The sequence below is a fragment of the Ochotona princeps genome, chromosome 15 (genome assembly GCF_030435755.1).
Source record: "Ochotona princeps isolate mOchPri1 chromosome 15, mOchPri1.hap1, whole genome shotgun sequence".
Classification (NCBI taxonomy): Eukaryota; Metazoa; Chordata; class Mammalia; order Lagomorpha; family Ochotonidae; genus Ochotona; species Ochotona princeps.
Window position 1 is genome coordinate 47,754,950 of NC_080846.1, and position 71,005 is coordinate 47,825,954.

The 71,005-nt window shown below is 45.7% G+C and overlaps 1 protein-coding gene and 2 non-coding genes across 7 annotated transcripts; all 3 read left to right on the forward strand.

Annotated features, from left to right (window-relative positions):
* The first annotated feature begins 11,881 nt into the window (after positions 1–11,881).
* Positions 11,882–11,953, forward strand: TRNAD-GUC (transfer RNA aspartic acid (anticodon GUC)). The gene has a single exon. It is a non-coding gene; the product is annotated as a tRNA-Asp (tRNA).
* A 624-nt stretch (positions 11,954–12,577) lies between these two features.
* On the forward strand, positions 12,578–12,649 carry TRNAW-CCA (transfer RNA tryptophan (anticodon CCA)). The gene has a single exon. It is a non-coding gene; the product is annotated as a tRNA-Trp (tRNA).
* A 14,122-nt stretch (positions 12,650–26,771) lies between these two features.
* TMPO (thymopoietin) lies at positions 26,772–57,074 on the forward strand. Of its 5 annotated transcripts, XM_058673102.1 has the most exons (9): positions 26,783–27,512; positions 34,200–34,326; positions 38,272–38,430; positions 43,980–44,077; positions 53,152–53,271; positions 53,371–53,466; positions 53,862–53,972; positions 54,759–54,847; positions 56,742–57,074. In XM_058673102.1, the coding sequence occupies exons 1-9, from the start codon at positions 27,237–27,239 to the stop codon at positions 57,028–57,030; spliced, it is 1,365 nt and encodes a 454-aa protein (XP_058529085.1). In that variant the 5' UTR covers positions 26,783–27,236; the 3' UTR covers positions 57,031–57,074. The 5 variants fall into 5 exon arrangements, with proteins under 5 accessions (XP_036348267.2, XP_058529085.1, XP_058529086.1 ...); XM_058673103.1 differs by lacking the exon at positions 53,152–53,271 and having other exon boundaries at positions 26,784–27,512; XM_058673104.1 differs by lacking the exons at positions 53,152–53,271; positions 53,371–53,466 and having other exon boundaries at positions 26,787–27,512.
* The last annotated feature ends 13,931 nt before the right edge of the window (positions 57,075–71,005 follow it).

Sequence of the window (71,005 nt, forward strand, 5' to 3'; positions counted from 1 at the left end):
TAATCCTCCTCTAGCAGGTGTCAAGATTCCATATGAGCACTGGTTTGTGTCCTGGCTGTTCCACTTCCCATCCAGCTCCCTGCTTATGCCTGGAAAAGCAGCAGAGGACGGGCCAAAGTCTTGGGACCCTGCACCCTCACGTGAGACCTGGAAGAAGCTCCTGGTTCCTGGCTTCAGGTTAGCTCAGCTCCAGTCTTTGTAGCCTTTTGGGGAGTAAACCAGTAGATGGAAGATTTTTCTTTGAGTCTTTCCTTATCTCTGTAAATGTGCCTTTCCAATAAAATTGTTTAAATCTTTAAAAAAGGAAAAGAAAAAGAATGGCAATGCCAATCCTACCTCAGCTGCTGTTCTACACAACGCCCGTCCATCCTAAAATGTCCTCACTAGGAAACTAGCAGAAAAGCAAGACTCAAACCAGCCCAGGTACTAGATTCATGTGAAAGCTGCCTCTCCCCTCGTGTTCCAGGGTTGCCGGCAGCAGTTATCTGGAACATGAGGGGCTAGTCATGACAAAGAAAAGTCAGGTTGCTGATCATACAGGAAATGCAGGCTCAGAGGGAAGAGAGGACTCAGAGCTGATCTTCACCAGGGCTGACAGCACTGGGAGCATCCTGAGGGATGGGAGACACACTTTCCTGTAATTGCTGTATTTCATTTGAAATGCATGAGTCACCTATACAAAAAAAAAAAAAAAAAAAAAAAACCAGCAAGTCCTCAGATCCTAGCAATCAAGCATTTAAGCCAACATGCCTCTATATGCTGGCCTTCTTTCCTTCTTTTTAGTAGAAATATGGTGTTTAATAAGAAAGAAAAGAACAGAAAAACACAACAGTAGTGCAGAACATTGAGGCATGGGTTCGAGTCCCCGCTGCCCAGCCAGCTTTCTGCAGCCAAGGACAAGTTCCAGCGCTGGGCCCTTGCCCTTGGGGTGGGAGACCCAGGAGTCACTGGCTCCTGGCTGGCCCAGCCCCAGCCTTTGTGGCCATTTGGGGAGCGAGGCAACAAATGCAAGCTCTCTCTGGGTCTCTTCCCCTCTCTCTATCACTCTACCTTTTAAATAACTAAGATTAAAGCTTAAAAGAAAATCACACACTTAGATGAAAAAATGCAATAGAGGGCCCGGCGGCGTGGCCTAGCAGCTAAAGTCCTCGCCTTGAAAGCCCCGGGATCCCATATGGGCGCCGGTTCTAATCCCGGCAGCTCCACTTCCCATCCAGCTCCCTGCTTGTGGCCTGGGAAAGCAGTCGAGGACGGCCCAAAGCTTTGGGACCCTGTACCTGTGTGGGAGACCCGGAAGAGGTTCCAGGTTCCCGGCATCGGATCGGCGCGCATCGGCCAGTTGCGGCTCACTTGGGGAGTGAATCATCGGACGGAAGATCTTCCTCTCTGTCTCTCCTCCTCTCTGTATATCTGGCTGTAATAAAATGAACAAATCTTTAAAAAAAAAAAAAAAGAAAGAAAGAAAAAAAAAAGAAAAAATGCAATAGAAAGAAGCATGGTATAGGCAAAGAGGGCTTTGACACACCACACCACACCGGTTCTTTTAAGTCAGGTTAAAGTCTGGGTATCCAGATGCCTTTCGGCTGATCTATATATAATTAATCCAAAGGACCTATTTATGTTGTGCTTGTAAGACAAAACTCAATTTTCTTACTTTACCAGAACCCAGATATATGACCAAATGCTTTGAGAATTGACTATCAATTATTTTTTAAATGCTTGCAGCTCAGATGCTGACTTTAATTAAAAAAAAAAAAAAGTATCCATACGTATAAGTCCCGATTAAATTTCTAAGACTAAGCCTTCCGGGCTGGTTGGTGTGTACTTTTTTTCCCTGCAAGATTCCAGACATTCAGGTCCGCAGCCATCACTACGTGGGGGACAAGCGCGGCCTGAAAATGGCTGTGATCTTTGTTGGTTTTGTCTTGTTGTGCCTCATTCAGACACCAGAGGGCGCAAGGAAAGCCAGCTCTTGTTTTTCTTCAAATCTCGATTCAAAGTCGGGGCGGAGAACAGAACAGCAGGAACACAGGACCCTGGAAACAAAGGGACGAGGAAGGACAGCAGCGCGCCCCGTTGGGTAGGGCTGACTGCGTTCTCATCTTCTGGTGCCCCACTCCCTTAAAGCACGAGAAACAAGTTACGCTGCAAAACAATGCAATCTTTAGCAGACAAGAGAAAAACAGAATAGAATGAAATCGTCAGCGTGGGTTCCAAAAGACCATTGCAAAGTATTCTATTTGCTTTGCCTATTATTTGTGACCAAACCAAAAAGGTTTGATTGTTTGCTTTTCTGAGTTTAGGGATACTGTATGCACTTCACAGATGTTTTAGAAAACGTAGGAGTTTGAAAAAGAAAGGTTACAGGTTAAAAAAAAAAAAAAACTTCTAACTCAGCTATAACTGTTTTTAATAGTTATTCTGGTTTTCTCCTGCCCGTTTTAGCACTTATAAATGCATTTTGAAAAATTGGATCCTGCAAGCTGTTCTTTTTTATACTCAGTAACTAGACCAGTTTCGTTTTTTAATGATAAAGTCTGAATCGTAAAAAATCTGGCTAATCCTACCATGAGTTATTCACAAGCAGGAGAATAACAAATGTTAACAATGCTACAGGTGTGTTTTTTTTTTCTCCAAGATGACAGCTACTTGAGCATCAAACCCAAGACACACATTTGAAGCTAGAATTTTTCTACGGTTAGGCATTTCAGAGAGGAATCAGGAGTACAAACTCTTCCTTCCCGCCCCTAGCAAGCTTGAGGACTGACCCCAAAGGGCCAAGGGACAGTGTGGCCCTCCGAAACCCCCATGGAGCACAGAGCTCAGCACAGCCACAAGCACACCACCCATTCCCCGTCCTCTGTCACTGACCTTGAGGCTTGGGGCCCATGACTGGCAGGCAGGTTATTCCTGTGAGAGGAGTTAGCCTGGGTAGTAGGCAGTTAGGGTATTCTGGGCCCCCAAGTCATTTTTTTCTCAAACATAAAATCCCCCACCATGTCCTAGGTTCACCAGAACAAGTCTCTTCCAAGGGACAAGGGTGACATTAGCATATCAATTCCCCACCTGAAGCATCTCTGGCCATTGTGTGGGAGGGCCTCAGGCTGATCTCCTTATCATTGAAAACTGTGTCACATAATACAATGTAATTAATGAATTAATAATAAAAAAAATTTTCAGCCAGTCGATAGTTAAAGAGAGGAATTCATACACAGTAATAGATTTTCTTGGCCAAATTATGGTGTTTTGAACAAAGTAATGCACTAATTATAAAGTTCTGAAAATGTATGACTATCCCATATGTTAAATGAAAGCCAGATTATTTTAGATGCATGACCACAGAATCATGCTACATGTTATTTATCAATTGAAATATAAAAAATTTCCAGACTCAATATACTTTCCTGTTTCAACCATGAAAGAGGCATGATATGTAAGAATTACTTGCTTATGGGCCCGGCGGCATGGCCTAGCGGCTAAGGTCCTCACCTTGAACGCACAGGGATCCCATATGGGCGCCAGTTCTAATCCCAGCAGCTCCACTTCCCATCCAGCTCCCTGCTTGTGACCTGGGAAAACATTCGAGGACGGCCCAAGGCTTTGAGACACTGCACCTACGTGGGAGACCTGGAAGAGGTTCCTGGTTCCTGGCTTTGGATCGGCGCAGAACCAGCCGTTGCGGCTCACTTGGGGAGTGAATCATTGGACGGAAGATCTTCCTCTCTGTCTCTCCTCCTCTCTGTATATCTGACTTTGTAATAAAAAATAAATATATCTTTAAAAAAAATTGTACAAATTTGTAGACTGACCATGTTGAATTCTTCCTGTTTATAAATAAAACCACATTTTGAGCGGAAAAAAAAAAAAGTACTCCTGTTCCCAAGGCCAGGAATGTCCAATGCCTGACACCTGTCTGGTCCTTTGTCCCAAAGCCAAATACCAGGGGAACCAGGAATTTCCTTTGTCCTTGGGGAGCCCCTTTGCAGTAAACCTTTAAAAGGTGCGTTCCCCACCATTAATACGGTCTTCTTTTTCACTTGTCCGCCAGCCACGATGCCAGAGGATCTCAGAGCCCCCTCCCATCACTAGGACGGGAGTCTCCTTTCTCAACTTTTTCTAATAAATCTTGCTTTAAAACTAAACTGTGTCCGCATGAAAATTCTTTCCTGCGAGACAAGAATTGAGGTTGCTGCCATACTTGGGGTCAAAAACCCTACAACACTCCTAGGAGCAGCAGCTCAGGCCAGCCCAGTGCGATAACCCTAAGAAGGTGATGTCCCAGAGGCCTCTGTGAAGACGGAATCACTGCACCTGCTCATCTCCTAGCATGACAGCCAGAGATGAAGGCAGGGAAGATGGTGTCCTCAGTAGTAAGTATTTGATTAAGTTTCTGGAGCTCTCCAGCGCTCGGCTTCCTGATCTGTTTAATGGAGGGGTCGAGAAGAACTCGGAGGGAGATCCTCCACCTCTGGGATGTTTAATCATCTTTAACTAGGTGCTGTGATGAAAAAGACGGGCAGGTCCTTCATCCCCATCTTTTTCTCCCCCCCAAGCGCTGAGCCCTCCTATTAGTGTTTTGCTGTTGTTTAAGTGCTGGGAAACTTTGCTGCCTTTGCTTTCGAAGCTCTTCGTCGTCTTTTTGGGAGGCCTCGTTGCAAAGTAGGCCTCTGGGAATGCTGTTGTGTCATAGCACAAGGGCATGGGCTTGAGTGCTGCTAGTCCAGCTCCCTGTTAATGTGCGTGGGAAAGTGAAGGAAGACAGACCGAGTCCTCGGGCTCCTGAACCCAGCTGGGAGACCGGAAGGGAGCTCCTGCCCCTTGCCTCCTGGCTTAGGTCTGGCCCAGCCCCAGCCAAGGGGGCCGTGTGGGGAGTGAACCAGAAGATGGGAGACCTTTCTCTCTCTGTGTGGCTCTTTCAAATAAAGTAGGTCTTTGAGCACCCTGGTCTTTCCTTCTCTGTAATCCCACAATACTTTGCACACACTCCCATCTCTTCCTGCCTGTATAACCTTAACTATCCTATGCCTCGGTTTTCTCGTTGTAAGAGAGAACTACTGTTCCAGAGTCGTAAGCTGGTAATCATGTGTAGAGGTTTGCAGGTTTGCTGTGTGATGCCTTTAAGAGCCCACTACACAGTACCTCCCAGTAATGTGAGCCACGCATGCCCCCACCGCTCAACAGCTGCTGCAACTACCCAGTTGAAGGATCAACATTTTCCCCTGAAATTTAGGTTTCCTTAAGGCAAAAAATGGGTCTTACTCTTGTTTGTTTGTCCCCAAGTGCCTGGCTCCATGCCTGGCAGCATGGCCTAGCAGCGAAAGTCCTCGCCTTGAACGCCCCGGGATCCCATATGAGCACCAGTTCTAATCCCGGCTGCTCCACTTCCCATCCAGCTCCCTGCTTGTGGCTTGGGAAAGCAGTCGAGGACGGCCCAATGCATTGGGACCCTGCACCCGCGTGGGAGACCTGGAAGAGGTTCCTGGTTCCCGGCTTCGGATCGGCACAGCACCGGCCGTTGCGGCTCACTTGGGGAGTGAATCATTGGACGGAAGATCTTCCTCTCTGTCTCTCTTCCTCTCTGTATATCTGACTTTGTAATAAAAATAAATCTTTTAAAAAAAATCGATAAAGGTTTATTTAAACAAGAGAGTGAAGGAAAATGTTTTTCGAACAAGAGGAGAACAGAATTCTTTCTACTCTAAGTTTTAACTTTATTGCTTAAACAAATCAAGCTGGAAAATAATAGAGTACAAGTACAGGCAGCCACAGCCGTCCTGCCATTAGTAATCTAACCCTGTACCTCTCCCAGCCTGCCCCCCACACCTAACCCGAACACGCAGTCTTTCATTTTAACTCTTGCATTTTATAGACAGCTGGTTTACACCACTGTCAGGGAAGTTTAAGGTCTAATCGATGTAAATACTTCTTCAATTACAAAAGAAAAAGAAATGGAAGGAGACAGGTTAGCTAATTCTTGTTTATGTTGAAAGGTTGAATGAGAAAGTGAAAATGATAGAGAAAAAAATGAAAGAAACAAAAGAAAGAAAAATAACAGGTTTATTTAAAACCTTTTCATGGCCTCCCATTACTCATAGGATAAAATGGAAAGTTCTTCTTGGAGATTAGAAAGATAGGACATGGCTGGGCTGATCCAAAGACGGGAACCAGGAACCTCTTCCGGGTCTCCCATGTGGGTGCAGGGTCCCAAAGCTTTGGGCCGTCCTCCACTGCTTTCCCAGGCCACAAGCAGGGAGCTGGATGGGAAGTGGAGCTGCCAGGATTAGAACCGGCACCCATGTGGGATCCCGGGGCGTTCAAGGCAAGGTCTTTAGCCACTAGGCCACAGCGCTGGGCTCAGGACATAGCTAGGGAACAAGTATTTGTAAATTGGTCTAATAACAAGTATGGTCATCAGAATATAGGGAGAAAATCCAAAACTCAGCAATTAAAAAAAAAACTCAAAACAACTAAAAGCAGGCAGGAGTTGTGTGGGTTATGCCACCACTTGACACCACCTGAGTCACTCGCCTCGCCTATCAGAGTACCAGGGCACGTCCAGCATGATCCATCCCCAGGCCGCCTTCCTGGGAAAGCAGTGGCCGATGCTCCAAGTCCCTGGGCCCCTGCCACTCACGTGGGAGACCCGGATGCAGTTCCTGACTTTTGGCTTTGTTCATGAGCATTTAGGAAGTGAATCAACAGATGGAAGAGCTCTCTCTCTCCTCTCCCCTCCTCCTCTTTCCTCTTCTCTCCTCTTCCTTTCTCCTCTCTCCCCTGCCCCAAAACTCAGCCTTTCAAATAAAAAACTTGGAAAAAATGTTAATTGACTAAAGGATTTGTATGTTTAAATAAATCCACAAAAAGATACTTACTAATATTTATCATTAGAAATATGAAAACCAAATTGAGGAACTTTCTTCGGGGAAGGGGGTTGATTTGCTTCTTTGGTTGGTTTATTGCTACCAGTTAAGATGGCAGCCTCCCAAACCAGAGCACCCGGGTTTGGTTTCAGGCTTAACATTCCAGCTTCCTGCCACTGCAGATCCTGGGAAGCAGAAGAGATGATCCAAGCAGTGTGAAGCAGCTTGGCCCCTGCCCTCTGTGTGGAAGGCCTGGATAGAGTTTCTGGCTCCTGGCTTCATTGAGCTTCACTCCCCAAATGCCTCCAAGTGCCAAGGCTGGGCCAAATCAAAGCCAGGGGTCCAGAGCTCCATCAAGATCTTGCCCCGTGCTGGCAGTGACCCAAGCATATGAGCCATCATCTGCTGCCTCTCAGGGTGCACACTCACAGGAATCTGGATAGGGAGCAGAGACAGGACCCAATGCCAGGTATTCCTATGTGGTTGCCCCATGCAGTGGCTTAACCTGCTACGCCACAACACCTGCTCCAACAAATAATGAAAAATAAAAAAGTGAGCTCTCACTACATACCTATTACAATGACTCAGATAAAAAAAAAAGTCTTACAATACCAAGTACTAGCAAAGATGTACTACAGAAGAACTCTCACGAATTTCTAGTGAGATAACGAAATGTTACAGCCATTTGATAGAACGGTACGACAACTCTTACAAAAGATAATAAGTATGTACCAAAAGACCTAGGTATTAAGCAAAAAAAAACCTCAATATGTGTCTACACAAACACCTGTACAATAAAATTTATAACAGTAAGAAAACAAACAAAAGAAAAAACAGCGCACAGGGACAGGCATTTGGTACATGATTAAGAAGCACCCCTTAAAGGAGTGCTTGAGTTGGACCCTCCACTGCCAATTCCGGCTTCCTGCCCCTGTGCACTCAGGGAGGCAGCAGCCAGTGGCTACAGGGCTTGGGTCCCCACTTATGGAACATCTAGATGATTCCCAGCCACAGCAATTTGGGCGGTGTTCAGGGACGGACGGGAACTCACTGTCACTCCCTCTCTCTAACTCCCTCTCCCTCCCTCCTTACCTCCCTCCCTCCCCCCTCTTTTTCTCCATCTCACTCTCCCCACACCCCTTTCCCCCTTACTCTGGCCCTCACTCTCCGACTTTGTGCCTGTCAAATAGAAATAAGTGAATAAAAAGTAATTGGGGGGCCTGGGGCAATGGCTCAATGGCTAAATTCTCAGCTTGCAGTGCTAGCATCCCTTATGGATGCCAGTTCATGTTCCAGTTGTCCCACTTCCCATCTAGCTCCCTGCTTGTAGCCTAGGAAAGCAGTGGAGGACGAACCAAATCCTTGAGACCCTGCACCCACATGGGCTGTTGTGGCCACTTGGGGAATGAACCATCAGATGGAAGATCTCTCTCTGTATCTCCTCCCTGTAAATCTGCATTTCCAATAAAAATAAATGAATCTTTAAAAAATATAAATAAGAAGTGATTTTGAAAAGATTATCCTTCTTAAACAAAAACTAGACACCACCCAAATGTCCATCAGCCTGTGAATGGTAAATGAATAAGCATTCACAAAGTAAAAAACATTTAAAAAAAAATCTATTCAGACAATGGAAAGCTAAGCAGAATTTAAGGAGATGCACAAAACCCCATGAAGGAATCTCCAAACCATGCTAGATAACAGAGGTTATGCTTAAATGGCTCAATTCTGTGTGATTCCATTAAGATGACATTCTGGAAATGAAAACCAGATCTGTATTACTGGGGGCTACAAACAGGAGACTGAGGTCAGCAGCCTAGGAAATCATGACAGAAGGAATAGGGTGATACATTCTACTTATAGACAGTAGTGAATTTTGTGTATAAATTATAAATCAATAAGTCCTTTAAGATAATACATATTTAGGTAATTACACAGTGTTGGATGGATATACAAACAGAAACAAGGAGCCCAAAAAAGGGCCCAGTGTGGTAGCCTACTGGCTAAAGTGCTTGCCTTACATGCACCAGAGTCCCTATGGGAGCTGGTACTTGTCCCACTTCCCATCCAGCTCCCTGCTTGTGGCCTGGGAAAGCAGGCGAGGACGGCCCAAAGCCTTGGGACCCTGCACCCGCGTAGGAGACCTGGCAGAAGTTCTGGGCTCCTGGCTTTGGATAGGCTCAGCTCCGGCCCACTGTGGCCACTTGGGAAGTGAATCAGCAGATGGAAGATCTTTCTCTCTGTATCTCTCCTTCTCTCTGTGTAAATTTGACTTTCCAATAAATATAAATAAATCTTTATATTTAAAAAGCTACCAAAAAAGTTCTTAAGGCAACTGGGGAGACCTTGACCTATGATTGTAATTTTACAGTTGTGTGGCATGTAACAAGTCTTGAGATCAGGCGCTGCGTTCAACACTGCCTCTCCTACACTCAGTGCTGTGATTGGCTCCCGCGTTCAGCCACTGCATCCAACTGATTCTTGTGTTCACCCTTCACCGCCACAGGACTGAAACGCTGGCCATCTCCGCTATGCCCAGCAGCACCCGACGCACAGTGACCACCCCGCACGCTCCCAGGCAGCGCCCCCACAGCGCAGTGCCCGCGCCTCGACGCGAACGGGACACACCTACACTGTGCCTCGCTCTCCTCCACTCGTGATGGCAACCCCATGCCGCCAGGTGCTCCCATCAAAAACTTCAGTAGCATCTTTGATTCTTCTTTGTTTATCTAACACTTCACGTGTACTTCATCCAGAAATTTTGCTAGCCCCTCTCCGATTCTCCACACTCACACTGCAGCCTGAAATCGTCGTCGGTCTCCTGGGCCACAACAGCAGACCTCACCGGACTCGCCTCTTGACTTCCTCCCTGCTGCCCACTCTCAGCTCAGTAGCTGAAGTCCCTTTAAGGCTGGCGGCTTGGTGCAACCATCAAGATGCCCGTTGGCATGCCTATGTCTCCTGTCCTCCACTCCCCACTGCAGCTTCCTGCTCCTCCATACCTCCAGAGGCAACAGGAAACCGCTCAGGCAGCTGGATCCCTGCCAATTACAAGCGACAACCTGTGGGGCGTTCGGGGGAGTGAACCAGCAGGTGGAAGACCTCTGTCCCTCTGCCTTCCAAAGGCAACGTTATTAAGGCTTTAGGAGGATTCCAGGACCTTTAAGGAGGACTTATACGATTATATATATAGGACTATATACATATTTAAATGAGACTTATCTAGGACTCTTTAAAACATAAATAAGCCATGCCACCATTCTGTCTTCTCATTTTTCTCAGAAAAAAAAAGAGATCTCATGCTGACCCCTTAGACACAGGCCTCCCAGGCGGCTACCCACTAGCTCCCCACTTCAGCCTGCTTCCTTTCCCATAACGCCTTCCTGAGCGTTCCGCCTCACTGGCCACTCTTCCTTTCCTCTGCTATTCTGTTGCCAAAATACAAGTGCCACAGGACACGATTTATCCACTTTTTAAAAAAGATCTCTTTATTCTTATTGGAAAGGAAGATTTACAGAGGGGGAGAGACAGCCAGAGAGAAAGGGCTTCCGGCTGCTGGTTCACTCCCTGAACTGGTGCCTACCTGAGTTGCTGGCTCCACGGGCCGAGGCTTATCACACTATGCCATAGTGCCTTCCTCCAGACTTATCCACCCAAAACGCCCCCTGTATCTAAAACAATAGCCGACACCTTGTAGGTTTAACAGGTGAATGAAAACTACAGTGCCTGCCAAGTAATCCGAGGTTTGTAAATACTAATGTAAGTACAAGCGACGCGTCTGTTGACACTAGTCGGGAAGTGTCTGCCGTTGGCATTGCACGGGGAACCCTGCTCTGGGTCTAATGTCGGTCATTCCTAGTCCTTTGCTACTTCCTACTTGTTCTTATCCACTGGAAAACAGGGATTGGAAAAAACATTTGCCCTGTTGATCTCACAGGGCTGCCGAAAGGACAAATGAATGTGGGTCACTTTGTTAGCTACCACGAGCTACACAAAGTGACCGCAGCTGCGAAAAATTTGGAACTTCCAACAGCACCCACTGGCCAGTGTGTGATTTCCTCCCCAAGCCCTGGCCATGCCCTTTGTCCTGCCAGCCGCTGCTTTAGCCTTTCCTTCCTCGCACTGCTGACGGTGCGGGATGCCTCGCTCCCTTACCCTGTCGGGTTAATGGCCCTCTCCTCCGCTCCATTTTAGGAAGGTGGACGGCAGGTGCGGCGGGGCCTCTCTGCTGACTCAGGCAAGAGTCCCCTCAGCCCGGGGACGGAGCGGCCGGGATGAGGCTGGGACTGCGACCCTGGCTCTGCCGGGGCCTCGGACCACGTGGGGACAGGAGGCACAGAGAGAAGGCAGAGGTGCCCAGGGGTGCCCAGGGGGTGCCCGCCGCCCTCGGGTTCCGCCGCTGACCCCATCACCGTTACCGCGGTGCACCTTGGAGCCCACAAGAAGCAGGGCAGGTTCCGAAGCGGAACGGGGATCCGCGCCCCTGGGGCTCTGCCTCCAGCCTCTTGGTGTAGACTGAGGGGCGGAAAACACGCCTCCATCAGCCTGTTTGACATTTTCATTAAATAAACTGTGCCTTTCATCAGAGGGAAAATGCCGCCGCAGAACGGGCGATGCAGACCAACACCAGTTCCCAGGGATTCTTTAAGGCGTCTGAGTTGAAGAACTCCCAAGTTCCCGCGCGAGGCCCTCCCTCCATCCTGTCGGGGAAGGTCGCGGCCCTGGGAGCGGGCGGCCTCGGGCCAGGCGCGGCCCCGAACGCGGGAAGCCGCGGGAAGCGGCCTGCGGGGCCCTGCGACCCTCGGCCCCTCGGGCCCTCGGCGGAGCGTCGCCCCGACTCCCACCCCTCGGGGTCACCTCCGGCCCCACGACAGCCTCTGCTGAGGGAAGGACGCTGTCCTCACCATTCCCCACCACAGAAGGCGGGAGCCGCGCTTTCCGGCAGAGAACGTTCTCTGAGGCCGAGGGCGGGACGCTCCGTGCGCCCTGAAGGGACACCTGAGGAGGAGCACAGACACAGCTCCTCGTTAGTATAGTGGTTAGTATCCCCGCCTGTCACGCGGGAGACCGGGGTTCAATTCCCCGACGGGGAGGTTGTACTATCCTTTTGGGAGGCTTGCCAGGTTGTGATTTTTTCCTACGCAACATTTCCGGTCAGCTATGGCAAAGCTATATTGTCCTCTGCTTCAAGGACACAACCGCGACTTATCAAAAACGGATGACGGCAAAACTGAATGCTCACTGGGGCATGAATCCTTCCTCTCTGAGTGAACACGTTTGATCGTGCTGGGATCGTGCTGGGAGGGCCCTCGCGAGCCTGGCCCGGGCGCGGGCTTCCCGTCGCCAGCTGCGCATGCGCGGCGGCCCCTTCTCCCCGCCCCCCGGTCGCGAACCCCGCTCGCGAGGCCGGGGCGGGGCCGCGGGGGGACGGGGCGGGGCGAGGGCGGGGCCGCGGGGGGACGGGGCGGGGCGAGGGCGGGGCCGCGGCGGGGCGGGGCGGAAGCCGCCCGAGGGGAAGGAACCCCAAGGGGGACCGGCTTCCTGGCTCGGCCGGTTCGCCGCCCGACCTGGCTGGCAGGAAAGTGGGCGCTGAAAGATGGCGCCCTCCGGCTCGGGCCGGGACCGAGTGGAGGGACACAGGAGGCGACCGTGCTCCGGAAGACGTGGGCGCCATTTTATCCCAGTCCTAAGAAGCTGCGCGAGCCACAGCCCAGCAGGACCTCGTGGCGCAACGGTAGCGCGTCTGACTCCAGATCAGAAGGCTGCGTGTTCGAATCACGTCGGGGTCATAAGCTGTTTTTAAATTTTGAACCGTCCCGCCTTTGTGAACCGAAGTGAATTCCCGCCATTTTTCGAGTACGATTTTAGGGGTGAAAAAAAAAAATTAGACCCTCCTGGTCCCAGTAATCCTTGTAGTAAACCGCGGTGAAGGGAGGGACTGCTTTTCTTTTCAAGTTGTTCAGCATGCACAATGCGACAAGTGTTGTGCATTGTAAACGTCCTTCACAGAAGTATACACTATGTTAGTTGTACGGGCTTTTGCCAAAAAGTTTGTCTTCCCACTCAGTGCTGCAGGAAGCGTTTTCATGTCCTAGCCCATACCTGGTGACCAGCCCTGTAAACCAACCTGTTCCATATTAATTGATGTCTCACTGGACTGGATGAAGGTAGCAGTGGTGCCCAGAGAACTAGCGACCCCAAGCTGGGTAACACGGCCTCCAGAGCCCCTTTAAAGTTTGAAAGCGCTGGCTAAAAAGGAGTTGGGCTTCACTATATTTTCACTAGTCCTTGCAAGTGGTGACATGTCACATTGCACTTTTGACAACTCACCTCTTTAATAGCAGGGAACAAAGTATATTCATCTACGAGAGCCCCAAGCCTCTGTAGTACTGATTTATATCAAATCGGTATTCAACAAAAAATGAATGACAAGACTGTGAGAAGTATGTTTAGAAGTTTATTGGATATGTACCATAAAACTTGCTGAATTTTTTTTGGCTCAGTATTTTAATAATGTAAAACAATTTCTTAGGCCTGGCACAATAGCCTAGTGGCTAAATCCTTGCCTTGCAGTTGTCGGGATCCCATTCGTATCTGGACTGCTCCATTTCCCATTCAGCTCCCTGCTTATGGCCTGGAGAGCAGTGGAGGATGACCCCAAGGGCTTGGGGCCCTGAACCTGCATGGGGGACCCGGAAGAATCTTCTGGCTCCTGGCTTTTGATTAACTCAGTTCTGGCTGTTTTGGCTACTTGGGGAGTGAATCAGCAGATGGAAGATCTTCCTCTCTGTATCCCCTTCTCTCTGTATATTTGCCTGTCCAATTTAAAAAAATCTTCAAAAAAATTTCTTCTGGACATTTTATTTTCATTTGGTATAGTTTATTCTTCCCTCTGGTTGGATTAAGGTTAGATCATCTAAAAGAATAACAGTTTTACAAAGAAGAAATGAAAAAAGAATTAGAGCATATGCTGGGATCCGTATGGTGGGTGTGGAAGACAGGAAGGTGTGAAGAGTGTTGTTCCATTGCAGGCAGGGCCTGGCGGATGTCTCTACAACCACCTGAATGCAGCTCCGCCTCCCTTTGCATGGACACCGGACAACCCCGCTGGGATTTCTGTAATCTATTTAGGCCTTACATGGCTCTGTGGAGTTGGTCTTTACTACCAATGTGAGCTTGGAAGCTAATGTTGCCAATACATCTTGGCAAAAGGGCCTTTTACAATTCATGCTGTCTCTGTTTCTGCTGCCCCTATTGACCATCTTTGATCTTTAACTCCCTCCTTCTGTGATGCATTTCCTCCCTTAACTAATTCAAGATAAAGTTGTAGGATGACGATTGTAGTAGGAATGTATTACTGATTGATATGCACCGTTATTGAGAATGTCCTGACCACAGGGCCAGGATGGATAACACCGTGCTTTAAGGTGAAACAAACAGCAGAATTATCCTTGGGAACACCCACTTGACCATGACGTAAAAAGTCTGAGCCAGAGTTTGACTGCTTCTGTATAAATAAAGCGGACAGCTTTCTCGCATTGTTCATTTTGATCCTGGAATTGTGGTGGTCCATCTCGCTCCTCTTTGTGCCTCATCCATGCACCCTTCTCAAGTTTCGAACTCAGCTGGAGCTGGACTCAGGCACCCATCTCAGCAGGCATTTCCAGGCCTCCAACTAGGACATGGCTGGGACAGTGTTAAGTACGGAGGATGCTGAGAGATACAGTGAGGGAAAAGACACTTTTTTGAACAGCAGGACACACCTTAAGCCACCAAGCACTGTAGGGCAGGGGAGTGCACGCCAGAAAACCATGAGCAGTGTAGTGTGAGGGCGCTAAAGCACTGTACTCTGGTTTTTATGAGCTCATTTACTTGGTCTCAATAAGTTGAAACAACCTGTTTGTACCACGATCGTGATTTTGTGCAAATGACATGCTTGAGCTAAGATCAAGTCAGTACTCTCACAGGTATGTGTATGGTGTATGAGCCAATGGTGCCAGGGGAAGGAAAGGGGATGACTTGTTACAGGTTTAATTAGTTCTCCCCCAAGATTCTAATGTTGGATGCCTAACCCTAATACTTCAGAATGGGCTTGTATTTGTAAGCCGGGGCCTTTGAAGGGGCCATTAGGTGGAGGGGAGGCCGTTCAGGTGGATCCTCATACAATCAGAGTGCTGTCACTGTAAGAGGACCCTTGGACACAGAAACCAGAAATGAACCCTGCCAGAGGAGACATCTGTAAGCCAAGGTCTCAACAGAAACCAACCCTGCTGCCACCTTGATCTTAGCACCCAGATCGCTGAGAAAGTACACAGGTACTGTTTACTCTTGTTATAACAGTCCTATGTGAACTAACAGCACCTGTGGAGAGCTGGGAGAGGTAGACCACTTTCCTAGCTCACCATCTGGCTTCACTGAGAATGTAGAACGTGACCTAGGGTGGGCGGTTCCAGGACCAGCAGCCAGGCAACGGGTTAGAAATGCAAATTTTCAGGTCCCACCGACTTAAAAAACCCTTTGGTCAGGGCACAGCCACCAGGCTTCCAGGAAATTCTGATGCAAATTAAGGTTTCAGAGCCACTGGCTCAAGGTCCCACTTAACCTCACAGGTTCCAAAGAGGAATAATAAAATACATCCCCAGGCTTTTTAACTTGCAGAGCAGTGTATGTCCGTGTCATCGTGGACACTGCGATTGCTCTTCAACTGTCACTGCACAGGTGCTGTTTTAACAAGACGAGACATCTGTGCTTTGATTACTTTTTTTTTTTTCTTTCCTTGTTTTATAAAGTTGTTTTATTTTGTTTAATTTCTTGGAAAGGCACCATGACAGAAGAAGAGGGAGAGGAAAAAAAAGATCTTCCTCTCTGGTCCACTTGCTTCGTGCTAGTAATAGCCAAAGGCTCCACCACCCCCAAACCAGGAGCCTGGAACTCCATCCAGCTCTCCCGTATCAGTACTTGAGCCACCATCTGCTGCCTCCCAGACTTATCAGCAGGAAGCTCAATCAGAAGCCCAGAGAAGCCAAGACTCAACCAACACACTGACCTGGTGTACAGGTACGAGCAGAGAGAGGCCTAACCTGCTGCTGCAACCCCTGCCTCAGGCCAGCACCTGGTTCTTAAAGGACCCCTCTGCCGACTTGCTACAAAGTGAAATACCCTGAAACCCTGAAACCCAACACTTCAGCCCCAGGCGGGGCGGACAGAGAGCAGCTCTGGAGTGGGTAGACTGGGCTCCAGTCCCCGGTCCTGACTTCCTGACCCTCCCTGGTCTGTGCCTTTGTTCTGTTTCTCTAGTAGTCTACGCTACATCATTTCTTCTCTTAGGAGAGTGTATCTAGTGGGATGGGCAGTTCAGAACCTCTGCTTATTGATTCTTGTCGGAAGATTTTTTAAAGACTAGTTAGACTCCGAACATTTTGGTTGATCATGACAATTTCTTTCTTGGCAGGCATATATGTTAAGAAATTCACAAACTGCATACACAGCTGTATAAACTTTATAGAGAGTTTGGGGTCTTCCTGTAACATGTTCCTCCATTTTCTTTTTCTTTTTCCTTTTAATTAATGCTTTATTATGACCATTCTTTGATATTTTAAATGTGAAAAGAAAAAGACTTTTTAGGATCATTCAGTTTTTACCAAATAGACATTAAGACATCTATCCAGTTCCTTACTCTTGGATATTTTGATTTTTTTTAATGTATTTCATTTTTCCTGATGGTTACATAGTTGAGAAGGATGCATGCCCACATGGACCACTGACCACGGTGGGCAGAGGTGAGGAATGGGGGTTAGTGGACGGGACAGGTGCTTCCAATTTTTTCTTCCTGTATCTGGGGGAAGGGGAGGGAGGAGGGAAGATGCTGCTCCTAGCAGGTTTCCCACATGGGTGACAGGGGCCTAGGTCATTTAGCCATCTTCACTGCTTTTCCCATGCTGTTAGCATGGTGCTGGAACAGAAGTTGAGCAGCCAGAACTCAAACTGGTGCCCACATGGGATGGCGTCTCTGCAGGCTGCCATGTCCCCTTAGGGCATCGTTGTCAATGTAACTCAGTCTGCTCTGTTTGAGGTTACATTTAGCTCACAACCAATCCTACATAAAACAGGATGATGAAATGTCCACGTATGTTCATAACATTCAAGACTGAAGAAAGGGAAATGTAGACAGTTGTATCAGTGATATTTTTAAAATTACAAGGAAGATTTCTGACAAAAACAATTTTTTAAAGCTTCGATTTCCTACCAAGTCTTTTTTTTTTTTCACTGTTTCCTCAAAGCTTTAAATAGCAATAGTATTTAAAAGTATTTTTTAGGGTTCAGTGTTGTGGCATAGCACGTAAAGCTTCCACCTGCAATGTGCCAGGCTCCCTATGGGCACCGGTTCTAATCCGGACAGCTCCACTTCCCATCCAGCTCCCTGCTTGTGGCCTGGGAAAGCAGTCGAGGATGGCCCAAAGCCTTGGGACCCTGCACCCATGTGGGAGACCTGGCAGAGGTTCTTGGCTCCCAGGTTCGGATCGGCATAGCATCGGCCGTTGTGGTCACTTGGGGAGTGAATCAGCAGATGGAAAATCAACTCTCAGTCTTTCCTCCTCTCTGTATATCTGACTTACCAATAAATAAATCATTTTTTTTCAGATTTATTTATTTTTATTGGAAACTCAGATATACAGAGAAGAGAGACAGAGAGGAAGATATTCCATTCGATGATTCACTCCCCAAGTTGCCGCACTGGCCAGAGCAGAGCTGATCAGGAGCCAGGAGCTGCTTCTGGGTCTCCGACATGGGTGCAGGGACCCAAGGCATTGGGCCGTCCTCAACTGCTTTCCCAGGCCAGGCAGGGAGCTGGATGGGAAGTGGAGCTACCGGGACTAGAACCAGCACCCATATGGGACCCCGAGGCGTTCAAGCAAGGACTTAAGCCACTAGGCCACGCTGCTGGGCCCAAATCTTTTTTTTTTTTAAAGATTTATTTATTTTATTGGAAAGGCAGACATACAGAGAGGAGGAGAGACAGAGAGGAAGATCTTCCATCCAACGATTCATTCCCCAAGTGGCTGCAATGGCTGGTGCTGCGCAGATCCGAAGCCAGGAACCAGGAGCTCTTCCCGATCTCCTACGTGGGTGCAGGTCCCAAAGCCTTGGGCTGTCCTTGACTGCTTTCCCAGGCCACTGTCGGGAATTAGAACTGGTGCCCGTATGGGAGCCTGGCACGCTCAAGGCGAGGACCTTAACCATTACGCTATCGTGCCAGGCCCTAACTCATCAATAAATAAATCTTTAAAAAAAAAAGTATGTTTCTTTGATTTTAATCCAATTGCTACCTAACAGACAGCCTCTGGCTACCCAGCCCACTGCCGAATGGCAAGCATACGGCAAGGCATCCTAGAGAAAGTCCTGCCTCAGACCCCTGAGGTTAAGGTCCCTGTTGCAGCCTGGCCAGCCCCTACCTGCCCTGCTGTTCCACTGCTTCCCTGCACTGTGCTCAATGTCACTCCACTTTCTGTGTGCCCTGATTTCTTTCACAGCCCACAATGCCGCCCCCAACAAGCCGTTTCCCGCAGTAATCAGCTATGAAAAGTCTTAATATTCTTACTCTTAGATCAGAATCTGGTGGAATAGCATTGATGCTTAAAAACCGGAGGGGTAGGATCTGAAGAACAAGCAGTGAAGTTCACTTCGGGGAGGAAGGAAAGGCTGCGGCCGAGCTGTGACCGGGGCGGTGAAGCATTCCCCACAGGTGGTTTCTGTTTCCTCAAGCATGAGACAAGGTCACCAGCTGAAAACAGGGAGAGGTGGCAGAGAGGGATGGCAGGAATCTCCGAAGTGAAGGCATGTGTGGCTAGCCCGGGGAATGGCAAGGGTGGCGTGCTTCTGGGAGGACAGAGGTCATGAGTTCAAGTCAGGCAGCTGGCGGTGTTTTTCTCCAGCTGCATTTGACATTTGGATGCAAGCAGTAAGTCCAGTTGGAACAGGGCGCGATCTAAGCAGAATCCAGTCCACAGCAGAGATCAGCCCAACCGCTGGGAAACTTCTTCCAAGCAAGCAAGAAGAGATATTCAGATAAGAGTTGAAAATGTTTGCAAGAGTGATAACAAGGATTAATCAGGGAATCCGAAATTATATAGCTTTGAAATTATTTTTTAAAAAGATGTTATGGGAAAGGCAGATTTACAGAGAGAGAAACAAAGACCTTTCGCCCACTGGTTCAAACGGCTGCAATGGCCAGACTGAGCCGATCTGAAGTTAGGAGCCAGGAGCTTCTTCTAGGTCTCCCACATGGGTGCAGGGTCCCAAGGCCTTGGACCATCCTCTACTGCTTTCCCAGGCCACAAGCAGGGAGCTGGATGGGAAATGAAGCAGCTGGGACACAAACCAGCACCCATATGCAATATCTGCTATTTGAGATGGAGGATTAAACAATTGAGCCATCATGCCAGGCCCAGAAATGATTTAAGATTTATTTTTCCACCAGTAAGGTGGGTCAACAGGTAATCCTCCATCCGTCCCACATGAGCACCATTTCGAGTCCTGATTCTTTACTTCTAATCCAGCTGCTTGCTAACGGGCGTAGGAAATCAGCTAAAGACAGCCCAAGCGTCAACCATCCTGCATCCATGTGAGAGGGCAGGAAGAAGCTCCTGGCTCCTGGGTAGGGATCAGCTGAGGTCCGGTGAGTGTGGCCATTTGTGGGGTAAACTAGTGGTTGGAAGATCTGTGGAGACAGACAGACAGACAGACAGACAGACAGAAAGAAAGAAAGGAAAAGAAAAGAAAAGAAAGAAAAAGAAAAAGAGGGAGGGAGGAAAAGAGAGAGGGAACTGGAACAGGAATTGGCACATCTAATAGGATGCCAGCACCACCGGTGGAGGATTAGTGTGCTTAGCTACCATGCCAACTCTTCAAATTATTCTAAGCTGGGCCCAGTGGCGTGGCCTAGAGGCTAAATTCCTCGCCTTGAATGCCCCGTGATCCCATAGGGGCGCTGGTTCTGATCCCAGCTGCTCCACTTCCCATCCAGCTCCCTGCTTGTGGCCTGGGAAAGCAGTCGAGGATGACCCAATGCATTGGGACCCTGCACCCGCGTGGGAGACCCGGAAGAGGTTCCTGGTTCCCGGCTTCGGATCGGCACACACCGGCCTGTTGCGGCTCACTTGGGGAGTGAAACATCGGATGGAAGATCTTCCTCTCTGTCTCTCCTCCTCTCTGTATATCTGACTTTGTAATAAAATAAATAAATCTTAAAAAAAAATTATTCTAAGCTGCTCCTTCCAGCTCCCTGCTAGTGGCCTGAGAAAACAGTCCACAATGGCCCAAAGCCTTGGGACCCTGCGCCTCCACAGGAGACCCAGAGAGACTCCTGACTCCTGGCTGGATCATCTCCACTCTGGCTGTTTGCAGCCACTTTGTAAGTGAACCAGCAGACAATCTTCTCTCTCTCTCTCTTCTTTTGTAAGTCTGACTTTTCAATAAAAATGTAAGAAGTAATATTAATCCTTTTGGAAACAAGCAAAAAACAAAAAGAAATGATTCTAAACATTTAGTTTTCTACATGATGGTTTCATTTTAGCACGTTGTTTAAAATGATTCTTAGTAAAGCCCATATGTGAGAACTTGGAATGCACTCTCCTGCCCCTTAGAAATATGCCATATCCAAATCAAATCCTCTCATACGATGGGGTTTCGAAAAATTATGGAAAATGGAATTAAAAACTAAGTATAGTTTTGTGCCAAAAAATTAAAACCAAGTGTAGTTTTTCATAATACACACCTTTATTTTCATGAAGGTCTTTCATTTGTAAATTACTGGCCACAACCTAACTGTAATATGTATAAAGTCCTACCAATATGGCAGGCCTACACTCTGCCAGCAGCTTCTCCTGGTACCAAACGCTCAGACTCTGACACAACGGCAACCCGTTAGCCTTGAAGCTTTGAAACTTCACCCCTGCCCCTCAACACCAGCATGGCCCTCTAGTATGGAAGCCAGAAGCCTGGAACTTCATCTTTGTTTTTCTGCCTGGGTGGCAGGGGCCCAAGTACTCAAGTCACCATCCGCTGACTTCCCAGGGATGTCAGCAGGAACCAGACTGGGACATGAGCACCCAGAAGGCAATTCGACACTCTGAATCTGGACGCCAAGATCACAAGCTGCGGCTTAACTAGCCGGATCAGAACACCATCCCCTTGACTTGACCTTCCACTGAGGCCTGCTTCCATCCCAAGTGAACGATCAGACTTTAATTTTTGGAGCTTTCTCACCGTGTGCTAATATATCCTCACAACAGAGACTATTCCCTGTGAGATTTGGCTATGCTACTGTTCTGACTAAACATTATGAAATTCTCTTTGTAGGGCAATAAACCATGTTATTTGTGAAATCACACTTCAATCATCTCTTTATACTATATGCAATAGCATGTGATTTGAAGATATGGTATAAGTAGGAATAATGATTTTTTTAAGTATTACGAAAAACAATTGAGGGCCCTTCGATAATTTCTTTGTTTTCATTTATTTTTTAAATAAAGATTTATTTATTTTTACTGGAAAGGCAGGTTTACAGAGACAAGGACAAACAGAGAGAAAGATCTTCCATCTCTTGGTTCACTCCCCAAGTAGCCACAACAGTTGCAATGATCACAGCTGAGCCAATTCAAAGCCAAGAGCCAGGAGCTTCTTCCTGGTCTCCAACATGGGTACAGGGTTCCAAAGCTTTGCGCCATCCTCTACTGCTTTCTCAGGCCACAAGCAGGGAGCTGGATGGGAAGTGGAGCAGCACCTGGAACACGGAATCAGTGTCCATATGGGATCCCAGTGCTTGCAAGGTGAGGATTTAGCCACTGGGCCATCACACTGGGCCCCATTTTTACTTTATCTGAAAGGCAGAGATAGAGAAATCTCCCACCTGATGGTTCACTTCTCAAATGCCTGCAACAGCGAGGGATAGGCCAGGCCGAAGCTAGGAGACAGGAAGGCTATCTAGATCTACATAGGGGACAAGAACCCAGGCTCCTGGGCCACACCCTTGGCTGCCTCCTAGGGAGCACATTATCAGGAAAATGGAAGCAGAAGCAGAATTGGAGAGTAAATTCCAGAAACTCCAATACAGATTATGGGAGGCCCAAGGAGCATCTTGGCTGTGTTCCAAATGCCCACCTTGGAATGAAGGTCTTAATTAGGAAAGTCAGAATACAATAAATTCACAAAGGAAAACAAACAAAAACCTATCAGTTTACACCTGGGATGGTCGAAATAGAAATTTAGAAGGTAAAGCAATTATTGATGACAGAGTAGTTTTGTCACTGGAGTGGACAACATGGAATAATAAGACAAGTTGTTGGAAAAGAGAAGTCAAATACAAGAGCCCAGGCATCGGTGCTGCAAGGATCACCCACAAGGATGCTGAATGCACAAACAATGTGAAGAGGGAGAAGGAAAATCTAGAACAAGGAGCTTCCTAATGACTGCAGCAGAGTGTCAGCAAGGTTGGTACATGATTAGCAGTAGACACTAGAGTGACTGAGCCAGATAAGAACTTGAAATACAGGTGAAGAAGGAAGAATAGTTTGGGAGTGGTAGTCAGGAATGAAGAGGATGCCCAACCTCTCGGTCTTAAAATACGCAGGATATCAGAATCTGCGTAACTCCAGAGTGGAGTTAAAAGCAAAAATACCCTCGTCACCAAAAACAGTGGTGTTGGGGGGCCCGGTTACGTGCCCTAGCAGCTAAAGTCCTCGCCTTAAACAAGCCGGAATTCAATATGGGCGCCGGTTCTAATCCCGGCTTCCCCACTTCCTATCCAGCTCCCTGCTTGTGGCCTGGAAAAGCAGACCAGGATGGCCCAAAGCATTGGGACCCTGAACCCATGTGGGAGACCTGGAGGAGGTTCCTGGCTCCTGGTTCTGGATTAGCACAGCACCGGCCATTGTGGCCACTTGGGGAGTGAATCATCGGACGGAAGATCTTCCTCTCTGTCTCTCCTCCTCTCTGTATATCTCACTTTGTAATAATAAAAGAAAAATACTGGTGTTGGGAATTTAGCTGGGCACATCTAAAATTATCAATCTAACAATTTAGGATTTGACTAGAAAGATCTGAAAACGCAATCTTCCTGATAGCTGTGCCTTCAGCTTGGTGTTCTGAGAAATGCAATATCTGTAAGCAAGGTGCTGGGAATAACAGACAGGGATGAGAAAAAAATAAAAGAGAATGAAGATGACTTTTTTGTTTGGCGTGGGTACTATTTCACACATCTAGAGTGAAAATCTAGAGTGAATTGTCTTGACTGTTGGCTTGGAGGTGCAGCACTGCAGGATACTCTGTTCACATCACACTTGGGCAGAAGGTATCACTTCGTGTGGGATCTTCAGCGATGAGTGATGGGCTTCTCCTCTGGGGAGCCCCTTCAGGGACTTGGCTAGGTAAGCAGGTAGCACCACCCTGTCTCCAGCAGTTGTCTGATCCTGGAGACCCTATTATGTGCCTCAGTTCAGCCACATGGAGTCTAGCTCTTGTAACTTAACCCTCTTGAATTGGAACAACAAAACGTGCCTCTGAAAAAAAGGTCAGTGCGGCGTTGCATATAGGTGCTGAGTCTAATCCCAGCAGCCCTCCTTCCCATCCAGCTCCCTGCTTGTGGACTGGGAAAGCAGTTGAGGATGGCCTGAAACCTTGGGACTCTGCACTCATGTGGGAGACCAAGAAGAGGCCCCTGGCTCCTGGCTTCAGATTGGCCTGGCTCCGGACATTGTGAGTGAATCAGTGGATAGAAGATCTTCCTCTCTGTCTCTCTTCCTCTCCATGTATCTGAATTTCCAATAAAAATAAATTAATCTTTAAAAAAAAAGAAATCTTTGTCAAAATAAAAATGTCTACTATCTGGTTATTTGTATTTGTAATTGTATATATCTGTGTGTAATAATTCTTTTTAAAAAGTTTAAAAAAAAAAAAAAGGTCAGTGCGGGTATGACAGAGCCAGACTTTCAAATAACCAAGAAAATCTGCCAGTCCAAGCAGGGTGAAATGGAGAGCCGTCAATTGCAGCAGCACAGCTCAAGACTTTGTTACTCTTCCTATTATAATTTCAGACTATATGGACAGAAACAACTGAACCATGGTAGGCCCCCTGCAAGTTGGGATCACCTTACATGCGGGGGTTAACAGACACTGCAAAATTGTGATGCTTTCCTCCGTGAGCCCCAGGGGTGGGGGATCTGGTGGAGCCCGAGCCACCTGGCCCAGGTTCTAGGACCCACTTGCATCATGGGTGTCAGGTTTGTGAGCCCTGGGGGTGGGGAGGTCTGGCAGGGCCTGTATCACCTGGCCTTGGTCTTTGGGCCCACGTGCACGGTGGGTGCTAGATCTGTGAGCCCCAGGGGTGGTGGTGGGGGTGTCCAGCAGAACTTGGGTCATACGACCCAGATTCTTGGGCCCAACTGCATAGTCGGTTTCGGGTCCTTGAGCCCCAAGGTTGGGGGTCTGGCTGGACCTGGGTTGCATGGCCCAGGTCCATGACACACCCGAGAGAACTGGTCCTCCACAGTGTAGAGGATGGAGTGCTGGATGGTCGACCATGGTGCACATAGAGGTTAGCATTGGGGCCTGCAGGGGACATTTGGTACCATAACAGAGAATGCAGAACAGAACATATGGACAACTACTCCAGGCAAAGAATGACAGCAAATATCTGGGTGATTGGAAACTATAAGGTCAATAGTGTTAGCCAACGGACATTGGAAGGGATTTCTCGCCCATAAATCAGCGAGATTGACAGCATTTTGAAACTACTGAATCTACCTGGGCAGCAACCTTGGACTGAGTGCCACATGGTGACCCTGGGTTGATACCTGGTGGCGTTCTCCCACCCCTGGTACTGGGATGGTTTAGAGGTTGGGTATAGCTTCTCCCCTTATCTCCCTACTCCTCCAGAAATGGGAAGAAGAAATAGAAAGTTTGGAAAAAATTATCACAATACCAATTTCTCCCTAGCCCTAGACCCTTCCCATCCTGATCAATTAAACATCACCTAAAATAATAAAAATAAGAGGGCCCGGCGGCGCGACCTAGCAGCTAAAGTCCTCGCCTTGAAAGCCCCGGGATCCCATATGGACACAGGTTCTAATTCCGGCAGCTCCACTTCCCATCCAGCTCCCTGCTTGTGGCCTGGGAAAGCAGTCGAGGATGGCCCAAAGCCTTGGGACCCTGTACCCACATGGGAGATCCAGAAGAGTTTCCTGGTTCCTGGCTTTGGATCGGCGCACACCGGCCTGTTGTGGTCACTTGGGGAGTGAATCATCGGATGAAAGATCTTCCTCTCTGTCTCTCCTCCTCTGTGTATATCTGACTTTGTAACAATAAAATGAAAACAAATCTTAAAAAAAAAATAAATAAAAATAAGAGAAAAAATATTGTGATCCTTTCCTTCTTCTCTAAAGACAAAATGCTATGTATCCAGAAAGGCTGCAGGGTTTTATTTCTTTAAAAGAGTTGTTTTTATAAGGTATAAAAATCCATAGAACAAATTGCCAATTAGGACACAGTTTTTAATTTGTATTATTAATACTACAGTTTAATAGTCGTCTCATCCACTTCCCCCAATTCCTGGACCCTTCCCATCCTAATTGGTGGTTCACATGGGCGTGCATCCTTCTCAACTAAGTAAACATTATCAAGAATAAAATAAATCTATTATGAAAAAAAAATCGCAAAAAAAAAAAACCCCTACTGCTTAAATATGAGCAAATCTGAGATTTTTTTGGAAAAGAATAAATTGCCTTTAGAACACAGAAAGACAATCTGCCTTTAAAAGAAAAACTAGCTCCTTAACTTGAACGAAATAAAATGTCTTAATTTCTTGGAAAACCTTTTTGGTCAAGTCACTTGTTTATTCCAATTTCGCACAACCTTGTAGGAATCACGCAAACTTTTCTTTTTTCCCAAGCATTTTCTAAACCTTGGTTTGGAGCTCAGATTCTGGGGAAACGATCAAAACACAACTACACCGGAGACCTACCTCCTGCCTTTGCAGTAACAAAGTATCTTTAAACATACATTGTGAGAAACAAGTATTTGTTACCAACCTTATCTTTTCAAGAAGACATTTTAATTGTATTACATTTCTGAGCCTAACAGGTTATAATCTGAATCGGTAATGTGGTGTTGATTAGGGTTCTTGGACAAATTATAGGTCACTAGGCTTCCTTTAAGATTAAATTCTAGTAAGCATGGTATGTTTAAACTGATCACTCGGGCGTCCCTAAACGTTGCCTTACATTTTGTTACATTACTAGGTTTGACAGAGTTACGGAAAAACACTTACCAGTGGGGGAAAAATTCAAGCCAGATTGCTGTTTAAAAAAAAAAATGCAAGTACGAATCTGTCTGGAGCTCCAACTAACTGTTCAGTTTAAATAATTTAGCAAAGCCCCAACATTTACAGAAGGCGGTGGAGTATTTAACCATGCAATTATAACACAAATTCACCCATATATTTAGGTGCCCAGTGGGTAACGATCAGGCTTTTCCCGGATTCTTGGAACAAAGAAGCGTTCCCGGGGAGAGAGAAGGGGGACTTGTTTTGTTTTCCCCCTATGCTCCTCCATCCCACTCCGCAAGAAAATCCAATGAAGGATCAGGAGCGCCTAAGGCTCGCCAGCATCTCCTGCCCTGCAGGGCTAGCTCCCAGGGAAAGGCAGGCTGCGGCCATGCGCTGGAACAGTGTCCCCGAAGGGAGCAAGGCCCAGCCAGGGGTCCTGGCAGCTGGCGTGGAACTGGGCCCACTCAGACACAGCTCAGAGACCCCAGAAAGGGCAGCTTCTCTTCCAGTCAGCCGGGTCAGGGAAGGAAACAGAGCACAAAAGCAGAACGACGTGTGCCTTATCGGCGCCTGAGGGGAAGGGTGGGGGAAGAAGGAAAACAGAATCGGACCGCCGGGCGCCAGGGATCCCGCCCGAGCGCCTTTTAAACTGCGTTTCTCCAACCTCTCTCGCGCTCGGCGCCGCGGCTAATGGAACCCGCGCGAGGCGCGCCGCCAATCACCGCCGCGCTTCCTCCCGCCGCCCGCCAATGGCGGCGCGCCTTGTTGGGGCGTGGGCGAAGCAGGCAGCTCTCCCTCGGGGCTGTAGTGTGTGGGCTGGGGTTGGTGCGGGCTTTGGGTTGGCCGCACTTGGTCGGTAGTTGTGCTGCGGGGGGCTTTTGTGCCCGGGCCGGGCCTGGCTTTGTGTGGTGTCTGCGCTAAGGGCGCTCCTCGCGGGCCGGAGCCGTGAGGCTCGGAGGCGGCGGCGCGGCCCCGGGCCGAGGAGCGAGCGCGCCGGCGTGAGCGGCGCCCTGGGAAAGGCTGCGTGCGGGGAAGGGGATTCGCCAGCTGCCGAGATGCCGGAGTTTCTAGAAGACCCCTCGGTCCTCACCAAAGACAAGTTAAAGAGCGAGTTGGTCGCCAACAATGTGACGCTCCCGGCCGGAGAGCAACGAAAGGACGTTTACGTGCAGCTCTACCTGCAGCACCTCACGGCGCGCAACCGGCCGCCGCTCGCCGCCGGCTCCAACAGCAAGGGGCCCCCGGACTTCTCCAGCGACGAGGAGCGCGAGCCTACCCCGGTCCTCGGTTCCGTGGCCGCCGCGGGCCGGAGCCGTGCCTCCGTCGGCAGGGTAAGGAAAGGACGCCGGGTCGGGGCCACAAAGGCGGGCGTTTGGCGGTTGCCGCGCGCGCTCGCCTCCTGCGCTCCTGCGCCTCCTTCCCCTCCCTCCCTCGCTCGCTCGCTCCGGGCCCGGGGAGCTCGGCCGCCTCGGGGTTCTCGGCTCCGCGAGGGGACGGTGCAAAGCGGGGGGCCCTCGGCGGGGCTCAGGTCGTGGTGCGTCGGGGAGGTGTGAAGTTGTGTTGGCCAGGGTGGTGTGCGCCCCGCACGGGCCCCTCGGGGATGCCCGGACCACCTGCTGCCCGGAGCCGGGTGTCTGCACCCCGCACTGCCGCGCCCGGCCGGGAGCCTGGGGCGGGTTAGCCCGCGGACACCGTAGGTTGAGTTGGGAGTGATTTCCCGCTTTAGTAACCGAAAGGACTCGCATCGAGTCTCAGAGCGCTCCCTGGAGGGCGATGTGTGACATACTAATTTCTGGGCAAAATTTCAAATAAGGAAATTCCCGCCTTTTTTATATTTTTGCATATGGAGGGCTTTTTGAACCGTTAATGGCTTCTTGTCTTTAACTTTTTTTTTCCACCAATAAATCGTCTTTTGTCGGCACGGTTTTGATCTAAATTAAAATGAGTACTTGAAAACTTTTTTTTTAAGTTCTTATTAAAGACTTTGAAAATTATGGTTAGTGAGAGTTTGATGTTTTAAAATATCGTCGAAGAGAGGAGGAGAAATTGGGGTCTGGAGGAGTTTGTTGCGTGGTCTGAAGGCCTGTCAGGATTCAGTTTTGAATGTCTGCTGCGGGATAGATCTCAGGCTGCCTCTAGGAAATGGTTACTTTGGGCGCTTTCCTCTTGCTCGGCGTGTTCCTGAGAGCTACTTTGTTGCTATGCAGTGTGCCTATTTTCTAGGCTTCAGGTTATAAAGGATGTAGTTAACAATTAGTTTCTGGTGGTTGTTGGTGAAGATGCGCTAATGTATGTCTTTCAGAGTTTGCCCCACTATGTTGCTTAATCTCGAAGTAGTTATTTTCTGTGCTTTCCTTTACATGCAAGGAAATGTCGATTTAATTGAACATCTTGGCTTATGCATTAAAGAAGCTGAAAAACCTTACCAGATGTCTTAAAGCAGTGCCTGGCATTGCCCATTAAGTAAAAAGCCCAACCCGACATTATTGTTTTTACGTGCTTGAGGAAAGCCACTATACCATTCTGTAGGAAGTGTTACTTTTGAACGAAAGCATACCTGTGCACGCTGGTGAAGGTTGTATTTAAACTTTCTCAGTTCAGATTTGGTTGAGAATGCAGTGGTTTCCATTTAAGTTAGCACACTTAAGCGAATGTTACACATCAGATCCTGTATAGAGCTTTTGTGCAAATAATAGTGAATCGTTTTATGCTGTCTGTATGTAAAATTTTGAATTTGATTGAGTTTGGCAAACATTTTTAAAATCCCCAACCTGTTCTTGGCTGTACAAAAACAATTTCCGCAATCACAGTTCACCATCACAATTTATTGGCTTAACAGATTGATTGTTATTTACTCATATTATCTGCTAATTTCCCATGTTTTTCCAGTTGTTCTGCACCATGCAGATAAGTTCTGGGCAAAAGGAATTAACATTTTTTAAGCGTGCCTGTGATATCCCATGGCCTGTTTAGCCTTTAATATATCATTTAATGTCTTTCTAGAGAATTATTTCATAATGGTATGTGTTTTTTTTTTCCTACTTGATGTTTTAGTTACTTTTGGTTCCATTATAAAATTAGAATCTAGGGTTATGTTTCTTAACATGTGTAAGCCAAATTTTGCTTAAGAGTTTTAAGAGTTGTACATAAGGCAGACTTTAAAAAAAGATTTATTGTTTTCATTTGAAAGGCAGATTATAGGGCCCAGTGGCGTGGTCTAGCAGCTAAAGTCCTTGCCTTGAACACGCTGGAATCCCATATGGGCGCCGGTTCTAATCCCGGCAGCTCCACTTCCCATCCAGCTCCCTGCTTGTGGCCTGGGAAAGCAGTCGAGGACGGCCCAAAGCCTTGGGACCCTGCACCCATGTGAGAGACCTGGAGGAAGTTCCTGGCTCCGGATCGGCACAGCACCGGCCCGTTGTGGCTCAGAGTGAATCATCGGATGGAAGATCTTCCTCTGTCTCTCCTCTGTGTATATCTGACTTTGTAATAAAAATAAGTAAATCTTTAAAAAAAAGAAAGGCAGATTATAGAGAAGGAGAGAGACATCTGGCATCAGCTGGTTCACTCCCCAAATCGCTGCAAAGGCCGGAGCTGAGCTGAGCTGATCTGAAGCCAGGGTCCAGGAGCTTCTTCTGGGTCTCCCACATGGAAGGACTTGAGCCATCCTGTGCTGCTTTTCCTAGGCCACCAGCAGGGAGCTGGATGGGAAGTGAAGCAGCTGGGGCTTGCCAGTGCTGCAAGCAAAGAATTAGCCTGTTGAAGCACCATGTCGACCCCTCCCCGTGTCCCCCTCCTGATTGTTTTTGTTTTGAAGATTTATTATTTATTTGAGAGCCAGAGTGAATAATCTTCCATCTACTGGTTCTCTGTCCAAATGACCACAGCAGCCAGTTTGGGGCAAGCTGAAGCCCAAAGCCAGGAATTCCATCTTGATCACACACACCCCATACGCGGGGGCCTTGTGCTGCTGATTTCTGGGGTACATTAACCAGAAGCTGGATTAGAAGCAGGGCAGCTGGAACGTAAGCTGTCACCTCAGTGTGGATGTGAAATGCTAGTGTTGTGTGCAGTGATATAAGCCACTGCTCCACAATGCCGTCTCCCGAGCCAGGCTTTGAAATCAGGAATTTCTAACATTTTGAAGCAATTTGGGTTTGGCTGAGATTAAATAGTAATGTAGCATATGTCTTCTTTTTTAGATTTCTTTACTTATTTGGAAGGCAGAGTGAAAGAGAAAGTAGGAGAGACAGATCTTCCTTCCACCGGCTCACTCCCTAAAGTCGAAAGCAGCCAGGCAGGGCCAGGCCAAAGCCAGGAGACAGTACTGAAACTGGCACTCTGATGGGATGCCAGAAACACAGATGGTAGCTTGACGTGCTGTGCTACCATACTGGCCTCTACCTTTTTTTTTCTTCTTTTGCTCTCTCTCTCTTTTAACTTATTTTATTTTTATTGGAAAGTCAGATATACAGAGAGGAGGAGAGACTGAGAGGAAGATCTTCCATTCATTGATTCACTCCCCAAGGGACCGCAACAGCCAGAGCTGTGCCTATTAGAAGCCAGGAGCCCTCTTCGGGTCGCCCTCTTCAGGTCTCCCACACGGGTGCAGGGTCCCAAAGCATTGGGCCGTCCTCAACTGCTTTCCCAGGCCACAAGCAGGGAGCTGGATGGGAAATGGGGCAGCCGGGATTAGAACTTGTACCCACATGGAATTGCAGTGCGTGTAAGGTGAGGACTTTAGCCATTAGGCTACTGAGAAAGGCCCACATTTTTCATTCTTGTCTAAGCTTTTTATCATACACATCTTGATAATGCCCAATTTTTATGGTGTTTAATTTAGATTGTGGACACAAAAATAAAACATACAGAGCTGACGATCTCCCTTTTTGTTGCCAGGTGCAAAGGGTGAAGATGAGATGTGTTGGAATGTGGCCTCCTGGTCTGGTCTGATTATGATTTTTTTTAATTACTTATTTGAGAGAGTTAAAGGAAGAGACGCAGAGAAGCCATCCATCCACTAGTTCATGCCCCAGTTGACCGTAACACCAAGGGCAAGTCCAGGCTGAAGCCAGGAACATCCTCTGGGTGTCCCACATTTTGAGCAGGAACCCAAGTACGTGAGCCATCCTCCACTGCTTTCCCAGGTGCACTGGCGGAGTGCTGGGTCAAAAATGGAGCAACCAGGACTTGAACCTGGTGCTCATATAGGATGCCAGTGTCTCCGGTGGCAGCTTTAAGCACTATGCCACGGCACTGGCCCCAGATTATGTTTAATTTATTTACATGAAAGGCAGAGTTGTACAGAGGGCGTTTTCCAGGTTTCTCACCTGGATGCAGGAGTCCATGCACTTGAGCCATCTCTGCTTCCTTCTCAGAAACATTAGCAGGGAGCTGCATTGGAAGAGAAGCTTCTGATTCTTGGATTGGCACCTGTATGGGATGCTGGCACAGTAGACATCAGCTTTACCCACTGTCACAGTGCCAGCTCCCAAGATTATGAATTCTCAATAGGAAATGTTTTAAAACTTGGAACTGTTTAAAAAAAAAGCCAGATCACAGCACATGTTAATTAAATTGACCACTGAATTTTGTATTCACGTGTTGGGTGAAAGGACTTCTGAATCAGAGTTATAAATTCAGATCTGTGTTTGTCATTTATTAATAGGACCTTGAACAGTAAGCTGAGATTGCCTCGTGCACCTTTCACCAGTTGCATTGCGAGAATATTCTCATTGCTGCTGGTGAGGCTGCACTGGGTGATCCATGCATAGTATCTGGTGCTTGGTTAGTAATACAACGTGATCTCTGATTTCTCTTTTCCAGTCATTGCTGGGGGTGGATAGGATGGTAGGTAAGACAGTACAGAGTTACTACAGTGCAATGATCAGAAACTGTAAGTACGTGAAAGTGAGGTATAACTTGTTCCAGTGTTACTGTATAGCATAGTAGGCAGATTACTAAGTTAGCTCTGACAACTTGGTCCTTGGTTTCCTTGCTTGTCAAATGGGGTGCTTAGCATTTTTATGGGAATTTGGGGGTTCTCTAAATTAAGGCAAACAAGTGCTTAGGATAAAATTCAGAGAAAAATATTTTGAGAGGGGGGTTAGGTTACACAGAGAGCGCCACTGTCTCATAGCCCAGATGCCTGCCAGCGTGCAATCTGAGAACATGGTCAGTTCACAGCTCCCATGTGAGTGACAGGAACCAAGGGACCTGAACTGTTAGCACTGGCTCCTTGGCAGTGCTCCTGCTTTTTTGCTGCCCATTAAAACTCCACGCCCACGTGGCCTGAGCTACATACAGTTGAGATACTATGTGGCAAATCGAGAGTCTCTAGGCTCATGTCCCAGCTCTAGATTCAGCTTCTCTATCTCCCTCTGGCTCGAATAAATAATTAATAAATTGCATTCTCAGGCCCCAGAAAAAGAATCAGAGTAGTTGTCCCGACACAATGACTCAACTAGCTAATCCACATATAAGCCCCAGAATCCCATATGGGCGCTAGTTGGTATGCGGGCTGCTCAGAATCCCCTCCCTTGCCACCCCCACCCCCCCCCTCACCCCCCACCCCCCCCCCCACCCAGCTCTTCTGCTTGTGGCCTGGGAAAGCAGTGGAGGACGGCCCAAAGCGTTGGGACCCTGCACCTGCCTGGGAGGAAGCCCCTGGCTTCGGATTGGCTCTGCTTCTGCTGTTGCGGTCACTTGGTGAATGAACCAGCAGATGGAAGATCTGCCTTTCCAATGAAAATAAACCTTAAAAAAAAAGTCAGTAGTATGAAACTCTTTATGGGTAACCTCCAGATGAACTAAGGTTTTGGCAACAAACCACACACAGGGACTGCAGCTCGGGGTTCAGTGTTTGCAGACAGCAGTAAAGCACATATTCCAGTAATTAATGGAAAGTAAGTAGAATGGGGGTGAGTGTCAAAGATTTCCTGAAAGTTGCAAGCTTTTGCGAGAGGTTGGAACTCCTTAGTTTTTTCAGAAAGGTTATTGTATGCTATCAGCACAGAGAGGTACCCCACCCGTGGCTCATTTCCCACATGATCAGACGAGACGGCTCTGGGAGTTGGGAGCTTGGCCCAGGTCTCACATGGCTGGCAGAGATCCAAGGCCTTGCCTTCACAAGCTGCCTCCCAGGGTGTTCATTATCAGGGAGCAGGGCCTGAACTCTAGCCCAGCACCCCAAGTGGCACCCTAACCAGTGAACCAAAACACCAAAATCCAAATTATTAAAGATTCCCCTTCAGCTGGCATTGTTGTTCTTATTAGCAGCTATCTTTAAAAAAAAAAGAATGTCTTCTGTGAAGCATTTCAAAATTTTATTTGTTTAAAGCAGAAATTCTAGTATATGGCCAAATAATGCTTGATACGTTTTCCCCCCAAATACAATTGAAAAGACATCTGTCCATATAATTTTGTAATTTTAGCCATTTTTCATAGAATATTTCCAGAAAGTGTTAACTCTCGCCTCCAGTAGTCATTTGGGCCCAAGTTGACTTCAGTGCTTGTCATTTGTTCTGCATGCTGAGGGTTTCTGATCCTGCACATGGCCGTCAGCTGTTTGTCGGTGTGGCAGGCAGTTGAGCATGGGGCATGGCCTGGATGGGAGCCTCAGCTCTGCTTCCTGTTCTTTCTGCTGAGGCACTCCCTGCGAGACTGGGGGCAGGGTCGTGGCTGGCTCAAGCATTTGGGCCCGCCTCCACTGCCTCACAGTCCTGCTGCTCTGTGAGGTCCTGACACCACGACTGTGTCCATAGGAAGGTACTCTAGCTCGGAGGTTGTAGTAGTGATGGTTTTAAGGTTGGGATTATGTGGTTTGCTATTAGTTTTCTACAGTATAATTACAATCGAGTATAGAAAATTTCTTCAAATACTTAGTTGATTGTTATCAAATGCTAAGGCCTAATTTAATGGTAAATCAATGTGTAGGTGTATTTGCATGTTGATTGTATAGAATGTTACTTTCCTAGTGAACCACTGTCATTATGGAAATAACTGAATTTCATTTACAGAAAGCTACAAAGAAGACTGATAAACCCAGACTAGATGATAAAGATGAGCTAGATGTAACAGAGCTCACGAATGAAGATCTTCTGGAGCAGCTTGTAAAATATGGAGTAAATCCTGGTCCTATTGTGGGTACGTTGGTGCGATTTCGAGTAGCTTTTCTATGAAGAAGTCTTCTTTAAGACTTATTTATTTATTTGAAAGATGGAGTTACAGGGAAATCTTTTATCCACTGGTTCATGTCCCAAATGGTCGCAGTGGCACTGGACCAGGCCAGAACTAGAAGCCAAGAACTTCTTCCAGGTCTCCCACATGAGTTCAGGGGCTGGAATACTTGGTCATCTTCCACTGCTTTCTTGGGCAGTTTTGCAAGAAACTGGATTGGAAGTACAGCAGCCAAGACTTGAACCAGCGCCCACATGGGATATGGGCGTTAGAGGGATCAGTTTAACCTACCATGTCACAACAGCCTCCTACACCTGCTCCCCGATTGTTTTCTTGCCCAGCAGGGCTTGGGACCTTAGGACCAGTCTGTTATTAAGCATTTATGTGACTAAGACCTTACTTTCTTTGACTGCTTGAAGCAAATGAAACGGAAAGATTGAACTAAATGATTTCCAAAATTCCCTCTTCTGGCCATTGTCTTGTATGAGGTGCTCGTCTCTGGCACCTTGTGAAACATACAGGTCTTATGTGACAATTGAGGGAGATGTGAAAATACACAGCTAATTCATCCAATTAGTAGCTTAGTGACATACTTGTTCATACAACTCAAGTTACTCAACTGCTGACAGTGCCTTTTTCAGTTGTTAAAGTAACTCAAACAGTTCTGCTTTCGTTGGAATTCGAGAGTGGCGCCTTAAAGGACAAATTGAAAAAAAAAAGCAGAACTAAATACACTCAGGTTTTATCGTTGGGCCACTCTTAGGAGATAATGACTTAATAAGATTGATTATGCCTTAATTTTGGAGGTTCTTGGCAGTAATCTCAAGACGAAGAAATTTCTTTGGGCCTTGCACAGTAGCCTAGGTGGCTAAAGTCCTTGCCTTGCATGCACTGAGATCCCCCGTGGGACCAGTTTGCATCCCAACTGCACCACTTCCCATCCGGCTCCGTGCTTGTGATCTTGGAGAGTGAAGCAGATGGAAGATCTTTCTGTCTCTCCTCCTCTTTATAAAATCTGTCCTTCCAATAAAAATAAACTTTAAAATTTGTGATCTAAGTTGCACGAAAAACATTTGCACCCTAAATGTGATCATTTCTGTTGTCCTGAGCACTGGTTTTAGAATGTCTTAGTGCCGTTTTTAATGTTTTCATTGAAAAATTTTTAAAAACAGTCTTAGCGGGCCTGGTGCGCGGTAGCCTAACAGCTAAAATCCTTGCATTTAACACACTGGGATCCCATATGGACGCCGGTTCTAATCCCAGCAGCCCTGCTTCCCATCCAGCTCCCTGCTTGTGGCCTGGGAAGGCACTCAAGGATGGCCCAAAGCCTTGGGACTCTGTACCCAAGTGGGAGACCAGAAGAGGCTCCTGGCTCCTGGCTTTGGATAGGCTCAGCACTGGCCACTGTGGCCACTTGGGGAGTGAATCATCGGACGGAAGATCTTCCTCTCTGTCTCTCCTCCTCTCTGCATATCTGCCTTTCCAATAAAAATAAATCTTAAAAAATAGTGGAAAATGTATATTTTGTAGATAATATATACATACACACATTACCAAGTTAAATACTGGTATACCTGGTGTTCATTTTAAGAGTGCAGTGTATAACATTGTCAGATATATATTACATCTAAAAGCTGTGCATGGTCATTTTACTAATCCAGTAGAAATTTAGACAGATAATGTGAAACAAATTAAAAGCTGGCTTTTATTTTAAATTTTCATTGATGTTCAAATGGGTCAATATATAATCAGTTTACTTTGTGGTTTCTACTTAGAATATGTAATTTGCAGAAACGGTCATTTTAACTAGAGTAGTTGTATCAGTGTGATTTGTAGAATGTTTCTTTTCCCTGTAACTGGATGGCTGTCAGTAGGCCATATAATAGAGTTGTAGGGTTATAATCATAGTTGTTCAGAGGGCTACAGTGTGCTTATAACAATTATTGTTGGGCCTGCATCGTGGCATAGTAGGATAAGCCTCAGGCTGTGAGTCCAGCATTCCGTTCAAGTGCAGGTAGATGTCATAGCTGCTCCTCTTCCAGTGCAGCTTGCTGCTTATTGGTGCGGGAAATAGCAAATGATGGCTAAAGCCCTTGGAGCCCTGCACTTGGAGACCCAGAAGTTACTGACTTTGGATTGGCTCAGCTCTAGCCATTGTGGCTATCTGGGGAGTGAACCAGCAGATGGCACCAACATTCTCTCTCATCTCTGTAGCTTTGCTCTTCAAAAAAAAAAAGACTGCTTAGTTAAGTGCTGTTGTGTGTCATGTGGCGAAAATATAGAAAGTCCAAGACTTTTAGTCAAAAAACATGGCTCTTCAGTAAGTGGGTGGTCAAAGACCTCTGTCAGTCTACTGTGTATTTTGTATTTTAAGAACCACTGAGGCTAGTATTGTGGCGGAGCTGCCTGCCATCAGTTTGAGTCCCACTTCTCTGCCTTCTTTTTTCTTTTTTTAAACATTTGTTTGTGTTTATTGGAAAGACAAATTTACAGAGAACAAAGAGACAAAGATTTTCCATCCCCTGATTCTCTTTCCAGGTGGCTGCAGTGGTTGTAGCTGCGTCGATCTGAAGCCAGGAGCCAGGTGCTTCTTTTGGGTCTCCCCCACAGGTGCAGGGTCCCAAGACTTTGGATTGTCCTCCATTGCTTTCCCCTGCCATAAGCAGATAGCTGGATGGAAAGTGAACAGCCGGGACATGAACTGGTGCTCTTTTGGGATCCTGGCGCTTGCAAGTGAGGGCCCATTGAGCGTCAGGCCCTGCTCCACTTCTGATCCATCTCCCTGGTAACGGCCTGGAAAATAGGCAGAGATGGCCCAAGTGGTTGAACCCCCGCCACCCACGAGAGACCTGGAGAAAGCGCCTGTCTTCAGTCCAGCTCAGCCCTAGGTACTGCAGTCATCTGGCAGGCAAACCAGTAGACAGAAGATCTCTGACTCTCAAACTACGACTTCCACATAGATAAATATTTTTAAAAGGAAGCATTGTTGGGCCTGGCGGCTTGGCCTAGCGGCTAAAGTCCTCGCCTTGAAAGCCCCGGGATCCCATATGGGCGCCGGTTCTAATCCCGGCAGCTTCACTTCCCATCCAGCTCCCTGCTTGTGGCCTGGGAAAGCAGTTGAGGACGGCCCAATGCATTGGGACACTGCACCCGCGTGGGAGACCCGGAAGAGGTTCCAGGTTCCCGGCTTCGGATCGGCGCGCATCGGCCCGTTGTGGCTCACTTGGGGAGTGAATCATCGGACGGAAGATCTTCTTCTCTGTCTCTCCTCTGTATATATCTGGCTGTAATAAAATGAATAAATCTTTAAAAAAAAAAAAAAGGAAGCATTGTTGTAAATTTTTTTTTAACATTCTTTTTTTTTAAAGATTTATTTTATCTATTTTTTTTTTTTTGGGGGGGGGGAAAGTCAGATATACAGAGAGGAGGAGAGACGGAGAGAAAGATCTTCTGTTTGATGAAAAGTCATATATACAGAGACGAGGAGAGACAGAGGAAGATCTTCCATCCGATGATTCACTCCCCAAGTGAGCCGCAACGGCCGGTGCTGTGCTGATCCAAAGCCGGGAACCAGGAACCTCTTCTGGATCTCCCATGTGGGTGCAGGGTCCCAATGCATTGGGCCTCGACTGCCTTCCCAGGCCACAAGCAGGGAGCTGGATAGGAAGTGGAGCTGCCAGGATTAGAACCGGCGTCTGTATGGGATCTTGGCGTGCTCAAGGCGAGGACTTTATCCGCTCGGCCACGCCGCCGGGCCCAGATACCCATTTTAATGTAGTCCATACTACAGCATTTTTAAGCACTCAAGTTTACAAAAGCAAAGGATGAAAGTTTAAAATGTTGCTAAGTATATTTGAGGTGGACCTTTAATCAGATAATGCGAGTAGTAAAATGAGTTCCGTTGTAACACAGGAACAACCAGGAAGCTCTATGAGAAAAAGCTGCTGAAACTGAGAGAACAAGGAACAGACTCAAGATCCTCTACTCCTTTACCAACAATTTCCTCTTCAGCAGAAAATACAAGACAGAATGGAAGCAATGATTCGGACAGATACAGCGACAATGAAGAAGGTAACATTTTAAATGATATTAATCAGTTACATGTAATTGTTTTCATGGTTAAGAAAGCAAGGTACACACCATTGGGGTAATCTCCCAAATAAGGTAAAATATTTTTTGTTGAGAATTGTAAATCATAAATGTCTGATTTTCCATCCCCTAAAATTGCCCTTTAATCCTTTTTTGCCTTAAATCCGATTTTTATGATTTAATAAAGCCATACGAGTAAGGCAGAGTTTCCTGCATGCCTCTTCCCATATCGCCTCCACTGATGTAACCATAGTATTACTCTAATGCTTATCTTTCATTTTTTATATTGATACTCATTTATCATATCCAAGCATTGTGCTTTGGAATATACTGAATGCTATCACTTTTATTCTACTTTGTGTTCTTTAGATGTAATTTTATATCTATTTCTCATTGGTATATAAATTTTATAAATAAGTGGTATTATTTGAATCTAATATGTTGTCTGTGTTCTGTGTTCAGATATATATAAAGTGTAATTACAGTTTTTTGTTAATCTGATTTCAAGGTAACTTTAAAACGTTCTGACCATATTTTTGGAACAAGAGGCTAAATCAAGAAAATCATGAAATTTAAATATTTTTGGAGACTAATACATCAATATCTTTCTAAAAAATATTAAAAGTATAACTCAATTGATATTTAGAAACTTGTAGCTCATGATGGTTAATTTCTTGATAATTTAATTTGACCCAAATTACTAATATTTATCTCTGTAAGCTTTGCCTGCCAGGGCAGTATGTCAGACCGGCTAGTCAGAGTATGAAATACAGTCTTTTCCTTCAACAACACTGTTTTAGCAAAGAGGCAAAGAATCTACTCAAACACAAGTAATACTTAAACTTCCTGCCTCTTTTGCCTCTACAGGAAAGAAGAAAGAACACAAGAAAGCGAAGTCCACTAGGGGTTTTGTTCCTTTTTCTGAACTTCCAGCTCCTCCCTCTGGTGGATTTTTTCAGGGTATTTCTTTTCCTGAGATTCCCACCCGTCCTGCTTTGGGCAGGACTGAACCCCAGGCAGCTAAGGGAGCCCCACCTGGGGAGCCTGTCCCCCCTCCAGCCTTGCCTGGCAGGGGACAGAGGCAGCAGATGGCCTCTGCAGGGGACGTGTTAGCTCCCTCCAGGCCTAGCCATGATAGGAGTGTAGAGAAAAGCTCCTGGTCGTCTTCTCAGCATGAACTCACTGCCATGTTGCCCTCTGCTGCGGCTTCTCCTTCAGTGATTAAGGAAACCACCACCACTCGCTATAGAGACGTAGTAGAGAACATTTACCACGGAGAGAAAAGTGGAATGCGGCCGCTATGTGCGGAGAGGTCCCATTTTCCAGATCAGTCTGTTCTCTCCAGGGAAAGGGAAGTTCTAGAGGAGTCCGAAAGATCAGAAGTGATTTCTCCCTCACTTGCTCAGGCAATCAGAGATTATGTCAATTCTCTCTTGGTCCAGGGTGGGGTAGGAAGTTTGCCTGGGACTTCTAACTCCACATCCACACTGGATGTGGGAAACATATGGAAGATAATTGATCGATCTAGATCTCAAGAAGGTGAAACCATGTCTCCTCCACGAAAATTACGTAGACTCAGTGAGAAGACCGTAGAGGAAAGGGAATCAGGGTCCCTTGTGGCGTGTCAGGATGTGCCTGCACCCGAACAAATGTCTTCCCTTGCCAAAACTGTTGTCTCTCACTCACTCACCAGCTTAGGCATGGAGATGTCTAAGCACTTGCAGCATGATAAAGTAGATCCCTCAGAGCTGTCTTTTCCCTTCCATGAATCTATTTTAAAAGTAGTTGAAGAGGAGTGGCAGCACATCGACAGGCAGCTGCCTTCACTGGCATGCAAGTATCCGATTTCTTCCACAGAGGCAACACGTATATTATCGGTTCCAAAACTAGATGATGAAATCCTAGGCCTTACTTCTGAAGCCTCTGCACTGAAAGGCACTGAGGCACCCCCCACCGAACCCTGTGACCAGCACTTAGAGTCCGCGCTCTGCAGAGCCTACGAGGCAGCAGCGTCTGTGCTGCGGGCGGCGACCCACACTGCCTTCGTAGTTAAGGCCATGCAGGCAGACATCAGTCAGGCTGCACAGATTCTCAGCTCAGATCCGAGTGATACATGCCAGGCCCTGGGAATTCTGAGCAAAACGTATGATGCAGCCTCGTATGTTTGTGAGGCTGCGTTTGATGAAGTAAGGATAGCTGCCCATACCATGGGATCTACCAGCCTAGGTCGCCGGTATCTCTGGTTAAAGGATTGCAAAATGAGTACAGCTTGTAAGAATAAGCTGGCTGTTACTCCATTTAAAGGTGGGACATTATTTGGAGGAGAAGTACATAAGCTAATTAAGAAACGTGTAGGTAAGCAGTAATAAAGTTAGAAACAAAGACATCTAAGAACTTAAAGGAGCTTTTCTAGGAGTTTTAGATATTTTTGTGCCAAGATTTTCTTTACTTTGAAGGTCCTTTTTTTAGTTTCCACATGAGGTTGATTTCAGAAGTTTCCACCCGTCAAATTGCTATATACAAGGAGTTGTTTATATATATATAGTTTTCTCTCTTTTTTAAAATTTATACAGATAAGAGTCTTGTTTGATTTAAAGCTTTCTAGATCACATTTGTGTCACAAATACTTCACTGTTTCCTATTTTACTTTACGCTTTTACGGTTGTACAACTGGGAAAGGTTTAGCAGCTATAAGTATTCACCATTTTTCATGAAACTGTATGTGTATGTCCGAGGATACAGTTAAACACTCCTTAAATATTTGAATCAATAATTTTATTCCTTTTGATACTCACATTTAAGTATTTTTTTCATTTTATAGGATTTGTCTACAGTTTTGTTTTTTTCATTACTTCTGTGTTTATCATCGTTCATAATTAGATCAGTGCGATTTACAAGTGCCAGTTACTTTGTCACTGACCCACAGACAAGTTTTTAAACAAAACAAAATTGAAATATGGAAAGGCATTTTACGTCAATGACAAGGTTTATTTTTGCCATTAAAGTTTTATTAATACAAGAGCAGTACACTGTGTGACATTCTGCTGCAGTGCCTGCTTCGTTCATGACTGGCAGCACACAGTTGCTGGCTCACACTGCGGTCTATGGCCAGTGCTGTGAGCAGTACTGCTCTAGACGATAAACACTCCGAGAGCGCATCTTTGCTATGACTTTTACCAGGTGAACTGTACACTGAAGAAATGGAGCTGTATTTAATTTTTAAGTACTTTTAAAGTGTTATAATTTGTGGATGATTAAGCTTAACAATCTAGACTTAAAAGCAATTTAAATGATCTTTTAAAATCCTTAAGAAGTCATAATGTAGCCCCGTGCCCATAAAGCGGTATATTCTCCTGTTTTCATTTCTGTGATTGTAAGATAACAATTGTAGAGGCATTGTGGAAATTAGTACTCTGAAGCATATCAAAATATGGTCCCTTGGGTATCCCTGTCTCCATTATCATATTAGGCTACACGTGTCTGTCTTTGAAGCTTTCTGGGGGAATTTTTGCTTGTTCTTTGTCTTCTGAGTTGAACATGTACACAGGTACCTACCAAGTGCTATGTGATTCTTTTAAATGTTTTACTGTAGAATGCTTCTGCAAATTCAATAAAGTCGCTCAATCAGAACAGTTCTGTGTGGTCTCCGAAAACATGTTGTATGTGTGTTTTATTCATGGAGTTGGAACCAGTTAAATGTGGATGGTCATCCCTTTTGCATTTCATCAAGGACACTTGTTGGTAGTCTAGAGATGTAGTCCAAATTATACAGTTGTGTGGTTTTTCTTCTATTTGAAACCATGTTTCAAGTGGTTGTTGGAACTAAATTTGGAAGAGTTTATTTGTAGCCAAATACTCCTATCAGTCCAATCAAGGGTATTTAAAGAGATTATTTGCTTTCTCATTCTTAGAGTTTGAGTTTACAAAGCAGATAGGTAAACTTCATAATGCTGCCAAACATAGAACATGCTTATTTTGATAGATCCATTCAGAAGTTGTGGAAAGTGGGGAGAGGGAGTAGATGACTTAGTTCTAAGGAAGGATTGAACTATTTGAGCTGTCTTGGTAAAAATCACATCTTTTTTAGGCAAGCTTGACAGTAGATTCTTGGCTGACTGCCGCTAGACTGGAAAGTTAGCAGAGGACATTGCGCTGTCTTGATCTCTTTAGCACCACTACACTGAGTTCAGATAAAACTAAGCTCTGATTTAACAAATGGACCACATTATTCTCTAAGAAAGTAAAGCAACTTACTGGTGATGGAAGTTTTAGAAATCATAGCTAGTTTTCTATACTGTGTTTACAAAAATATGTAAGTAACATTTGTATCAGGTAAACTATTGATTTGGCAGAGTCTCAGAGGACTAGAGAGCTTCCATTTTCCAGTTCACTGCCCACATGGCTTCCGTAGCTGGGGCTGACCCAGGCAGAAGCCAAGAGCCAGGAACTGCATCCAGGTCAGGGGCCCAGGTACCAGGACCTTTGTCCACCGCCTTCCCAAGAACATCAACAGGAAGTGGATGGAAAGCAGAGTAAAAGGGATGCCAGTGTCACAGATGAAGGCTTAATTAGCTGTGCCACAGTGTCCATGCCCCAAATTAAGAGTAGGAGAACAGGCTGTTGAAGCATATAAAGTTCATTATCTTTATTGTTGCATTAATAGCCATCTTGGTAATAAACCAAGTAATATAAGAAGTACTGGCTTTGTTCAAAGAGGGAAGTGATTTGTGATTGGTTATACTTCTCTTTGAACAAGATCTCTCCGGGTTCAGTTGCGCTCAGGATTGTTATAACTACGGAGAAGCGTGGGAAAGAGATCTCTACTGCACTTTGTTAACCTTATTGGCAGTTACAATTTACTGTTATTTGGGGCTTGATAACACACAAATGCTTCATTTTTAAACTTCCCTATAGCTTTTTCCCCCCTTCAATTGAGATTTCGACTTAACCTGATTTGGCTATATGGTAATGGTGTTTTAAAACAACTGTTTTAAATATCCGTTTTTCCACATCTAAATCGTTTTTAGTGAGACATTTACACAGAAGCAATTTGAATTTTCTTTGTTTAAAACCGTTACTCTAAAAAAGGGTGGGAGGGGCAATGAATAGGAAGAAGTGATTCAGGAGCGGGAGAGATGGGGCCAGTGTGTGGCATAGCAAGTAAAGCTGCTCCCTGCAGTGCCAGCATCTCATATGGGTGTGCGATATGGGCCTCAGTTCGAGGCCTAGCTGTTCCTCTTCCAACCCCAGTTCCCTGCTGATGTGCCTGGGAAAACACCAGAAGATACTCCAAGTCCTTGGGCTCCTGTACCTGCATGAGTTACCCATTTCGAATTCTTGACTTTCAAATAAATCATTGAAAGTGGAAGAGATAATAATGGAATAAGTGATTAAAGGTGCTTTTTAAAAAGACAATCTTGATATTACAACTAGAAAGCCTATTTTATGTATTAGTGTGCTTAAAACCCAAGTAATGATAATGTGGATTTTTATGCTTCAGAGAGTAATGGTTTCTCCAATATTATTTCCAGACTCTAAGATAGAGCTCAAGCTTGAGAAGAGAGAGCCGCTCAAGGGCAGAGCAAAGACCCCAGTCACACTCAAGCAAAGAAGAATTGAGCACAATCAGGTATCTAGTTTCATAGTCATGTACAAGCATAAAGATCTGACGGTACATAATCTGTCCTGGCTTCCAGCCAGTTGACACCAAGAATCTAGCACCTTCAGTAAAACTGTTCATCTCATTGCTAGCTAAATTGCATTAGAAATGTGTGAGTTTGTGGATTTTGTCATTGTATTCTGTGATTACTGCAAAAAACCAACATGTCATGTTCCATTTGTATTTGACTCTATGGTAAGTGAGAAGTGTTTTAGAAGTAGGAATATGTAAACATTTCTGATAGAAATTCTGTAAAAGAATGTTTTACATTGTGTCTTGTCCAGGTTTCTGACTATATTCTCTTTTGCCTCATTGTCTCTGAACCAAGTCTGGTCATAAAGCCATGGTATTTTCCCTTATTCTAGCTGAAAATGGACCTTTTGAGTGTGGGAGAGGCAGATGCAGTTGTTCAAAAGGCAAGTGTGTAAGTGTAGGTCTTAGTGCCCTGCTGTAGGGAAGAAGGCATTGGCTAACCTGGCCTTGACTTGTTTGACATATTTCGTAAGACAGGTATCCCTGGTGTCTTGTTCCTCACTCTTTGAGGCTAAGATTTGTCCAGTGGGTTATCCTTCCCCTGTTCTGTCATATTTACATTGCACATCCTCGGAGGAAATGTTCTTGATTCAAAACTCTTTTAGAAGTATCTTGGTGACTGTGGAGAATGTATAGTACATGAAATGAATGAAGGTTTAGTTAGTAAAGAAGCACGCACCAGAATTTGTTATTATTGATTTTTGGCTATGGGAACTTGCTGAAGAATAAGGAAACATCAGTGTAAGCAGTTAGGAAGATGTGAAGTGTAAGCATGGGGGGTTTTGTCCTGGAGTGTGAAGGCAGCTGATGTGACCATCAGCTGGAAGGGGGTGGTATACTAATGATGCTGCAAAGACAAGTTGGGTTAGAGAAATCTAAGTCTAAATAGTTAAAAGTATTGATTTAGGAGATGAAGGGCAAAATTAGGCAGTGGTCTTATTTGAAGAAAATTTTAATCATAAAAGAATGAAAGATTTAATGACTGTCCAGTCAAAGGTACTAAACAGTTGCCAGTGTTTTACCAACTTAGTTTCATTTGCTTTGAACCCTCCAAATTTTATTTTAAGAATTTTTATAGGAAAGACAGATTTACAGAGAGAAGGACAGACAGAAAGAAAGATCTTTCATCCACTGATTCACTCCTGAATTAGCCACAACTGCCTGAGCTGTGCTGATCCAAAGTCAGGAGCTTCTTCTGTTTCTACCCTTGTGGGCTGCAGGGTCCAAGGCTTTGGGCCATCGCCACTGCTTTCCCAGGCCACAGACAGGGAGCTGGATGGGAAGTGGAGCATCCAGGATGTGAACCAGACTCTGGAGGAGATGCCAGCACATAAAGGCAGAGGATTAGCCAATTTAGCTGTCACACTCCCTGGCTCACCCTTTAGATTTTTTAAATTGCTTTCAGTTTGTTGGTTTGCCTTTTTTGATGGAATATATAAGATAAATCATTTTACACGTTCAAATTTTAGCACTTATCCCTAAAAAATGAAGTCTGTTTAAACAAAATGCCACTGACATGCCCAGTAAAACAGTTCCTTAATATCTAATCCACCTTCAGATTCCTCCAATTTCAGAAATATCACTTATGACATTTTATATCAGGACCCAAGCAAGATCCACGAAACCCACAATTTCGGATTTTTAATTTCTTAAAATCTATGACTAAGCCCAACATAACAGCTTTCCTTCCTTTCATTTACTTTTAACTAGTTCAGTAACAGAATTTTTCGCATATCATTTAATTTGCTGTCTGCCCTGAATTTCCTATGCTTAGATAGTTAGGCTAGGCAGTGGACCTCTGTGCTGTGTTGGATCTAAGCCTATCCACTGTGATAAGCATCAGCTATTAGGTGCTTAAATGTGGCTAGTATGGCCAGGGAACAAAGCACAGAGCTGAATTCATGTTCTCTCTCCTTCTTTCCTTCCTTCCTTTTTTTTTTTTTTTTTTTTATTGGTAAAGCAGATCTCCACAGGAGAACAGAGGCCAGGAGGACACCTTCAGTCCTCTGGTTCACTCCCTAAATGTCTACAGCACACAGAGCTGAGCCAGTTTGAAGCCAGGAGCTTCTTCCTGGTTTTCCATGCAGGTGCAGGGTCCCAAAGACCTGGGCCTTCATCCTCCACTGCTTTCCCAGGACACAATCAGGGAGCTGTGTGGGAAGTGGAGTAGCCAGAGCATGAACTGGTGCCCATAAGGGAACCTGGCACTTCCAAGTTGAGGATTAACCAGTGTGCCACAGTGCTGGCCCCCATGTTCAGTGTCTTAGGTATGAATGCCTTATGATTGATGGCACATGATATCCTCTGGTGATTATAAAATTAATGAATAACAGCTTCATATTTGGAAGCCAGGTCCATTATAAAGCTGCACATCACCCTTTCATATTATGATTGTAACAGCTGTTGACTTATTACTTACATTATTTTATTTGGGGTTGTAAATGATGATTTTTCTTACATTTGTAACTAGGGTAAACTTTTTTTCTTTTCTTTTTTTTAAGATTTATTTATTTTTATTGCAAAGTCAGAAATACAGAGAGGAGGAGAGACAGAGAGAAATATCTTCCTTCCAATGATTCACTCCTAAGTGAGCCGCAATGGCCACCAGTATTGTGCCGATCCGAAGTCGGGAGCCAGGAGTTCTTCCGTGTCTCCCACATGGGTGCAGATTCCCAAGGCTTTGGGTCATCCTCAATTGTTTTCCCAGGCCACAAGCAAGGAGCTGGATGGGAAGCAGAGCTGGATGGGAAACAGTGACCATATGGGATCCCGGCACATTCAAGGCAAGGACTGTAGCCACTAGGCTACTATGCCAGGCCCACACAGATTTTTATTGTAAACTTCTCACTTAACCTTGAAATAAATTCATACAAGAGAAGTAGAGATACTTCGTGCCCTTTATTTACCAGTTTTTAAGTTAAAGTACCTTTTATATAAAAGAGTATTAATAAATTTATATTATACTTGTCATATATTTGTTTTTAATTGTGCTTATTTTTAGAATGTATCTCTTTAATCCTTTGAGAGCCAGAGAATCAGATATTTCATCTACTGGTGTACCCCCCAAATGCCTGGAGCTGGGGCTGAACCAGATCAAAGCCAGACTTAGTCCGGTCTCCCACATAGGTGTCATTATAGCGTACATGTGCCAAAATAATAGAGCATCGCCAATAACAAGGCTGCTAAATATGGCCTGATTTTTTTTCTTTTACTTTCATTTTCATTTTTTTAATTTATAGCTTTTTAAATTTCTTTTTTTTTTCTTCTTATTCTTCTTTTGTTTCTTTTTATTGAAAATGCGGATTTACAGAGAGGAGAGACAAAGATCTGTTTGCTGGTTTACTTCCCAGGTCACCATACTGGCTGGAGCTGAGCCAACCTGAAGCCATGGGCTTCTTCCGGGTTTCCCATGTAGGTTCAAGGTTCCAAGGTTTTGGGTCATGCTCCGCTCCATAAGCAGACAGCAGGATGGAAAGGAGCAACCAGGACTCACATCCATGCCCATGGGACAATGGAGGCCAGCTCACATCCTCGGGCCTCTACACGTGGGTGTCTACATGGGAGAGCCTGAAGAAGCCCCTGACGTTTGATCGGCTCAGCTGTAGTTGTTGCAGCCGTTTGGGATGTGAACCAGTAGTTGGAGGACTTAATTCATCTCTTAGAAAATCCTGCTGGATCGTAATGTCAAAACAATGTGGTTAAAGTCACCCGACAGCACTTGATGTTGTAAGGCCACCAGTTGAGTGTACAATTAGGTTTTCTAATACTACCTTCCTTTTTCTTTAAAAAAAAAAATTACTGAAAAATGTGTGTGTGGTATTAATTAGGAAGAACAGTGTAGACTCCAAACTCTGGCTTCTGCCCTGTCTCCTTCATCTTCAGCTTTTGATTGTATTTAAGACTCATTTTTCTTATTTTGGAAGGCAAAGTGATAGAGATCTTTCATTTGTTTATTATTATTCACTGAAATAGCTACAATGGCTGAAGCTTCATCCACAATTCTCACATGGGTGTCAGGTCCCCAGATACCTTAGCAGGAAGCTGGGTTGGAAGCACGCAGCTGGGATTTGAACCAGTGCTCCGGTGTGGGTTGCCAGCCTCGCAAGTGGTGACTTAACCCACTGTGCCACAACTCCAGCACCTGATGTTTTATTTCTTTTTGAATATTATCATTAAATACATGGATGTAGATATATCCCGCCCCCCCACCCCCCGATGAAGAAGGCAGCCTACTTCATCACAACCCTAGAGGTCACACCACTCGAGAATGTAGCCGACGTTCTCATTACTTTATACAGCTGTGATTTTTTTTGTGTGTGTTGCATTTGATGGATAATTTTTGGGGGGGTCACTTTTCTTTCAGTGTGTATTTGAGTTGTTTCTAGTTGTATGCTGTTAGCAACACAGCAACACAGATCTTCTGTTTGTTGATGTGCTCCCCAAGTGCGTGGGACAGCTGGGACTCGGAGCAGGCCTAAGCAAGGAATTCAGTCTGAGTCACCTGTGTGAATGGCAAGGTCCAAGTACGTGAGCCGTCATCTGCCTCACCCAAAGGCATGACATGGCATGAAACTGAATTAGAAATGACCCTGTACTCAAACCAGGACTCCAGTGTGGGAGGCAGATGTCACAGGTGGGCATATTAACTGCAACACCTGCCCCAGAGTGTGTTTTACTTGAGAGAGTTTCTGAGAGGGAGAAGACCTTCCATCCACTGATTAACTCCAGGCAGCTGAGCAGCCGAACTGAGCTGTTCTAAAGCTGCGAGCCAGAAGCCTCCTCCAGGCCTCCCACATGATACAGTGACACAGGGCCATGGGCCACCGTGTAGGTCCTACCTCTGTGTTTGTTTATCGGAACTTATTGCCTACTTTTATAACCTAATCTCTAGTTCCTGTCTTAACCTGATAGCTTCGCAGCAGGCCAGGTGGAAGGAGTTCTGTCTCTCCTTTCAGTTGCCTCCATGATGAAGCAAAACTTTTCAGTGGAGCCTCTTGCTGCGCACAGATGGCAGTACAGTTGTTACTTGGCATCATTGCATGCAGTGGTTGCATTAATTCTGTATACCAGTACTTTTTTCTGTTCAGTCATTTGATCAGTCTGAGTAATTACGGCATTGAGTTAGTTTTATTTTTAACTTTTTTCCTTCAAAAGTCATTTATGTACAGTTTCTGGTTTAAAAAAAAAACTGCGACAATAGTTCTAAACTAGATAATTATAGGTGCTAATAAAATCAGCTTTTAGTCCTCAACCAAATAATTTATTGAATCTGAGCAGAAGAGAAGATGAATGATTTGTAGAATTCCTTGCTATTGCCACAGGCAACCCAGAAGCTTCTTGGTGTTTCTTTGCACAGAAAAAAAAAAAAAAAAAAACTAACTTGAACTTGGTCTATAAAATATAAACGTGATTTTGTTAGCCATAATGATTCAGTGGATGTTTGGTAAAATTTTGTTAAATAGATTATTTCAGTTACTTAATCAGAACAAAAATCTTTTTTCTTTTTTTTTTTTTTTTAAGATTTGTTTTTATTGAAAAAAACAAGATAGGCCGAGAGAAGGAAAGACAACGAGAAAGATCTTCTGTCCCCTTTTTCACTCCCCAAGTGGCCACAGTGGCCGGTGCTGAGCCATTTGGGAGCCAGGAGCTTCTTCCAGGTCTTCCACGCGGGTGCAGGATCCCAAGGCTTTGGGCCATCTTCTGCTGCTTTCCCAGGCCACAAGCAGGGAGCTGGATGGGAAGTGGAGCTGCTGGGATATGAACCAGCACCCATATGGGATCCTGGCATATGCAAAGCGAGGACTTCAGCCACTAGACTACCATACTGGGCCCCAGAACAAAACCTTTAAAGGTGATAGAAAGTTAGACAATTTAACAGATGCTTAATTTTCAGGGAGGAAGACAAAAATACTTCTGCTTACTCTGACACTGTGCCATTGGTTATTGAGAAGGAGGAAATTTTGAAAAGAACTTGAGAGAGAATGTACTTCTCTTAGCCAGTCAGTGGTGCGCCAGAACAGTCCAGGTCTCCCAGAAGGGCAGCAGGAACCTAGTTCCTGGCGCCATCACCTGCTGGGTCAGCCTTAGGAGAAGACAGGCACGCAAGTCAGAGCCAGGTGTGTCACTGGGGCTCTTCAGTACAGCACACGGCACTTCAGTGCTAAGCCAAATGCCTGGTTAGAACATATTAAAAGCATTTGTTTTCAGTCCTGGCTGCCTATTGGAATCCTCAGGAGTGTTAAGATTTAACTGTGTTCAGGCCCTACCAAGAGTCTCTGCTTTAGTTGGTCTGAGATAGTGGGGTCAAGGGTATTATATATATTTTTTGCCTGAAGGAGTTAGAGAGGGAGGTACTGATTCTCCCATCTCTCCCACCTGCTGGTTTACACCCCAAATGGTTGCAGTGGCCAGACTGGACTGGTCTAAAGCTGGGAGCCAGGAGCTTCCTCCAAGGCTCCCATGTGGATACAGGGACCCTCGGCCCTGGGCCATCTGCTGTTGCCTTCCCAGGTCACCAGAGGGAACTGGATTGGAAGTGAACGTGGGCTGGTGGTGCTGCAGGCAGAGGATTGGTATGCTATGGCAGTGCAACGGCCCCTATATATATTTTAAGATTTATTTATTTTTTTAAGATTTATTTATTTTTACTGGAAAGGCGGATATACAGAGAGGAGGAGAGACAGAGAGAAAGATCTTCCATCCGATGGTTCACTCCCCAAGCAGCCGCAACAGCTGGAGCTGCGCCAGTCCAAAGCCGGGAACCAGGAACCTCGAACCTTTTCCCGGGTCTCCCGCGCGGGTGCAGATTCCCAAGGCTTTGGGCCGTTCTCGACTGCTTTCCCAGGCCACAAGCAGGGAGCTGGATGGGAAGTGGCCTCCGGGATTAGAACTGGCGCCTACATGGTATCCCTGCGCGTTCAAGGCCACGACTTTAACCACTTACGCTGTCGCGCTAGGCCCTACATATTGGTCTTTTGACCGACATGGTTTTTGCATTCAATCCTAATTTATAGCAGACTGAGAAACTTAGATTCCAATTGTGAGTCAAAGTAGAGCTTTTCTAAATGTCGATTCCCAGTGTGGTTAAATATAAGACATCAGAGGCAGGAGACTGTAGCTGTATGGACTTAATGGTAATGGTTCTAGCCACACTGCTAGGTTGCTGCTGTGGTCACAGGGTAAGAGTAAACTGATTTGTCTTCACATTTTTAAAAATTTTTTTAAAGATTTATTTATTTATTTTTAAAGATTTATTTATTTTATTACAAAGTCAGATATACAGAGAGAAGGAGAGACAGAGAGGAAGATCTTCTGTCCGATGATTCACTCCCCAAGTGAGGCGCAACGGCCGGTGCTGTGCCGATCCGAAGCCGGGAACCTGGAACCTCTTCCAGGTCTCCCACGTGGGTACAGGGTCCCAATGCATTGGGCCGTCTTCACCTGCTTTCGCAGGCCACAAGCAGGGAGCTGGATGGGAAGTGGAGCTGCTGGGATTAGAACCGGCACCCATATGGGATCCTGGCACGTTCAAGGCGAGGACTTTAGCTGCTAGGCCACGCTGCCGGGCCCAGATTTATTTATTTTTTATTACAGAGTCAGATATAGAGAGAGGAGGAGAGACAGGAAGATCTTCCGTCCAATGATTCACTCCCCAAGTGACCGCAACGGCTGGTGCTGCGCCAGTCCGAAGCCAGGAACCAGGAACCTCCTCTGGGTCTCCCACGTGGGTGCAGGATCCCAAGGCTTTGGGCTTTCCCAGGCCACAGGCAGTGAGCTGGATGGGAAGTGGAGCTGCCGGGATTAGAACCGGCGCCCATATGGTATCCCAGCGTGTTCAAGGCGAGGACTTTAGCCACTAGGCCACGTTGCTGGGCCCCACATTTTTTTTTAAAAAAAACTTATTTGATAAGCAGAATTTGAGAGCTTCCATTTACTGATTTGCTCCCCAAATGATTGTGACAGGGGTCCCAAGTGCCTGGGGCCATCTTCCACTGCTCATTAGGAAGCTAGATCAGAAGTGAACCAACCAGCCCTCAAACTGACACTCAGAAGGTGGCAGCATAGCCTGCTACTCCACAATGCAATCACCTTTAAGTTTAATAGACACTTAGCTAGATTAGCTATCAATTGCTAGATAAAAATATTTGTGTAAAAGCAAAAGTGACAACATAAGCACACTGCTGCAACACAGTGTTTGTAATATTGGCTTCAACATCTAAAATCTTGGTATTTGGAATGCAGAATCTGCATGCATTCCCCTCCCCAGGTGTTAATATACAAGCACATTGTAGTTGGAGAAGTGATAGTCTGATGGATTTCAAATTAGAATGTAAGAATTGTTATATTATTTCTTAAATGCACAGAAAAATGTCAGTTTGTCAGGAAAAAACGAGTCTGAGACTGATTGGTAACAGCTGTCTCGCTGTGCCCTTGTTGTCTGTAGTAGGTGTTGGTCGGTGTGAGCAGCTGGGAGAGTGGGCGCTGAGCAGTAGGCTGCTCGCTCACGGGAGGATGGCCCCTTGGGCTCTTGCTGCCAAGGTTTGATTTGGTGTGTTACCTGGGAAGTTCTGAGCTTCATGTTAGCTGTGTGTGGATTATAGTTTAAACTGGTTTTGCTAAAATGATGCTAACCATGTGAAAAGAAAAATATTTACATTAATAACTGTGAAGTCTGTGCTTTTGTTTTAAAGCAGTAAACACATGTTGCAGTAAATGACTTTAGTCAAAGCTGCAATCATTCTGCCTTTTGTTTAGACAAAGCAGATTCAGCTACCATGACTGTATTCAGGAAGACACAAAAGGGACCTGTGCTATTGTTGCGCAAGATTATTCCCCCTAGATTTTATCATGATTTGTAAGGACTTCTACCATCTGTTAAATGCTTACTGTACATGGAGAAATATTTTGAGGCATAATGTTGTTTGTAAATGATGGAATTTGGACACTGAATGGCCATCATAAAGGTGTTTGATGTTAGACTATGTCTTTTTCATGTGTCGGTGCTTAACTAGAGCTATTCTCAAGCTGGAGTAACAGAGACTGAATGGACGAGTGGACCTTCCAAAGGCGGACCTCTGCAGGCATTAACTAGGGAATCTACAAGAGGGTCCAGAAGAACTCCAAGGAAAAGGGTGATGCAAGGCTTACTGCTTAGAATTGGGTTTTCAGATTGGCAGGGTCTTAGTGTTTCCTTTCTATTTATTGTTTTTGTTTTGTTTTCAAACTAACAGGTGGAAACTTCAGAACATTTTCATGTAGATGGTGCAGTAATTTCACAGAATACTCCCATAACTGAAACTATTATGGCTTCAAGCAACAACACCTTAGTAAATATGTTTCATAAACCGTACAAAGTGGTATTCTTCATAAATTGCCCTATAATTGGAAATTGGGAGGTGGTAAATTCTGGCACATTTTAAATTTCTGTGTTTTTTGAACCGATTTTATACTGGTTTTATCCCATATAGTTTTGAATTTTACAATTTTTCACTAGCCAATTTATACAAATTTAATTTATTGTATAAGAATCTTAAATATTATAAGGATGCTTTTGCTAAAATAATTGAAGAATGATCAAGCTTCTTGGGTTGAGATGCTAGGCTCTGTTGTAAAAATTCTTTTATTAAAGGAAAGTTTCAAGTATATAGCAATAGAATTACCTTTTTAAGTGTCTTTGTTATGTTTGGATAATTCTGAGTCTGAATAATTTGAATCTTGGCAGGTTGTCAATAGGGTGACTGGAAATTTCAAGCATGCAACTCCTATTCTGCCAATCACTGAATTCTCAGACACACCCAGAAGAACACCAAAGAAACCATTGACAAGAGCTGAAGTAAATGAATACAATTTAGATCGATGCTATCATTGATCTCTCTGAGAGGAAATATTTCCTGTCTTTTTTTTTTTTTTTTGAAAGTGGGAGGGAACCGTTTTCTTATTGGGTGGTGTGTCTATGATGTATGCATAAGTGATTGACACACTGTTCTTCCTGAAAATGGTACCTAAAGCTAATACGGTATGGCTCGCTAATACTCTTCTCTCGCTTCTCTGACTTTAAGTTCCTGTTTTTTTTTTTTTTTTCAAGCAATTGATCACTTGTGTGCTGCTTATGCATTGTTTGTCGTGGTTAGAAGTTGGAAAGTGCTACTGGGTTCTGAGGGAGGTTACACTTTATTAAAAGGTCAAATAAAGAGACTTTAACTTTGGTGCTTGAGTTGGTTAAACTCTGTATAATTAAGCTCTAAAATACTAACTGCATGGTGCCTTGTAAGTTTAATGAATTTACCAAATCACGTGGTTTATTTATTTTGAACTGCACACAAAGGTAAACACAGCCAAAAGTTGAGGGAACTTACACTGCCGTGTGAAATTACTAGATTCCCTACACACACAGTCCTTTGAATGTGTGCCAGTTTTCCCTCTAATAACACATTCTGCTTTCTTCACATTGGGAAAGTCTGGAGAGCCTTGGGATAATGTAGAAACCTAGAGATAATGAATTCAGGAATAGTGTTGGTTAAACTTGGGATAGATTTAAGAGGCTTTTCTCTGAAACTTTAAATGGCTTTATTTGTACATGTGCACTAAATTTAATTTGTGCTTCTTTGTTTCTTATTAGGTGGGAGAAAAAACAGAGGACAGAAGAGTAGAAAGAGATATTCTTAAGGAAATGTTCCCGTTTGAAGCAGCTACACCCACAGGAATCAGGTACTCAGCTGCATTGAGACACGTGCATTGGGTTCCAACAGGGAATTTTTATTTTCAGGTGTTTTTGTTTTTGGGCAAAGTTGTTATGCCTGTATTCTCAGAATTAAACTGTTATTTCAGGAGTCATTTCCTTAAATCACCAGTTTTTCAAATTCTTGAAAATTAAATCATTCAAAATTGACTTCATTAAGCTAAAAAATTACAAAATGTACCAGGGCTAAGATTAAAGCATGCCAGGTGCTGTACCTTCCCATACAGTTCCCTGCTACCCCCGTGAAGGGTTTGGCTGGAGTTCTGGGCTCTTGGCTTTGCCCTAGCCATTGCAGCCATTCTGGGGAGTAAACCTGTGGAGAGAAGATACCTTTGCTTCTCTGACAGTCTACCTTTCAAATAATTTTTTTTCTTTTAAAAAGCATTTTATTTACCTATTTAATTCGTACTTTTAATTCCAAATGGAAGTACATTAGGAAAGAAGTAGTTTTCCCCCTGAATTTTTCTGGTCCCATCTGCCTAACTCCAGATCTTTCACTGAGGAGCCGCGATGCAGCTCGTCTTGCTGTCACCTGCTTCCTCCCGTGCCACTCGTCAGCCAGAGGCTGTTGCAGAGCCCCGATCAACTCTAGGACCTGTGAGCTAAGATGTGGGCTTCTCAGGCAGCATCTTCACTGCTAGGCCAAACACTGACCCCGAAACGGCTGTAGGTGTCTTGAAACTGTTTCCTAGTGGCAGGAGTAACACCCATAGCCACTTGGTGTTTTACTTTCTTTTAGACGTTAGCCATGGAACTGACACCATGGAGTTGCACATTAAGCTTCCTCCTGTGGTGCTGACATCCCATATGAGCTACCGGTTCGTGTTCCGGGTGCTCCACCTCCAAGCCAGCTCCCTGCTAATGTGCCTGGGAAAGCAGGAAAGGATAGCGCAAGTGTTTCCCACTGCCCACGTGAGAAACCTGGAAGCAGCTCCTGACCCCTGACCTCCAACCAGCTCTGCCCCAGCCATTGCAGCCATGTGGGAAATGAACTAGCAGATGAAGGGTCTTTCTCTGAAACTCTGCCTTTCAAATAAAATAACTGAATCTTTAAAAAAAATACTCTTGAAAAGCCTTGAAGAAATCAGGCTTAATGATTATTGATGGTCTGATTGAGAGAGTTACAGAGAGCATGGGAGAGAACAAAATGGGTCTTAACTGATGCTTAGGGCGAAGCCAGGGAGCAGGAGCATCATCTGGGCGTCAGGGACTCCAGGAAGTCGGGCTGTTTCTGCTTCCTTTACCAGGCCATTGGCAGGCTTCCTGAACTGGAAGAGGAGCAGCCGTGGGATCTGGTGGCACAGGTGGTGGCTTTTCTTGCCAAAACACCGTCCTTGAATATTGGTTTTTATAGATTTATTTTCATTGGAAAGTCAGTTATACAGCTAGGAGGAGAGACTGAGAGGAAGATCTTCCATCCATTGATTCACTCCCCAAGCAGTCCCAGTGGACAGAGCTGCGGTGATCCGAAGCCAGGAGCAAGCAGTCTCTTCCAGGTCTTTCATGCAGGTGCATGGTCCCAAGGCTTTGGGCCATCCTCTATTGCTTTCCCAGGCCACAAACAGGGAGCTGGATGGGAAGTGCGACCGCCAGGATTAGAACCGGCTCCCATATGGGATCCCGACATTTTCAAGGCGAGGACTTTAGCCTCTAGGCTACCATGCCAAGCCCCTGAATATTCATTTTTAATAAAATATGGAAAAGGAGAATTTTTCAGTGAAGAAGTTGCAACGTTTTTCATATGTTGCGCTTGCTGCTTTATGCTACCTTATGGAATATGCTTGGAATTAGGAACAGTGACATTTTATGTCATTTATCTAAATCGTGACTGTAAAATGTTTTCCTTCTTTCACTCCCTAACAGTGCCAGTTGCCGCAGACCAATCAAAGGGGCTGCAGGCCGGCCGTTAGAGCTCAGCGATTTCAGAATGGAGGAATCTTTCTCATCAAAGTATGTGCCCAAGTATGTCCCCTTGGCAGATGTCAAGTCAGAAAAGACTAAGAAGAAGGGACGCTCCATTCCTATGTGGATAAAAATCGTGCTGTTTGTGATTGTGGCAGTTTTTCTGTTTCTGGTCTATCAAGCTATGGAAACCAACCAAGTCAATCCCTTCTCCGGTTTTCTTCAAGATGAGTCTAAAAAGCTCAAGTGAAATCTCTGGCACATTCAGCTTGGTCTCCTGTTTTTAATAACTGTGTAAAAAAAATGTGTACAATTCTTATTGACTCAAGAACTTAAAGTAATGTGATTTCACCTCAACATAGTATTCCACTGAGAACAAGCAGGCTGCGTAATGGATTTCATGTAGTCGTTTCGGACCCTGCGCTGTAGGAGATCACTCTGTGCCATATGAATAATCTTTTTTTAGCTCTGGAACTTTTTGTAGGCTTTATTTTTTTAATGTGGACATCTTATTTCATTTTTTGGGGAAAATGTATATTGTTTTTATGTATTTGGGAAACAAAGGGCATGGAAACATGGCAGTATAATGTGAAGTTACACATTTAAATGCTTTCAAGTTTAAGAATTCTCTGCTGAGTAAAAATTTACATACATAGGCATAATGAAATTTGATGAGGGGAACAGTACTTTTTAGAATTGCTACAAAGTTTGGTGGTATGAGGGAAAAGTACAGCAATAATCTGTAACTTTTACTGATAGTTAAATGTGACTGCTTTTGCCCTTTTGTACTCTTTAAAAGATATTTAGTATCATGAAAGTGCTAATTCAGTAAGACCTGCTTAACTACTGGGGACTGTTCACAGAGATCTGTTAGTGCAGCCTATACATATTTTAAAGGACTGTTAGCTGGCTATTACCTATTTTGAAAACCTGATAGCCAGCTATAAGACTGTAATTGGGAATTTTTACTTTTTATTTACGAGAAAACATGTACTCTGTTAATCCAATTTACTACCAAAATATTTTTTTAGATAACCGCGCGTGCGTACGTGTGTGTCTGTTTAGAAGTGAAACGTGAAACAGCGGTCTTCTATTCCATCTGGGTTCGTTACTGCGTTATTTTACCAAAAATAGGTTTTGTCAGACTTTTCCCCCTAGATTTACCAGTGTAATCAGACTTAAGAATGCAAAAGGATTTGGTTTTTAAATTACAAAAAAGCATTAGTACCTAAAGTTGTAAATTCTAAACAGGAAGTGGGCATGAAGATTTTGTGTGCTTTTTAAGTGGTTGACTTTTAACTTTCAGGTTGGCTTTTTTTTGTTGTTGTTTTGGTTTGCTGTTTTTAGCTGAAACTTACCTCATGTATAACTTGGTTAAGTAAAGCAGTAGCTAATTGATATTTTTGCAGAATCAAGTAAAACATGAAAAAAACTTCATTTGAGTTTCAACTTTATGTGAAACCATGAAGCACACTAAAATGTGAGTTATTTTAAAATATCTGAATTTTAAAAAGAAACTGAAAACATCTGTTTGAACCAATTCACAATTTTTAATTGTCTGAGTCCCATCCTGATATTTAGTTTTTAGATATTTGGTATGCATTTTCCCTGACACTTTGGAAGTGCGAACAGAAGCGCTTGCAGGTGTGGTCCTGCAGGCGTGTGGGGACGCACTGCTCTGCAGGAGAAGCTGGCCTCTTGGTGAAAGTGCTTCCTAGATGAGCCGCATGTTCTCTGCTGTAAGGTCAAAGCAGTCTGTCCTTTGCTTTTAAACTTTACTTCCATGTTGTTTTCAACATTTTGTTTATGAACAGAAATTGTGAGAAGCTCCTTTCAATGCTTAAAAATTTGGGGAGGTACGTCAGACTTAACATTTATGTAAGATCAAGACTTAACATGTATGTATGTAAGGGTCAACGCTAATAGGAAAATTGTGGTCCGGAATAGCAAGAGGAGGGCCCACTGAAACATGGAGACGTTTTGTTTTCAACATGTACTTGGTCTTCTGTGTGTGTCTGTCTGATTCCAATAGAGTAACCGCGTCCTCGATGTAAATGCAAAGCAATTCCTCCCTATCAAATTGTAGATGTAGACTTTACCATACAATTAAATAATAAAAAGAGTGATTAACCTCCAGTTTTGTTGCAATAAATGACTTTTGGATAACGAACGAAGCTTTCTAGGTAACATCTCTTCTGCGACGTGTTAGAATCACTGAGTTTTGCTTCTCCTTTCTGTCTGCTCCTGTGTGTCATGACATTCCAGGGTAAGCAGCGCGAACAACTTAGGGTTGTTAGTTTTGTTCGGAGACTAACCCAAGTGCTTTGGCAGTGATCATGGAGCTGTGTGGTGAAACCACTTTGTGTGTCCTCCAAGTGATGTGTATAAATTCATGATTTCCAAGTAAAGCATACACCGTAAATCAGAAAGCTACATCGGACTTAAAGTTTGGCAGTAGTTGATTGACTGTTTACCATATTCTAGAATCTTGCCTAAGCGCTTGATATTTATCTCCTCAATCCTCATGATAATCCAGTGACGTAGAAGTTTTCTTTAACATTTGCTTAGTGTGAAAGAGAGAGAGAGACCACAGTTTTTCGTGCGTTGGTTCACTCTCCTGATGGCCCGGTCAAAGGCAGGAACTTCATCCAGGTCTCCCTTGTGGGTGGCAGGGCTCCAGCGTGGGCTGTTCTCGGCTGCTTTTCCTAGGCCATTGTCAGAGAGCTGGATCCATAGTGGAGCAGGCAGGACTTAATCAGCGAGCCATATGAAATGTGAGCATTGCAGGTAGCAATAGGTATTTCTTGTTTTTATTACAATTGAGCAAATTGATGCTTAAGAGAAATTGAGAAAAGTGTGTGTTGTATTACCTAAACCATATTGGCTCCATCAGCAGTTTAGTGTTCCAGAACGGTGTATCCGGTTGCGTGTACTGTGGCACAGGGGACCAAAACAAGCAGCTCTCGCTGTGATGTGCTTTACCTGCTCTGCTGTGTTCAGGGTGGTGGTGCCACTTGAGTTCCAGATCTCTTTAAGGCTAATTATTACAGTGAGGTAACCTTGCTGAGGGCAGTCCTCCATGCTGTGAACATAAACAGCTGGAAGAGAAGAGTTTGAGATGAAACAACATGTCAAGGGAGGGTTTTTGTTTCTGAAACAGGAAACCATACGGCACATAGAACTAACCTTGCCAGTCCTCCAGAGGCACCTCCCTGGCTTTCCTCCCCTGGCTTACCTATAGTAACCGCTCCTCCTTTAGAAGTTAAATCACGTACGGCCTCACATGTGGCATTTATTTACCCTTGTGAAAATCCATATTGTCATTGTTTTTATTGTCTAAATGTAAAAATTATTCAACGAACATTTAAGGGGAATTTGGATAGTTTTGCAGTTGTTGTCTTTAAGATTGATTATTTAAAGGCAGCTTTACAGAAATGGAGTAAGATTTTCCTTGCACAGATGGCTGCAAAAACCTGGAGCCAGGAACTTCTGGATCTCCCGTGTCATTGCTAGGGGCATAAAAATGTGGGTCCTCTTCTGCTTTTCCCAGCCTGTCAGTAGGAAGCTGGATTGGAAGTGGAGAAGCTCAACTTGAACCCTTGCCCCACAATGCCAGCCCTTTGTTTATATTTCTTTCTGTTTAGTTGTAAACTTAGTTTATGTGCTGGTTTTCTGTTTCATAAAGATTTGTAGGAGTTCTTTATATATATTCTGGATACTTGCTTTTTGTCAAGGTGCTGTAGAGGCAGGAATCATTTGTTATCCAGCAGAAGTCATACACAGTGTTGTTAGATATTGTTACTAACTAACCGAAAGAGTGACAAGAATTGTAAGGTTCTAGGGAGATAGCAGCTGCCGCAGCTACCAACAAGACCGAGAATGTGGGAAGACTGTCATTAGTGAAACAGGGACCTTTGGGGCCGAAACGCAGAGCTGGTCAAAAGGGATGTTCATTTTAGACCAGAAGGGAACGGCTGCCGTAGTGGGAGCATAACTGGACTCACTGATGTTCGTGACAGCTGCAGAGGCCGCAGAGAAGGGAGCAGGTGTTGAGCCTAACGCCTCCCACGCTGGATATGGGAGTTTCTCTTTCCAGTTCTAACTCCAGCTCCCTGCCAACAGACTCGGAGGTTGCTGTGAGGGCTCATGTCATGGAGTGGTGCCCATGCGAGAGGCCTGGATTGCTTGGGCCTGGCCTGAGTTGTTGTATGCATCTGATGAATGTAGCAGTTAACGGGATGGATAACTTCTTAGGGGGAATTTGGGGAGTGGGGAGCCACAAGTAGGAACAAGACTGCTTTCTCAAGCCTCTGAGTTTGTAACAGCCGCCGGTACCAAAGTATAGAAAACAGCTGTTGTCTAGCTGCAATCCCAGCATCACATACACAAAAAAATATGTAAAGGTTTGTGTTTGTATCTGTGTTGCCTGGTATGCATGTACAGAAGTTTGTGTTTGTATCTAAAAGACAACAAAACTTCACAAAGAATGGGCCTGCTTGGTATCCCGTATTGGCACCAGTTCATGTCTTGGTTGCTGTGCTGCCCATCCTATTTCCAGGAAAAGCAGCAGAGCATGGCTCAAGTCCTTGGGTTCCTGCACCGGTGTGGGAGACCCGAAGGGAGCTCCTGAGTCCTGGTTTCAGATCAGCTCAGTTCCAGCTATTGCAGCCATTGGGAAGTGAAAGAGCTGATAGAAAATCTTATCAAATTTTTTGTCTCCCTTCTGTAAATCTGCCTTTCAGATAAAAAATAAATAAATCTTGGTGGGGGGGGAACCTCATGAAGAAAATATCATGCTAGAGTTAACTAATAAATTGGTGAATGACATCTGATATATAAGGAAAGCATACCAATCTTGAATCATTTCTCAGCTTGTTGCTATGGTATTATTTAGAGAAAGAATTTTTCTTCCAATAAATAGTACTGCCACCAGGGAAATTGTACATTTATATAAGGAAGGAAAATGGACCTTGACCCCAAACTTATACTGGAAGTTTGTTTGAAGTGGAGAATAGGAAAGTGAAAGATAAATAAGCATTGAGGAGAGAGCAGGAGCAATCTTCATGAATTGAGGGTTGGCAAAAGATGTCTTCAGTAGCACTCAAAAAGCAGAAGTAGACATAGATGCATTGGATTTAAGATGAAGAACTTGTGTTTGTAAGAAGTCAGCTAAGAGGAGCCAGCGTGGTGGCCTCAGCTGATTCTCAGCCTGCAGTGCTGGCAGCTCGTATAGGCGCCAGTTCTAGTCCCAGCTGCACCACTTCCCATCCAGCTTCCTGCTTGTGGCCTGGGAAAGCAGTGGAGTATAGCTCAAGCACCTGCATGGAAGACCTGGAAGAAGCTCCTGGTTTCAGAAATGCTCAGCTCTGGCCAATGCAGCCATTTGGGGGAAAGAAATAGCAATTGGAACAGTCCTCTTTCTCGTCTATGTAAATCTGCTTTCCAAAAAAAAATTATGTAAGGGGAAAAAAAGTAAACAGAGTAATGGAAGGTGTTTGTAATACATATATCAGACAGTGATCTCATTCAGAATTCCAGTTTGAAGATTACACAACTTAAAAAATTAGCAAGATTGGGCCCAGGCTGGTGGCCTAGTGATGAAATCCTCACCTTGCAACTGCTGGGATCCCATATGGGTGCTAGTTCATGTCCCAGCCACTCCACTTTTCATCCAGCTTCCTGCCTGTTGTCTGAGAAAGTAGCAGAGGATTGCCCAAAGCCTTGGGACCCTGCACCCACATGGGAGACCCAAAAGAAGCTCCTGGCTTTGGATTGGCTCAGCTCCGGTTGTTGGCAGCCACTTGGAGAGTGGACCAGCAATCAGAAGATCTTTTTCTCTCCTTCTCTGTAAATATGACTTTCCAATTATAAAATTTTAAGTAATGAGCATTTGAAAGTGACAAGGGCGCAGGTATGTTCAGCTGAGGACATGGCTCTGTGGGTGGGAGGGGAGCTCAGCAGGCCTCCAGGGCCACCCAATCCTGCAGGTGAGGCTTTTTGACCCACGTGGATTCCTGTAGCTGGGCCATGTGGCTTCCCTCGGAAGGGCCCGGTAGCTTGGATGCCAAAGGCGTGGGACAAAGCCCCTTGGGTCGCCCTGCTGTGCACCCTCAGGATTAGAGGGTCTTGGTTTACAGGGGGTGATGGGATTGCACAAGTAGTAGTTAGGGAGATGAACTGGCTGTTATGCCCAGGTTAGGAATTACAGCTGAGGGACTTCCACAGATAAGTCCACAATGTGTGCATGTAAGTAGGGGGCTGACACCAGATTGGTGTGGCGGGGAGAACGAGAGAGAAGTGGGTCTGGTAGCAGAATCTGTGGGGCAGTGTGGGCTCACCCCGTGGAACTGCAAACTCTGCTCGGCAGCTGGGTTGGGGTACCCACTGGTGAGAACAAGAGTAGGATTGAGGGCAGCAGGCATGGCTGTCCATGGCTACAGACCGCACCGGCGCGGGGAGCACTGGGACTGGAGTGACAGATGGGGCTGACTCCAGCCCCACTGGTACTCGTGTGAGCCAGGTTGGGTGCAGAACAGACCAGGCTAGGTCTTGACTCCTGCTGAAATATATGAACGTTGTGTCTGGGCACGGACCAGGTATCACTGGGCTGCAGCACCCACAAGAACAGAATGGGTCTGGCCGGTTGAGCAAGGCCACTGTTCTTGTCAGAACAGGAGGTGGACAAAGTCAGCCTGTGCCAATGACCCACTATGGCGCACAACTGCCACTGGGAGGACACTCAGTGGAAGAGCTTTGGAAACTCATTGGGGCGCAGCTCCTGCAGTGAGCACAAGAAGCAAGGCAAGCAGCCCAGACCATGCCAGGTTACAGTCCCCACCAGCATACATGTGGGTGAGATCTGGGGACAGACTAGTCTGGGCCAACACGTAACACCCACTGGCAGACCTGAGAACCAGGGCAGGGGGCAGGAGGAGCCAGATCAGGCTGCAATAGCAGCCAGTTCACATTAGGACCAGGACAGCAATCAGGCTGGGCTGGGATAGGCTGCAGCACCCACCAAGAGGAGCTGGAACAGAAGGCAGATTAGACTAAGCCAGGCTATGCAATAATACTGTGGATGCTGAGTTGAGGCGAGTCATGCCAGCAGGGGTCGGATACATGAGTCCCAGGGACAGGGGTATCTGACAAAGCTCAGATAGTTTGGCTCAGGTCATTGGGCCCACCTTTGTGGTGGGGGCTGGGTTCCTGAGCCCTGGAGACAGGGAAACTGGTGGGGTTTGGGTCACTTGGCTCAGATCCTGGGGCCTGCCTTGTAGGTGTTGATTTTGTGAACCCCAGATGTGGGAGATACGGCAGGGCTTGGATCTCCTGGCCCAGGACCAGGGGCCTACCTGTGAGGTGCGTGTTGGGTTTATGAGCCCCAGGGGTGGGTATTCGGCAGGACTCAGGTCACCTGGCCTGGATCCTAGGGCCTACCTGTGAGGTGTGTGCCGAGTTTATGAACCCCGAGGTAGGGCATCCAGTGGGGCTTGGATCTTCTGGCCCAGATCCTGGGGCCCGCCTGCTATGTGTGTCAGGTTTGTAGCCCCAGAGGTGGGGGATCTGGCAATGCCTGGGATGCTTGGCCCGGGTACTTGGACTTACCTGCAAAAACATGCCCTACTTAGTGAAAAAGGTGGAGCAGTGGACACAGGCCCTGTTGTAAACGGAGATTACAGCAGCTCATTTGGTGCTGTAGCAGAAGGAGAACAGAACTAACTGGACAATAACCCCAAACAAATGATGACAGCAATGGACATTAGAAGGTGACATAATCCTCAGATCGGTGAAGTTGGCAGCATTTCAGAACTATCCAAGCCACTTGGACAGAACCCTCAGTATATGTACACACGGAGACTCTGGTTTGATATGAGGTGGTGGTTCCTCATCCCTGGGTACTGGGACGTGTGGAAAGTCATTAGTGGTTTGGTTTCCCCCTTTGTCTCGCCCCTTCCCCCAGGAACAACAAGAAGAAATAGTAAGTTTGGAAGCAGTTTCACCCAATTTTCCCTAAACCTCGATCCTTCCGACCCTGATCAACCATGTAATCATTATTTAAAAATAAAATTAAAAAAAGAAAACGAGCAAGGCATTTCAAATTGGAGAAGCATGTGGAGCAACTGGAATTCTCAGATTGTTGGTTGAAATAAAAATTGCTACCAAATTAATTTAAGATGTGTTGTACTGTGTCTGCAAAAATCAAGCATTTCTATCTGATGACTTAGGAATCCCACCATGGCATTTACCCAAGAAGCAAAACAATGTTTAAAAGACTAGTTCATTTCAGTGATTTACTCTCTGGAATTCATTCCACTAGAAGTAGCTCACATGCTTGCCAATAGGAACGTTCCTGTAAGTTGTAGAGTGGTCATCATGGAATACCACGGAGCAAACTACAACCACATTCACACAGATGTTAATGTGCCGGTAAGTTAACAGAGACACAAAATTTACTGGAGCAAGTCTAGGGAAAAGTACTGTATGATTTTCAAAAATTCTCAAAATCAGGTCAAAATATTGTAATGAAGTTACTGCATTTTTTTTTTCTTTTCCAACAGTAAGCTAGCATTTATTAAGGTCTTGGACCGCATCCCTGGACTTCAGTGGGATGTGAGAGCGTGAAGAAAGAGGTTGGGGGAAAGCAAATCAAAGCCCTAAGCTCCCAAGCTCCCCACCTAGTTTCTTAAAGAAACCCTGGCTGGGGGGCTGGGCTGCAGCAAGGGCCCTCTGCTGGGAGGTGTGGGGTGCTGCTGGCGGCGAGGCTGGGGAAGGCAAGGGAGAACAAGCCACACTCTGGAGTTCTCCCACTCTCCCATCTGCATGGTCACCTCCCCCTTCCGGGCAGGCTCTTGGTGCCAAGCACCAGTCCTCTTTCTGGTCCTTGCCCTTCAGAATCCACCTGCCCAGAGGCAAGCTCCAGCTGCTGCTGCAGCCACACCACATTCATTCATGCCCTGCTCACACTGCCCACCACCCGCGAGGCACTCTTCCTGGAAGCAGGGCCTCCAGACTCAGACGGTAACTTAAGGCCTGAGAGGATGTGGTCAACTGGGCCCCATCACCCACGGGCCCCCGTAGGGAACTGGACAGGGAATTGAAGCCACACTCCCCACCCTGCTACAAGGAAGTGAAAACACACAGCAAGCCAAGGGCCCAGACCATCTTCCTTCACAGTCTGCGTTTGGACCTGTGTTATACCTGCCTGCAGAGATCTGGTTTCCCCAACAGCATTCAGTGAAGACTGCGCTTTCTCCAGGGTGTGACTTTTAGCTCATTGGCTGAAGGTTTAGTTGGTTGTAGATATGCAAATTGATTTCTGGGGCTTTTTTTTAAATTAATTACATTGCATTATATGACACTGTCTCATAGGCTCTGGGATTCCCCCAACCCCTCCCCGAACCCTCCCCCCATGGTGGATTCCTCCACCTTGTTGCAGTATTACAGTTCAAATTCAGTCAAGATTCTTTCATTGCAAGCATAGAGTCCAGCATCTTATTGTCCAGATAAATTCAACGGTTTCTTGGGGAGACTGTCTCTGGTTCTGAAGGCAGAGCTGGCAGAATATCATCCTGATCAATTAAAAGCCCCAACATAACATCAGCAACAATTTATAACATTATGGAATTAGTGGACATAGTATTGAGTAACCAATATGTTAAAAAATGCAAGTTCTTAACCACATCCTGTGACTACTTCATTGACATTTCAATTTTAGTTTATCTACAACCGGTTTCTATCCACCTTAAAATGCCCATAGGGTACTATTCAGCTGTCTTGTGTCTATTTTCATTTTAGCATTCAGCAGTTTATACTGTTGAAGCATAATTTTGCTGAACTTGGCAGATTTTAGGATAGTCAAAACTGGCTTATAACTCTAACAAGGCATATGTCAACAGTTGAGGTGCAGAACAGTTTTAGGAGGGGTGTGCAGAGAAATCTTCAATACCCCAGTGAGGTTGGCCTAGTGGCACAGCAGGTTAAGACCTCAGTTGAAATCCTCATTCCTCCATTTCCAGTCCAGCGTCCTGCTAATACTTTTGGGAAGGCGGCAGACAATGGCTCAAGTACTTGGCACTCTACCACTCACATGGGAAACTCAAAAGGCATTTCTGACTCCTGGCTTGGACCTAACCCAGTCCCAGCTGTTACAGGCATTTGGTGAGTGAACCAGTGGGTAGAAGACCTCTTTCTGTCTGTCTGTGTCTCTCTGTTTCTCTGCCCTTCAAGTAATAAATAAAGAATTAAAACAATAATGTAAATGTGCTTAACATTGCTGAGATGTACATTTAAAAATAAAGATAGGGGCCCGGCACGGTAGCGTAGCAGCTAAAGTCTTTGCCTTGCATGCACCGGGATCCCACATGGGTGCCGATTCTAATCCCGGCTGCTCCACTTCCCATCCAGCTCCCTGCTTGTGGCCTGGGAAAGCAGTCGAGGATGGCCCAAGGCCTTGAGAAACCTGGAAGAGGCTCCTGGCTCCTGGCTTTGGATTGGCTAAGCTCCGAATGATGCGGCCACTTGAGGAGTGAATCAATGAATGCAAGAGCTTCCTCTCTGTCTCTCCTCATCTGTAAAACTGACTTTCCAATTAGAAAAAAAAAACTTCCTTTAAGAAAAAGAAATTATGCTTCAATTTTGAAATTTGGCCACACCCATGCTCACAATGGGAGGTGTGATACTCTCTTGGGCTGCTAGGTGGCAGCAGCGAGCCATGGAGTCAGCCTGGGCCTCCCACGGGAGTGGCAGACACCTGCTGCCTCCTGAACTCTCTGAGGCTTATCAGGAAGCTGGACTTGAAAGCAGAGCCAGGACTCGCACCCAGCGCCTGGGGGTGTCCCAGGGAACTTCTTAACCACACTCCGTCAGTTAGCAACCCCTAGAAGAGGATTTGTATGTTACTCTTTTATTAGTCAATAATGTTGTCACATTTTACGTAGGTGATTGCTGATTTCCAAACTTTGTACAAATCTTGAGTTTCTGTACTTACCACCTTGCGAGTGGTGGAAGAATTCTTACTAGTTCAAAACTTTACACATAAGTTCAAGCTTTCCTAAGGTTTTTTTTTTTTTTTTTTTTTTGTCATTCCAGACTCAAAGAATCACACAGTAAAAATTTAAAGCAACTGCTTTGGTTTGAACATGATCTATCCCCACCAAAACTTAACTTGAAGGTGACATCCTCAATGCAGCCTGGTTAGGAGGGAGAGCTTGGCGCGGGTGTTTCAAGCCCTCTGGAACAGATGAATTGCTGTTCCCCAGCCACAAGCAGCAATCTGCATGGAAAGTGGGACTACCAGGACACAAACCAGCTCCCATTTGGGATCTTGGCATGTGCAAGGCGAGGATTTTAGCCTCTAGGCTACTGCGCTGGACCCGTCAGTGTTCATTTTAATCGACAGCTTATTTAAAAGGTTAACTTTCACTGGGCTCTATGTATCTTGAATAAAAATGGTACTGTGTGATGGTCATTTAAAAAAAAAACACGCCTTTCACATCAAAATTGAGTCTGAGTGATTTTGCAAAAAGAGAACACTAGATGTCGCTGTGAAACTCCCTGTGGTTGGTAACCGTAGGGGGGCCTTCCCCTAGCAGTTTGTCGTGGGTGACATTTAAAATGCCGTTGTTAGTTTTGTTCTTACAGCATGCGAGGAAGATGACTATTGGGCTTTAAGAAATAGATAATCAGCTTTAATTTTTATTACTTTCAGTATGATATAATTCAATTATGAAGGTGGTAAACAAGTTTAGGATTATTTTTTTCTACTAAGAACATGACTGCCTCATGAGAACAGCAGCCGTCTACAGTGTACTAGCTTGAAGATAGTAAATGCAGGAACAATCAGAAATATCAGGTTAATTTCTTGTTTCCTTTTTAAAGGATTTATTTGTTTTTATTGGGAACACAGATCTGATTTATGGAGAAGAGTAGAGATGACGGAAAATCCTCCGTCGGCCAGTTCACTCTCCAAGTGGCTGCAGTGGCCGGAGCTGAGCCGATCTGCAGCCAGGAGTCTCCTGATCTCCGACGCGGGTGCAGGGTCCCAAAGCTCTGGGCCGTCCTCTGCTGCTTTCCCAGGCCTCAGGCAGGGAGCTGGATGGGAAGCAGAGCAGCCAGGACCCGAGTCAGCACCCATATGGGATCCTAGTGCTTGCAAGGCGAGGGTTTAGCCCGGTTTCCTTCCTATAATAAGTTGTTAATTTGTCCAAAAGGCAGAAGGGCATAGACAGAAACTGAGATCTTAACTTCTGATTTATTTCCCAAGTGCTTGCAACAGGTGGGGCTGGGCAACGTTGAAGCCAGGTCCTGGGGATGCCACCCAGCCTTCCATGCGGGGAGCCATGCTACCACCCGTCTCCTGGCAGGGTGCACTCCAGCAGGAAGCTGGCCCTCACACACAGGCACTCCAACACGAGGTGTGTTCCAAACGGCATCTGAACAGCTGTGCCACATGTCAGTGTCTCTCTCTCTCTTTTAAAGAGATTTATTTAAAAAGGAGCTTGTAGAGAAGAGAGACAAAGAGATCTTCTGGCTGCTAGTTGATTTTCCAAATGCCCACAATGGCGGGAGCTGAGCTGATCTGAAGCCAGGAGCCAGGACCTTCCTCCAGGTCTCCCATGTGGGTGCAGGAGCCCAAGGACTTGGTCCATCTTCCACTGTTTTCTCAGACCATAAGCAGGGAGCTGGATCAGAAGTGAAGAAGTCAAGACATGGACCAAAGCCCAGATGGGATAATGATGCTGCAGACAGAGGGTCAGCCTGCATGCCACCGTGGCAAGCCCCCCCCACCCCGCCACCTGCCAACACTTCTTTAAAATCAAGATTTGATGGGGGTAGGTATCACTTAGGACACCTACATTCTGTGGGGGAGCTCCTGGATTCAGTAATGGCCTCTGGCTCCTGTTCCCGACTCCAACTTCCTGCAGTTACGATGCGTGTTGGCTCCCTACTACGCACAGGGGAGGCCTGAACTCAGTTTCTGGCTCTCGGCGTTAGGCCTGGCTGTTGCTGGCGTTTGGGCAATGAACTAGCTGATGTAAGAGGTCACTCTGTTCCTCTGATCTGTGTGTCTCCTCTCAAACAGGGCACCGTGGCCACAAGCGATGTGCCTAACTCTTGATAGAGCTTTGCAGAGTTGTTGCACACATCCAGCCCTGCTCCTCGGTGACACACGTGCCTTACCTCCGTATACTTTGTGCCTTCCTTTTTATTCAGCAGTGCTTTTGAGCACTTTCTGCCTCATTACAAATAATTTCAGTTCTCTTTGTCAACACTTGCGAAGTACCCCATACGTACAATCATGATTTCTATGCCATTTAAACGTACTTATTTATTTAGAAAGTCTTTTTTTAATTGCAAAGTCAGATATACAGAGAGGAGGAGAGACAGAGAGGAGGATCCTCCGTTTGATGACTCACTCCCCAAGCGGCCGCAACGGCCGGTGCTGCGCCTATCTGAAGCCAGGAGCCAGGAGCTCTTCCAGGTCTCCCACGTGGGTGCAGGGTCCCAAGGCTTTGGGCCGTCCTCCACTGCTTTCCCAGGCCACAAGCAGGGAGCTGGATGGAAAGTGGAGCTGCCGGGATTAGAACTGGTGCCCATATGGGATCCCGGTACGTTCAAGGCGAGGACTTTGGCTGCTAGGCTACCTCGCCAAGCTGAACATACTTATTTATAAGAAAAGCAAAAGAGGAAGAGTTAGGGAGAGAAGCAGGAAAGAAAAGAGAGGAAGAGAGGGGAGACAGCCCTCGCTGCTTCCCTCCCCTTGTGCCTGTCGCCACAGGGGTGGGCCAGCTGAGGCCAGCAGCAAGAAACTCAATCCAGGTTTCCCACATGGATGACAGTGACCTGAATGCTTGAGTCAAGCCTGGTTTCTGTCCCAGATACATGATATAAGAAGCCTGAGTTGGGGTGCCCGGTGCAATAGTGTAGTGGTTAAAGTCCTTGCCTTGAACGCCCCGGGAATCCATGCAGGCGCCAGTTCTAATCCCGGCGGCCCTGCTTCCCACCCAGCTCCCTGCCTGTGACCTGGGAAAGCAGTTAAGAACAGCCCAAAGTTTTAGGACCCTGTACCAGTGAAGCTCTTCCTCTCTGTTTCTCCTCTTCTCTGTATGTCTGCATTTCCAAACAAAATAACAATAACAACAACAAAAAGCCTGAGTTGAAAGTAGAACTGGAACTTGAATCCTGGCACTGTGATAATGGGATACAGATCTTTCAAATGGAATTTT

Bases quoted from the DNA above. Each gene is read 5' to 3' on its own strand.
- TMPO (XM_036492374.2), top strand. From the start codon at position 27,237: ATGCCGGAGTTTCTAGAAGACCCCTCGGTCCTCACCAAAGACAAGTTA. The intron at 27,513-34,199 runs GTAAGGAAAGGA...TTTCATTTACAG, and splicing joins GCCGTGCCTCCGTCGGCAGG to AAAGCTACAAAGAAGACTGA. The intron at 34,327-38,271 runs GTACGTTGGTGC...GTTGTAACACAG, and splicing joins AAATCCTGGTCCTATTGTGG to GAACAACCAGGAAGCTCTAT.